This window comes from Neopsephotus bourkii, unplaced genomic scaffold, assembly GCF_033783945.1.
Source record: "Neopsephotus bourkii isolate Nb327-2 ecotype Australia unplaced genomic scaffold, CSIRO-AGI_Nbou_v1 NB_1346, whole genome shotgun sequence".
Classification (NCBI taxonomy): Eukaryota; Metazoa; Chordata; class Aves; order Psittaciformes; family Psittacidae; genus Neopsephotus; species Neopsephotus bourkii.
Window position 1 is genome coordinate 5216374 of NW_026901826.1, and position 67479 is coordinate 5283852.

General features: G+C 40.4%; 1 protein-coding gene across 6 annotated transcripts; it reads left to right on the top strand.

The window, feature by feature from the left end:
- The first annotated feature begins 26304 nt into the window (after positions 1 to 26304).
- On the top strand, positions 26305 to 56595 carry P2RY8 (P2Y receptor family member 8). Of its 6 annotated transcripts, none has more exons than XR_009727392.1 (3): positions 26305 to 26608; positions 30155 to 30376; positions 51568 to 51649. XR_009727392.1 is itself a non-coding variant. In XM_061366542.1 (3 exons), exon 3 carries the CDS (start codon positions 55432 to 55434, stop codon positions 56503 to 56505), a length of 1074 nt encoding a protein of 357 aa, XP_061222526.1. In that variant the 5' UTR covers positions 26307 to 26608; positions 30155 to 30376; positions 55364 to 55431; the 3' UTR covers positions 56506 to 56595. The 6 variants fall into 6 exon arrangements, 5 of the variants coding, with proteins under 5 accessions (XP_061222526.1, XP_061222527.1, XP_061222530.1 ...); XM_061366542.1 differs by lacking the exon at positions 51568 to 51649 and adding an exon at positions 55364 to 56595 and having other exon boundaries at positions 26307 to 26608; XM_061366543.1 differs by lacking the exon at positions 51568 to 51649 and adding an exon at positions 55364 to 56595 and having other exon boundaries at positions 26307 to 26608; positions 30155 to 30240.
- The last annotated feature ends 10884 nt before the right edge of the window (positions 56596 to 67479 follow it).

Below are 67479 nucleotides of genomic sequence, written 5' to 3' on the forward strand. Positions count from 1 at the left end.
TGTCAGTGAAGTGTGGGTGTGTAACAGATTGTCTACCTTGGAGAGAATGCATAGCATTAGAAGTAATATTGGTGTTCTGATGCAGGGCAATTGCATTTAACTGGAATTAACCATCACTTCCTGTGGCTGGTTCTCCACAGGCCTAATTGTTGTATTCTGTTTAAAGTGGAAGAATATGACAATACAGATTTTTTTCTTAGCAATTTATCGAGTGAAATGCAAGAGCTATTTTCCTATCTCTTCAGCTATTTCTGAGCAGAGAAGAGTAATGGGTTAATACCAGTAATCTTCCTCAATAGGATATTTCTTTTTTGGCAAAAGGAAATATTCCACAAGATTCTGTACTAGTGTAACTGTTGACACACCAAAGAATTTTTAAAAGATGTGAACCTGCATTGTTACATTTGTAGAACTATGAATTTCTGAAGAGCTTTTAAGCAGACAAGATCCCCTCCGTAGGTTCAGCCTGCCCTCCCCACTTATATTTCACCTAATCCAGAAAGACCACACGCATTTTGGTAGATCTGGCATAAGTGACTATGGCATCAATTCTCTGTTTCAACAGCTTGCCTGTAACCCAGCCTTGCTTCCCAGCTCACACATATCAGGGAGGTCAGGGGAATCAATGACGGATGCTGTGCTAAGTTTTCATTATTACTGCTTTTTGCTCCTGACAGTCCTTCTTCCTCATTTTCCAGGGTCTAATTGTGAAACTGAAAAGCTAAACAAAGGGAGAATGAATAGCCTAGATCACATTTGATTTCCTCATAACACTGCTGTTTTCATACTGACAGATACTGTCAACATGTCTCAGAATGTGCTGTCAACCTTTACATCTTAAACATTTTAACCTTTACATCTTAAAAAATGTCTTAGAGTAATTTGTGTTGATCAGATTTATACTAAGATGAAGACAGCTCAAATAATCATCAGGTGGCCTAAATCACTGACAAGTTTGATCAAAGTTTGTTTCTGTCCCACAAAATGTATATACTTCTGTACTTATCTGCATGCATCTGTCTAGATATGCACCCACATACATGTATGTGTACAAACTATAATCAAATGAAAAATAAAACACATATCTAACATTAAAAAAAAAAACTGATCTCTGTAACAAATGAAGGCATTTCTGCAGGATTTGTATAATAGAACATTAGAAATCATCCATTGCATGTCTAGGCAACAATTCTTGCAGCTGTCAGTATTATATTGAAGCCTTTCAATCATTAATTTCTAAGCATCTTTATCATGAGGCAGAACTGTGAAGAAAGATACGAGTGCTGTAAAAACTAAGCTGAGTAAGAAATGGTGTGTTATCAGCAAGTGGCAGAAAATGTGAAAGTAAGGAGAAATAAGGCTAACAATTCTATTCTAGTGACATCAGCTTCAGGTATAGTGTAGTTTTGTCTTGACCTGCAGCACATGAAAATCTGATACATCATCTTTGTGTAGAAGTTACTTATTCTGCCAGTGTCTAGATATTTACATAAATCCTGGGAATTTCCAATATTCTGGCTGCAAGCCTCACAGCATCACTGCAGATGAGGTATTTTTCCTAACTGAGTGTTCTGCAATGACTGAATGGAATAAAGCTTTTCCCATTAGTTTTCTAGTTAACCTACATTTTCCTATTCTGTTTGCAGTAATATTATAGGCATGATGGGAAGAGGTGCCAGGAGGAGGAGAAAGATTGCCTTATATTTCATAGCTTTGGACAGTAATAATCTCTAATGCAATGACAGTCCCATTTGAAAGATAAAGTGACAGTTTTCTGCAAGTGAGGAGATAATAAAAGGTAAAAGGATCTGCATAAAATAATTTTAATTATAAAAGAAGTAATGAATTCTAACAGTATATTTTCATCTACGTATGCTACAGTCTCATTGTTGTCTCCTGATTTGATATGAAATAACTACATGAATCAAGCTTTGAGCCAAAGGAGCAAAAGAACTTATTTAGGTTAGTGCAAGGGTACCTAATTATGAGTCATAGGGTATTATTTAGAAAAGGGAAAATGTCACGATAACAAGATTCTTTGACCTATAAAAAGGGAAGTCATGATAACAGCCAGATTGTTTTGTTTAAAAGACATTGTAGAAAATAAATCTGTCTGGGCCACGCTGCAAAGCCAAAGAACTTTTTGTCTGTAGTTTCAGTTGCCCAATTTACCTTTCACTGGTAAACATAGTGTAATAAATTGGTATCTCTGCTAGATTTCAGTGGTATTTCTCTGGCTTGCTAGCATTCCAGAGCACTGTTACCTCTTTGAGGAAGTCTTTGCTTATTGAGCTAAAGGCTGGACTTTTTTCATGTTTCTTTCCTTCTGATTATATGTTTAAATATTTTACATGTGCATGGCTCATTGTATATTGTGGGTTATGGTATAGTAAGAGGACTTGAACAATTTAAATTCTACATAAGTGGTTATCCTCAACTCTATCATCCTTCTGTACAGAGCTGGGCTACACCAATTTTCTTTACAAAGATGGATGTTGTTCCTGTAATCTCAACCAGTTTATTAAGGACCATGACTCTTTTTAAGCAAGTTCTGCTGATCACAAGCTTTCAGAAAAGTATGAAGTTTTAAGGTAATGTTTACAGTTGCCTTGACTCTCAGTACGGCATTCCCTTTTTGTGCTCTGCTTGTCTTTCACTGAGATTCTCATATGTTCTTGCTAAAACACTGAGTTTAGAGATATATGAGCATCAGTTTAAGAGCAAAGCAGCATCCTTTTAAGAATAAACTGTTGAGGCCTGCAAAGTCCAAGTGCATGACAGCTGAAAGTAACTCTTTGCAGTATGCAAAAGAAAGCAATTTGATTGTTGAGATGCTTATCCAAGAGGCTGAATTTCCTCCATCAAGGTTTCTGCATAAATCCTTTCCAGCTAAAGGAATTAAGTATGGTGATGCTTAAATTTGAAGTGTGAAGCTGTTGCTCCATATGGGCATGCCTGCGTACAGTGCAGAGAATCAGACATCTTAAGTGAGGTTATAAAAGCCAGTTAAAAGGAGCTTAAACTACTCAAAACTGAAGTTGGGTATGGATTTGGAGTCTTCATCTCAGCTCTCTGAAGGAGGCAAGTGCTGAAGCTCTCCCTCCCAAGGATCAAGTAGTTTATTTTTTATTTAGGATCCTTATGGCAGGAGGGTTACAGGACCTTCATCACTCATAGGCTCCTTTAGGTGAGGTGGGAAGCCTACATTCCTTTTCCATCCCAGCCTGAAAGGAAACAAGCCCATGACCAAAATCATCAGGGCACATTTTTATGACATATTTAAACCATAATATTTTTAACAAAAATGTATAAGCCTGTTATGAACCCAAGGTGTTTGGTTTCTAGCAAGCTCTTTCCAGCCCAGAAATGTGATAGTGTTTACTACTGTTCAAACTGCTGAGTTTAAAAGGTAACGGAAATTGGGTTTAGCACCTAAATTGCCCTGTACACAAAATTTGTCGTGAATGCTTTTCTCAAAGGTCTGTTGCTCAGATGGCAATAACTGACCTCGAGCCATGATGGTATTCTCAAGGGGATGATATTCCCCTTAAGGGGATGATATTCTACAGCCTGTGTGATGCTGAGATCTAAGTCCACATGGTGGTACTTGTAAGAAGTACTTGGGGAAATTTTAATTTGCATGCACAGTGTTTTTCAATTACTTTCACATTGGCTTAATCTCTTTTTCAGGTATTTTATTTTAGACAAAGTATAGGCATTCCCTGCTGAATTCAGTGGTGCTGGTGAAAGACAACCATGTCTGATGATCTGACAGTGAAGCAGCTCCTATAAGAGCTTTCCCATGCAAGAAGGTAAATGCCAGTCACCCAGCTCCAGCCTAGTTGACGCAAATGATTTTATCTATGGTAATGGGGAGGTTTGCCCCATGCCTTCCCCCAGCTGCTGGCTGGCTGTGGGCAGATGATAACTAATTCCCCAGCCAGAATCAGGCAGAAGTCACTGCCTCAGTTTAAGATACTATCAGCTGCACCTACCTGTTTGGCTCCTTTAGTGGAGATTAATTACTACAAGCAGAGGCAGGAAAAATTTATATCTGTTTACACCTCTGCTGCCCTCATGCACAGCCCCACTTACTGAACTATGCAGGAGCTGGGGCAAATGCCATATTTTAGTCTGCTGCAGCCTACACTGCAGGAGGTCATTTGTAACTCTTGAAAAAAAAGGTGCAATAAAGTATATATGGAGCAATTGAAGTCAATGTTTGTGTATGTCACTTTAGGTTCTGCACTGCTGCCTGACTCAGAAACACTTTAATTAAATTGCGCATTAGCTTAAAGTGAGAAACAGTAGAAAGACAAAACTTACCCAGTTCTTTTTCCATCTCCCTCTCACCACTTCTCTGTGCAGAAAACTGACTGCAAATTTTGATGTCACACCAAAGCAAATCAAAAATGCTTGTTTGGAGCAGTGTCTTTTAGGAAGGCTTCTGTACAAAGAGTATGTTAATCTGTTTGTTGACCTTCATTTATACTCTAAAAGACACGTGAGTCCAAGCAGTGTGCCCCACTAACTAGGTTGAATCTGAGTTTGGACAACAAGTGAAGAACAATGAAATACAGGCAATACAGAAAGAAATCATAGATAGCAGCAGTATAAAATTTAGCTTATATAGGTAATAACTAAGCAATAAAACAAATATCAGTATTCAAATCTGAAGTGTCACCTTGAAGATCACTAACAGCCTAATAGAGGAAAAATTGAATGTAAATGTAACTTAAACTGAGAGACCAAACTTCAAAGAGGGTCTTGAGGAAGGGGCATTGGAACTGTAGCAGAGACTGTAGCCCAGTGAAAGAGAGGGGGGGCGTATTTCCAAGCAAAGCACCTCTTTTATTAAATGAGAATTGTGTTAAGTAGGGCAAATTATTATTATTATTACCACCACTATTTTTTACCAAGTATTCCTAACTGTTGTCGGGAGTAATATACCTAAAACTAACACGGAGTTTTCTATTCTGCATAAAGAACTCTGAATATCTACTGGTTTTAATCATCACACTTTCTGACTTCTACTGCTTGGAAAACCCCAACTTCCTTCTCACTTCTGAATCTTCTTACCTCGGATACTTTCAGGTTGTTGTATTTCCTATTAGCATGAGTGAAGCCAAGCTGGGCATATGTAATTCTTTTCATCTTTACTAATGCTGTGAAAGCTGCTATGTATATTGCTACCCCAATCAATTTTGCTGCTATCCTCTACTGCTTAATATATAAAGTTCTCTTAGAGGAGCTCCTGTTAAATGATTTGTCTGCTAAGGAGCAAATGAATTGCTGGAGTAATAATTTCTTTCAGCATCCCAGCTAGATCTTGAAGATGACATCCTGTTCCTAATCTCAGACAATTGCACCAGTCAGGAGTAATTCTTACCTGATGTGATTAGCATGGGGAACTACTTCAGACAAGTTCTCTGGTTTAATAAAAGAGGAAAACAAATGCAAAAGAAGAAGGCTTAGCATAGGAATAGATTATTACAAGGACAACAGAGATTTGCTAGATGCTGTTGGCATTACCTAATGGGATATTTGTGTCAGTTGTCTCCAAAGCAGCATGTGCAAGAAAATCCACGGGGTGCAAGAAGAAAATATTTTACCATTAATAAATATAATAGATATATAAGTTTTTAAAGTAGTTTTTATTTCATCTTTGTGTCATGCTTTTTCAGTGTCAATTTTCATAGGTTTTATATGCTACATATTAGTACAGCAGTACACATACATAACTTATTTATAAATAAACATGCATATACTGGGTGGGTGTGCTCAAAATTTTTTTACTGCTAGGGGTTCATGGTCAAATAAGTTTGTAAGGCCACTGCTCTGTGTCATACTGGAATCCCTTTGCACGGGACATCTCCCTGACCAGCTGCACAGCATGAGTCTCAGTACAATTTAGGACATCCTTGTGTGGCTAATCTCCAGTAAGAAGCACTATTAAAACAGGTTGCCTATTTTTTCCACTGTGGAAAGTTAATCTTGTGGGTGCATACAGAGACAGATTGAGCTGTTAACATGGAGGCAAGTATATTGCTTCCTTCATACTTGTGTTCATCTTCTATTTGGATTGCACTTAGAATTTTAAGAAATTCTTTGCAGCTTTCCCTGCATTATAGAGAGGCGGATGTACATTGTAATGTCAGTGTTGCAAAACCATATGTCCATTCTGGAAAAATACCTCTGATGGTGATGCAAGGTGTGGAAAACAGCCATACAGTGCTTCATGAGTAATGGGTGCATCTTCCAAAAATAGATTTTTGAACTGGGGAAAATATATGTATCCTTTTAGCAAATATTCTAAAATAGCTTTGTCAGTGATTAAAAGAAAAGAGGAAGTAGGTGCTACAGAATAACACGTTTTTATTGGCATCCTACAGCAGAAATGCATTCAGTGAGAAAAGACCAAAGGAATTCAACATGTTTTTAAAAATAAGGTAAGAAAATAATTTATTTATTAAGAATGGACAAAGTCATTAGGAGCAGAAGTAACTCTTTTCTCAGTTTGTTTGACTGACAGAAGTGTTGCATTTGTGGGAGCATTTGTTCAGTCTTTGTAGTTTGTAGAGTTTGAGTTTGTCTAGCCTGGATAAGAAGAGTGTTTCGAGGGCTCATGTAAGAAGGAGCTCATTCTCTGTGTGATTTTGCCACGGGAAAAAGAGTGACAATGGAGTATAAAACATGGGGCTACAGAAGGACAGGCCAGGAAATTTGTCACTACATGATCATCCATGCGTGGAGACCTCATAGCAGCCTTCCAGTATCTGAAGGGGGCCTACAGGGATGCTGGGGAGGGACCCTTCATTAGGGACTGTAGTGACAGGACAAGGGGTAATGGGTTAAAACTTAGGCAGGGGAAGTTTAGATTGGATATAAGGAGGAAATTCTTTCCTGTTAGGGTGGTGAGGCACTTGAATAGGTTGTCAGGGAGGTTGTGAATGCTCCATCCCTGGCAGTGTTAAAGGCCAGGTTGGACAAGGCCTTGGGTGATATGGTTTAGAGCGAGGTGTCCCTGCCCATGGCAGGGGGGTTGGAACTTGATGATCTTAACGTCCTTTCCAACCCTAACTATTCTATGATTCTATAAATAAGGCCCCATCCAGCCCTATTTGTTTTGTGAAACTGTGATTGCCCTTTCTTATACTGTGAGTTATAAAGGGGTAAATCCAGGTTTTGGTCTACCTTTACTTTGTCAGTGAGACAAATTCCAGAAGAGTAAAACCCTCCAGACAAATATTTGATTTATAAATTCCCCAAAGTCCCATGGATTATAAGTGATGTGTTTTTATTTTGCCACATTAATTGTATAATTATGTAAAACTGTGCTGAATTGAGTATTATAGCAAACTATATTTTATTGAAAATGTCTGTATGGAATTCAGGCTTTCCTATGGTTAAATAAAGGTGTAAAAAACTTCCCTGTTTAAGGCAACAGCTGTTTTCTGAAAACAGGGTTTCAGTGTTACAACTACCGATCTAGTTAATTCATTTAGCTGACTATGTATTTAGCTTTTGCTTAGTTGTGTATTCCACTCATGTTTTATGATACCAAGTACTTTACATATATGTATCCATCTCAAGAAAAGGCTGAAGTTTTCTGAACTGTTTACACAATTTAAGAGCCCAAGTCAGATTTTGCCTTCTAAAGTCACTTAGGCTTCAAAAGAAACATTTTACTCAGCATCCCTTTTTAAAGACCTGATAGTGTGAACTCTGGGCAAGGTGCCCGCAGCAGCAGAAGTGAGTAGGGTGGAGAACGCATAACAGTGAAAACCAAAAGTCAGATATCTGCTCAGTTTATTTTACTTCTGCTTCATGGATTTGCTGCAGGGAGAGGGACCGTTCTTGTTCATCTCTGTGCACATGTGCTCAACAAGCTGCTGAGAGGGGAAGTGAAACTGGCGTGGTGAGAGTGAGGGAAGGTGGATGAGATGTGGATTATGGAGGGACAACAGAGTGGAGGAAGGTGACCTGAACTGATGTCAGTGCACTGTGGTCAGCTGAAAAATGTGGGGAGAAAATGGACTCTTCTGTGGAAAGCTTTGACTGTCCTGGAGGACATCTTTGACTCTGGACACTGTGAAGAGACATCTGCGTATTTGTGCAAAGCTGGTGAACCCGTTAATGAATCAATACTTATTGCATTCCGAGCTTATAAATACTCAGGTTGACAATATACAGAGCTTTTCAAGTATTTTAGGTAAATCAATAATAGTTAAACAAAGGTTCTTTCTACAGAGAAAGGCTATTACAGAAATGGTTTTTTTGGTGGGTGCTTTTCCTGTGGAACAGTTAGTGTGAAAAAGCCTGCTTTCTATCCACTGTTCTCATAGGGCAATTACTTGACAGCTGAGGATAAACCCCAGTGAGCCACTGGGAAAGTACAGCAGTTTTCAACAGTTTCTATATGAATTTTTGGAGAAGGATGACATGTTATGAAAGGGAATTGGTATCTCCTGTAGAAAATCCCATGAAAGGATTAGAGAAGAGCCTGGAGTCTTGTAGCTTTTCCTCATCTGTTTGATATAGCCAGAGTTTGACATGATAGCCTGGTGCCTGTGCCTCTCTACTGAAACGATAACTCCTAATGGGAAATGTTCAAAGTACTTCCTTTTCTTTTCAGTTGGGCTCTTTTGATCGAGTGCTTGCATCTTCACACACACATATACAGTAGCTGTATTGTGATTTTTTTCCTCAGTTTTCTGCCCTGACATTTATTTAGGAAATTACTGGAGCCCATAAAACCAAGTATGTACACAAATTAGAGTAGCTGAGAAGTGAGCAGAAGAGCACCCTTTTGCTTTTGCTTTTGCTTTCCCATAAGGGTGTCTTAGGAGCTGGTGAGGACAGGCTGCCCCAGAGGAGTGAGCCAGGATCCAAGGTTGGCTGGGAGGCTGGCAGGGCTGTGACCTTCCCAAAGGTCCGTCAAGCAGCACCCATCAAGGGAGCAGGGATGGGGCAGGATGATACTGATGGCCAGCCCAGAGCCCTGCAGCCTCCCAGCAAAGCCACAGTGATGGGATGGGTACAAGTCCATCAGGGTGCAGTAGGTGATGGTCAGCAGGTACAGGGCTGGGCTCAGACTGTGTGTAGCTCAGGCAAGGACCAAGACTCAGCATCTGTTCAGAAATACAGTTCCCAAGAAAATGGGAGATGTAAAGATGCCCCAGTGGTAGTCACAGCGACTTCTGCCCTGGCAGCATGAACCCATGTTACCCAGTTGGGCAGCAGCAGAGACTGAGCGGGGGCAGCTCAACCCTGAGGAGAGGGGTAGGGCAGCACTTGGGGCCTTGGAGAAGGGGAGCTCAACAGCAGAGCTCATGTGAGTGTTACTGGAAATGCTGTTGTTTTACCTCAAGTGTTTTCTTGGAAACACTTTGCATCATCAACAAAGTTGCTAGGTCCCAGCTGGTGCTCTCGGGGTCGTGCAGTGTGGGGCCACCAGTGTGAAAGAGCTTTAGCCCATGGCCATGGCCTGAGAAGCCCGTGCTGGCAGCAGAGGCTTTAAAGTATTTGTGCAGCAGGCAATGGGCATACTCAGTAACTCAATAAAATCCTTGAGCGTTTGCTGTAGCAGATAAACATGAAACCTTCAGAAGCATCAGCCTTCTGGAACAGGGGCAGCACCCATGTGAGGAAACACCATAGGTTCTTGGGGAAAAAAAAAAAGTCTCTGTGTGTGTAGTTTTGTTCTGACTCAGACCAAACCCGAATCTTGAAAATGCCTGAACTTCCCAGAAACCTCAGCACTCTTTCTGATCACCTCTGGAAGAAGGCTCGCTCTGCCTATCACCATTTTGTTCCTTAGAAGCAGAAAAGGTTGATTTTGCACAAGTCTCTTTCAGGAAGCACACTGTTCTCTTGTGGCTGTGGCTGAACTTTTCAGAACAGACTTTCACAGTAGAGAAGAGAGAGGAGTCTGCAGCTGCAATGAGGTAGGATAGACTGGAACAGGTGAATGCACTGGAAGCTGAGAATGTAATGCATTTGCTTCATACAGACACAAAAATAATGACTTTTTGTAGTGTAGTATGGACTGACTGCTTTGAGGAGGGGATAAAGGAAGACAGTTTTCAAATACCTCTCTTTCTACAGGCAGTGGTTAGACCATAACAGACATGCTAGTTGATAACAACGGGGCTTATTTGTATTTCAATAGGAAGCTTCAATGCTCTACTTGATTCTTCAATGCACTAAAAATATTGCTGACAATATTACTCACATGAGCATGCAAATGAGCTTCACATCACTTGTTTTAGATATTAAAGTGTCTTTCCAGGCAGTGATGTAGCCCAAGTTAAACACAGGTAAAAGGTCTAATCTGAGCAATGTAGACATTTTCCACTTGTTATAAGAGAAGCTTTTTTCCTTTTTATTTATTTATCACTACTTCACCATTTACAGGCATAAGCAGTGACATGTTTTGGACTGAATCTTCTGTGCAGTAAGAGCTGCTTGGCAAAACCATCTCTATAAAAACTATAATGTAATTGATGAAATTGTCTGTATAGTCTTGCTGACTCCCTTTAAATGGCTTATACTTTTGGCAGTTCCACACAGGGAGACGGGTTTATCTTCAGCTGGGCCCAACAAAGTAAAAATTACCAGTGGTTTCTGGTGAGATGCCACAGGGAGAAAACAGAGCTCTGTTGACAGTGTAAGAGCAGTTTCATTTATGGGTTGAGAATGTGAGCCAGCCATGCCACAAAATGAAAGCCAGTACTCTGAGATTTCTATTGCCTCATGTATGTATGTGCACTGGAAACTACTTTTTCTATAGATGTGGTAGGAAATAAATCCTGCCTTAAATAAATTGATTGAATGATGAGCTTGCCAAATTGTTATAGTCCTTGCTTGAAACAGCTTGAAACTGGTTCTGTGCCAGTGAAGGTGCTTAGAGATAAATATGTCTTGAAGTTTTTTAACTGTTGGATGTTCAACTGACTTGGTAGTAAATGAAGGCCCTGGCTGTAATTCACAAAGTCGTGAGCTAGCTATGGAGGTCAAGGACACCATTGCTAAAACACAAGGAAAGGAAAAGGAAAGCGATGAATAATTTGCAGTTCAGTGCTTCCTTTTTTTCTGCCTTCTCATGCTGGTGATGGATACAAAGTCCATTTTTCAAAATCTGCTTGTGAAACAGCTGAAAAAATGCTCATGGACCTTACTAGTGAGGAACATGCAATGAAAGGAAATGCAAACACTGGTTTTTGACTTGTTTTGTATTTGTGAAGTTAAAGTTCACCATAAACTCAGCAAGAAGGCACAGCATTATGATGAAAAGACTTATGGCACCTGGTCTGAGTCAGAGCAAAAAAGTCCCTTTCTTCAGAGACATTTCAGGTGCTTTATTACTGTAAGAAGACCAGCAATATGGGAATGAACTTTCAGTTACAACATTCTGTTTGGGGGTCAGAAACTTGCCATTTCAGTCCTGCATCAAAGCATGGCATTAAACATGTTCTTCCTGCCCTGTCTTGGCAGCAGTTCCCTGGAAATGAACAATAGGGGTTTTCAGCAGGTGCCACTGCCTCAGCCTCAGGAATCCAAAAATGATTCAGCAGCATCTCTCTTGCTATGATCTGCTCAACCTGAAGTCTCCATCTAGCTGAGATGAGGGCACCTGCCTTTCTGTCCTCAAATCTCAGGCACCTGCACCCAAAGATGTCCTCTGACATGAAGCTAAGCCCCCTATCTGAGTTCCAGCCTGGGAGCATGTCCCAGGAGCTCTGAGGCAGGTACAGGTGTTTTGCTTACAACATCTAAAAACTCTGTCACCCCTCAGCCAGACATTTTAAGAGCCTACATTGGAATGGCTATATTTATGTTATCCCAATGCTTTGCAAGAGGACCAGATCCTTGTGATGTTTGCAAACAAGTCTGGCTCACTTTGAAGTTGTTTATTGGACAGTACTGAATTCTGATGTCTGTATTGTGGGCTTTTCTTCTTGGGCTTTAAGATTTTTTTATATAACTATTTTTTTACAGCTATTTGAATTATTCTTCAGGGCTATCTGGATGAAGCTATCAGGACTCAGCAATTTTTTCCTCTCACTTGTCTTGAAAGCATCAAACAGCCCAAAGAGCCCCCCAAAAGCAGGACATATAGAAGATTCATTCTCACCTTCTGCACACACTGCATTATTTTTCTCCTGCCTCCGAAAGTGCCAGATTTTTCTGCTGTGGATGAGCTCTATCCAGAAGTGGAAGTCAGACACAGTAGATACCTTGGTAGGAGTGAGTCAAATGGAAAAGGGACAAAAGGAAGTAAAATGCTCAGTATAGATGAATAAACTGTCCTCCGCAGGGAGTCCAGGCAGGAGATGGAAGGCTAAATTTCATACTGTCCAAAAAAGATTTTTAAGATTTGTGTGTGGGGAAGGGCATGCTAGTAAAATAGTTGTGAAGACAAGTGGAAGAAAGAGAGAGTATTACTGGGTGTCAGAGATTACCTTCCACCCTAGGACAGCACGTATTTCCATCCCAAGCTGTGCTGTCAGTGTTGGTACCTGCTGACTAAACCCCAACACTTTTTCATTGTTGTAACACCAGTTTGCCTGCTCATTGCTGATAAGCACAATCTTTTCAACACAGAAACATCAATTGAAACTTTTATCTTGGGTCTGAATATATGCTTTTCCACACAGAGGAAAAGTCAATGGAGATAGTGTCAAAAATGTATGAATTATAGCAATGATTCTTTCTTGTTCTTTCCTTCATGTTTACTTTACATTGTTTCTTGAAAAAAAAAAATAGCATAGAGCTCCAAAGAATAGGGTAGCAACACAGCTGCAAGAATTATCTCCCAGGGTTGATCTCTACTAGAACAGAGTTTGGAGGATCGCAAGGTCCTTGCTGGAGCGTGCTTGCATGGCACCACCTGGTGGGTAGCTGCCCATCACTACAGCGTCGAAACCCGACATGCATGATGGCGATTCCTGAATAAGTCTTTTGCATTTTGTCTATGGTTGGATTCACACTCAAGCCGAGAAGAACCCACTCCCCCCCCGCTCCAGCAGATGCACAAGGGAAAGGGTGAATATGGTTATGTAGTCAAAGAGCAAACTTTCTCACAATGTTTGTATAGAGGGAGAATGATTTTTCAAGCTATTATCTCCTAGTTTTCATAAGTTTGACATCCCAAGCTACTTTTACAAATGTCATTTTCCCTTTAATAAATGCCTGCCTTCCTTTTGGAAACTTCCTTTCCTGTTGATCTGGAAACATTTAGTCAACAGCTTATATTCCATGCTGCAGCTGCAAAAATATCCTTCAGAGAAGGATTCACCTCCATCTCGCACCAGCAGCATGACTCCTTTTGTGTCAGTGCATCTGCCTGGGATTCTTCTACCTGGTCATATTCAAAATGGCTGATGAGGCTCGGTTTCTCTCTTTTCTCTCAAGGGAACTTTTTTGTGGATAAATGGAACTGGTTTAGGTTCAACTCCAGCTCACCTCAGATCCTTTTTTTATTGCATTCATTTGTTCCTTTCAATTAGAATTTGAACTTCCTTCTCACCTGTTTTTTGCTCTTAAAGTTTATCATCCCCCTAGTTGCAGAAAAAGGTTTTGAAGGTATGAATTTCAATGAATGACAACCTATAAAGCTACTATTAGAGAAAAAAAAACCCTGATTTTTAAAACAACCTCTTTATATTTCTCACATTTAGTATTTCTAGATACGTGAGACTGGCAGTAGGACCTCCAGGTAAAAGTGCTAAGGAATAAAAATACAGTGTTACTTTCTGGTGCCATGCTCTAGTTCTGCAATATTTAATTTGAAAGGTCTGTAGGCATAGCTAACAATATCCTAGACTTAATAATCTGGATCATCAGTTGCACAAACTGGTACTAACTCAGATTCATGTTTTTAATTTTTCTAACCTGTACACCCACAGAAATGAAATGGTTAGTTCTCTTTACAAGGAATTGGGGGGAGGGGAGAGATTACTTTTATACTCATTTGTTATCATGTTTCTTCTAAACTTCACTCTAAAATAGTTTAATTTCATATACTGAGTATACCATGGCCAGTTTTGAGAACCTGCATGCTGAATATATGCTCAGAAATGGCAGTAACGAGTTTAACTTATTGGTACACCCATAAGTTAAGACTTGCCTGTCTGGAGTAAGTCACAAAGGATGGGATTCAGTCTGAAACGTAGGTGTCTGGGTTAATCTTCAACTGGGAAGAAATGGGCACTTCTAGAAAGAGGTTTCATTTTATTCCAGGACAGCAATTTCAGAGACATGGGACAGACTGCCCTCCGGACAAAGCTAATGTGATTTTTAGCCACAAAACTGCTGCAGTATCAGTTGATTAGTGTTGGAGCTTTAAATTTACTCTTATCTGGCCTCATAGGGTAGAGGAAGATGAAAAGGAAATGTTATCTTAGCTGACAAAACAAGGGTGAAGGTTGCTGTAAGCTACAGCTGGGCCTAAGAAAATTTGTTCATACAATTTGGAACTAGATGATCTCTTAGGGTCCTTTCCAACCCTAACTATTCTATAATTCTATGAATCAACCAGGTTGGAAAAGTCCCAACCATTACCCCAGCACTGCCAAGGCCACCACTAAACCATGTCACTGAGGGACTCATCTGCACAGTTTTTGAACGCTTCCAGGGACAGTGATTCCACCGCTGTCCTGGGCAGCCTGTGCCAATGCCTGACCACCCCCTTGGTGAAGGAATTTTTTTCTAATATCAAAACTAAACCTCCCCTGGAGCTTCAGGCTGTTACCTCTTGTCCTATACCTTGTTACTTGGGAAAGGAGATCAAACCACCTCCATCCTCTCCATCGGTTGTTTGAACAACTGGCCAAGTCTGAGTTAAGTAAAGTAATGGTGGCAATGAAAAGGGAACCAAGGGAAGTGTTTGGATTGCAATTGCTCCTGCACACCTGCAGTTCAGTGCTGGCCTGTGTCTTGGCTTTGGTCAAGCGGTGGCAAGTCCCTGAGGGTGGTCAAAGCTCCCTAGGTGCTCTTTGATCTGACAGTTAAAGCAAAGGCTCTTGACATACCAGGCTCCCCAAGTAGTTGCGGTCTCCCCTGCAGCATTCTGAAAGTGTATTTTGGGGGACAGAGCCCTGCATTGCATCCAGCCAGAGCCTGCTGAAGGGAAAAAACCTGGGGAGAGGGGGGGATAAGGAGCAAAGGCTTTGTAACCAGCAGGTTTGATTTTCCTGAATGTGACTTGGCATAAGTTACAGCAACAGAGGAATCTTGGAAGAGGGTTGGCCTTCCCTCCTGCTGCTTCTTTTCCCTTCCCTGGGACAGCAATTGTTTGCTGCTGCCTTGCTCTTGCAGGAGCAGGAGGATGTTTGTGGTGCCAGCTGTTGCTGTTAGGGAAGGGACAGGACAGCTCGCATCAAAAAAGGAGAGCCAGCGACTTCTGTGCTGAAGGAGGATCTTGCAGCATGTGTGAGCAAGGGTTTCATGCTCATGAAGGTGCATACCATCGTATGGGGAAGGAAGGTGCTGTCAGTTGAGGCTTCTATGTGTGTGATGAAGAAAACTGCCTTACTGAGCAATGAAATTTATTTACATACAGTGTAGCTCAATGAGCTGCAATTGCTGACATACTAGCCTTGATTTTTATCCTGTTTCCTGAAATCCTTTCTCCTTCTTAAGTCTTGGTATTCCCTAATGCTTCCTCATTAGGGAATGCACACTAACTGTGTCATAAATTGCTGATTTAGAAAACACGTTTCATTTTTCCCCATTGTTATGAAAAACAATAGATGAGCTTAAACCTGCAGGAAGTGTCTCTTATCATCCCCAGCCATAGGCTCATTAGACACACAGCCTCTCACATGTGCAGCTATGTTTCTAGAATCAGAAATTACAAATGGGTCACTACATATTAATAAAAGCTGAGGCTTCCCCTCATCTGTGAATGTGGGAGTCAACAAGGAAGATGAATAATATCCCCCATACCTGAGCAGGAGGAATTTTCAGGATAGAAAATCCAATACAAATTGGCTTATGCTGTGGGAACCAGGGAAACAAAATATTTTGATCTTCTGGAGGCTTACACATGTTCAGAAACTTGAAAATCTGCCTGCCATATAGCTGCCACTTTCAGTTACAAATCACTTTACACCAAGGCCTTAAGGTTAAAGATACTTCAACAGTGGATGGGGAAAAAGGAATCAAACCCAGAGAAAAGTTTGCTTCAGGTCATAGCAGGGTTTTTTTTCTTTTCATAAAACCATAGTGCTAGAATACACAGGAAACAAAGAATTCCTGGAAAATATATTTTTTTTTCAATTTTCCCTTTTCTCATGTGGCTCCTAGATCCCTCTTAAGAGTTTGTTCAGTGTTGAACTGGTTTGTGAGGACCAAGGAAATGCTGCTGCAGGTTCTTTTTGGACTCTGTCAGCCAAACTGGCTTTCTTCTCTGCCACTGGATCCAGGTTTCCCAAAATATTCCAGGTCATGTAGGAGAAGCAGTGGCTCACACTGGTCCAGCAGGTTGGCCATCTCAATATTGCTGCTTTCAGTGTCTCTGTAACAGCTATACAAATATGCTAGGGCCTTCCTCCAAGCGACTTCAGATTCATTTGCTCACTCCTGGGTGTATTTTCCTGCAGCTGTAGCAAATGCTCCTATACTTGCTGCTGGCCAAGGAGTTGCAAGCCCCACTGGTGATCTGCTCCCTTGCCTTCAGGGAAGGGAGTTCAAGCTGTCATTTGGCTGCTGCTGTTAGGCCTGTTATATTTGCATGTGGCAGCATACAGCCCACAGGAGGATTTTGGTGCCCATCAAACAATTGAGAACGCCTGCGTTCATTGTGTCAGTAGCTTGGCATCATGACAGATGTCACCAGGAAAGACTGTTACCTGTCTCCTGTAGGAACAAGTCCAGAGGAGCCACGAGGATGATAAGGGACAAGATGCCTTATAAAAATAAAACAAAACAATAAAATACAAAACAAAACAAAAAAACCCCAAAAGCAAACAACCAAAAAAAACAAAACAAAAAAAAAACCCCACAACAAATGACCCCCAAACAAACGACAGAAAACCCCATAGGTTTAAATCCTACTAAATTTAAGAAACCTAAACATGTAAAGCACCTTGTAACCAGAATCCTGTTAGCAAGAAATGGACTGAGTCCAGGGTGACAAGAGAAAATGGGACTGAAGAAGAGAGAGAAATAATAACTGAGAGGGAGAAAAACCACGCATCAGTGGAAACATTTATTTGGTGGAACAGCTATTCAGAGTACCTAAGAAAACATCCTTTCCTGATGCATTATGTACAAATACCAAAACTGATATTAAAACTGGGAGACATACTAAACATTGCAGAAAATTAGTTTTAAAAATAAATATTTATTTATGAAAGAAAATGCATAGTATTTTCCAAGATAAAAATAAAGTTTTTCTGACATGTAAGGGAATTTGCTGCTTAAATACACATAATGCACACATTTTAGAAATAAAATGTGTTTATTATTTACCTATTTGGTTTTCTTTCCTAAAAAAAAAGGTAATCCCAGAACAGATCACCATATCCATCCTACTGTTCTGGCAGCATTAGCTAACAAAACAGGATAGATGCCCCAGAGTGAATGCTGCACACTGCCCTGACAGCTCTTTGCTCGCTTTCCTGTCAGCCCAGCCTCCTGTCATGTCTCCCGTAGCTGCCATATGCCTCAGGCTTCCTCTGTGAAATTCCCCTTAACTGACCCAGAGGTCTTTGCTGTGTAGCAGGAGAGTCTGTGTTGCCTTCTGTCTCCAGGAAGGAGCCGGCTCTTCAGCTCCATGCTCTGTCACCCTTCACAGTTGCCTTCTGCAGAAGAAGGTGATGCTCCAGTTCAGGCCACGTGAAGAAGCCTTGGGCAATGCCCAGGAACTGTTCCCTCGAAGCTGCAAACATCTGAGATGTTCAGGACTGCTCTTTTGGTGTGACTCTTCAAGATTTCACTTCCACTTTGGAAGATACTTAGCACTTTTCAGCACAGGAATGACAGGCAGCAGCTCACTTTCATGTGTTTGTTGTCCTGAGCTGTTTCCCTTAAGAAACACCACTTAGGTGAGAGAGCCTGCTTTAGCTCACAGGTCTTTTTTGTGCTTTCTCCCCACTCACTAGCAATGGCATTGCGATTATTCAAAACTTTGTCCTGAAAACTTCTCACTTCCCCTCATACACAATTTGGGGAAACCAAAAAGCACACTAGCGCTTTCAAGTTTGTTTGGGGTCAGATTTTTATGATCTGTTATATGCTTGATACAGTGATAGCAGTAATCCAGTTAGCCTATACTGCCAAATTGAAGAGTTTGTTTGGGCTTATATAAGCTTTGCTGGCATTAAACAGTCCCCTCTTTGATTCCGTTGTTTGTTATTTTGGTACAAAGAGTTTCAGCAAAAGGCACAATTGAAGATCTGCAGGTGCATTCCTGAGACATGCAATGGAACTGAAGGTATGCCAAGAACTTCCTGAGAGAAGAATTGCAGAACTGAAAATACATTTCTTCTGGAAAAGATACAGAATATAATTTTATTTGGGACCTGAAAAGACTGCTATTTTAGAGCTCAGATTGCAAAAACCACAGAAGAGTGTATGCTGCTCTCTGCCAGAACATGATTGCAAATTCTCTTAGAGACAATTCTCGGTACTAAATGCAGCTCAGTGTGAATAGCAAGAAAGGAGCAGATCTTCCTTGGCATTAGAATACTCCAGGATATGTATTAGAAATGCAAGGTACACATTAGTGCAGGGGCCCTGCACCCTGCTGGACTACATTTCTGGGGCTTAGAAAAAAACTCTTCTAAAGCTTCTTTCCCGTTCTCATTGTTAAAGGAAATGACTGAAGACAATACAATAAACATTCAGTCATGCAGCAAACAAATATCTTTGCTGAGAGCATAATTCATTGTTGCTTGGGTCAAGGATAAGTATAGATGAGTTTATAGAGCCTGCAGTTAAAAACAGAATGGCAAAAAGACACGCAGATTAGCTTTAATCTGCCTACGTAAATTTGGTTTCCTCTTTGCAGTCAGTATTTGCATTGTTGATACATTCAGTGTTAACACATTGTAGGTACGTTTTCTAATGGTGTTGATGATTTTGTCAGCCATTTATGGTCACTGCCAAACATGTTGTGTAGCCCCTAGTATCTGAAGTGTACGGCAAAGCATAGCACAGCAGAAACTCAGCCTGCTGCTTTGCACCTCTCCTCTCCCACGAGCTGGCCTTACAGCCTCACCTGCTGCCCAAGGTTTGGCTCTAGGTCCATGTCTGCTGCCAGGGAGCACCAGCCACAGAACTGGCTCCATGGGTCTCAGCTGCACCCTGTGGGAGCTGGGGCTGTGCTGCAGCTGGAGTGCTGCAGGCATCTAAGGCACCAGGTTTGCACTGAGGCTGCCACTCCTATGGAAAGCTGCAGCTGAGAGGACGCCTGCCATAGCAAATGCCCTGGGCAGGCAGCTCTCCTCTCCAGCTGCCTGGGCTCTCCCACACAGGCTTTGGGAGCCATTCTGCTTCCTTCCCTGATTCTTTCCCATCTTACTGCACATCCACAGGTGCTGCCCTCCTTGCCTTCTCTCTTAGCTGGCTCCCTGTGCCCCCTTGAGTATCCCAAGAGCCATGGGTTCTTCCCTGAGTCACCCCAAAGTACCTTCCCTGGACTGAGTGGGAGCATTTTGCATGCACAGCTTTACAAGCAAAAGCAATGAGGATGTATGGAACAAAGCTGTAGACCCATAAGGATGTCAGTAAGCGTGGAATCATTCCAGAAGATGCAATGATTTTACTCCCCTCTCAGCAGAACTGGGAATACAATTTGACCCTCACTTTTTTTTCTCTCATAGTTCCCAGGAATAATTACAAGTTTGAAAGTACTGCCTGGTGCTCGTATCATAAGAGTAGGATAGAGGTTTCTGATTCGAGCTGCAATAGAGAGATCTTTGGAAACACGTACTGCCTAACTTCTTTCTCTCTCACATGCCACTTCCTTTCTGCAAGAAATAGCACTAATCTTTTTGTATGCATGTTGCTGAAAGAATTTCTTCGCTAATGTGTGGCTGGAAACATCAAAAGCTTTTCTGCGTGTAACTGCCATACAATCAATAATTGATGAGCAGTAAAACCATCTGCCTTTTATTCTTTTTTTTTCCCCTTTTATTAAAAAGAAGGGGGAAAACAGATTTCTGTTGAGACACGGATGACACCTTTAAGCAACGGTGCATGATAAATTAAGAAACTGGGTGGAGTGCTTCCTTCCTGTAATCCGTTTGTAATCAGTGAGAAGTTAGAGACAAATAGGACGCCTTACATAACGTCTGAAAAACAACCCTTTTACACTTAAAAGAAAGAGACTCCCCTGCTGCCCAGGTGGGCCTAGTCCTGAGTCCTCTCAAAGGCCTGGGTCACAGTCTGTCTGCCTTGGCAGGTGGAATCAGTGGTGCTGGCCAGTTGATAACTCACCTTTTGTTTTCCCTTCTTGTTCAGTAGGCAGGCATAGAAGTAAACGTGTCTTCAAGGGGCTTTCAGCAGCAGTCAAGACTTGACAGCATCTGCTTACACAAACATGGGTGAACACATTTTTCTGTCAGCTGTGTGATACAAGAAGAGGACAGAGAGGAAACCCCCTGCCCCAAACCAACAGGGGTTCCCACCGTCCTCTATGAGATAGCCACAGCCTTGATTTTCAGCACCCACTGTTCTAGAGCTGATGGCTGCTCCATATTCCAGTTTGTCACACCCTACATCTGGGCAACAAAACCAGAAAAATCCCGTTTTCCATATAGGTGCAAGACAAAACAAACACTTCTGATGTTGAAAGCAGAAAGCAAAAACAAACCCAAAGCATTAAAAAGCAATTATTTTTAATCACAAAAAAATACTTCTGTAAGATGAGTGTATTGACTTTTACAGGAGCTGATAATTTTCCTGCCTGTTTTGTCCAAGAATTAGAGAGCACGGTTACAAGGAACTAGGAAGTCAGACAGCCTGAAGAAAGGCTTCCCACTTGCATGTCTTTAATTTGGGGTTGAACAAGATTATTTTTAAAGGTCCTTTCCAACCCAATCCATTCAGTGATATATCCATGAGCAGTGGTTCATCAGGGAACAGGAAGACAGGAAACATTGGTTTCCTGCCAGTCTGCCCACCAGTCACTCAAATGTCTGGGTTGGCTGAGGTCTGGCAGGAAACAAGCCTTGCTTCTGACTGGGGTAACCAAACAACCCTGATGACCACCAGCAGAAGCTTTGATGAACTTATATATCCCTAGTAACAGAGTTTTTGACCCTACTGACTTCAGTTGGTCAGTCCTCAGGTACTTCAAGGCATGCTGTCAGAAACTGAGGCCAAGAGTATGTCCACTCCTCTTTGGGAAAACTCTAGTTGAAGTGGTCTTGCTAGCTTCTCCTAGAGACTGTGCAGGGACCACCAGACCCTCTCCAGAACCATAGGGATCTGTCTCTTCAGCTAACCCAGCCTTTGGGAAGGCTTCAGAGAAATGGGTGTGTGGCCATGTCAGCAGAGGGTATCCTGTCTCTCTAATCTTGGGGCCCCAGCTCAAGCAGGTGCTTGGAGAATGGCAACAAGTGAGTGCATTTTCCTCCAGCCCAAGTTATCCAAGCTTCTGACTACTCTCCTTGTCTCTGTAAGGGAGAAAGTTCTTTCTGCAAAATGCAATAACCCAATGGACCGAGGTCTGAATCCTGCCTCCTCCAAACCCTTGTCCCACAGAAACAGAACCTGAGGTGTGTACTCCTGAAGTCCTTAAGTCCAGTCCTTAAGCTGGTTGAAATTTAAATACATCTTTAACAAGGCAAATGACAAACATAATTGGACTTCATATGACTGGTGGAAAAATGCCCCAGTAATTAAATACAAAAGAAGAAACTCTGATCCCTGCTTTATTTCTGTTTTGATCTTTAATGTCCCTTTTACACTGCCTGGGAAAATTAAGGGAGACCCACTTATATGGGGATCATACCCTAAAATAGATATAATAGCAAGGAGAAGTCACTTTTAAAGTCTGACTGAGTGTCAGGATTATCAAACTGAAATCTGCTTAGCAGTCTATGTTAGTCAGACCAGTGATCAGTCAGCAAAGAGAGTTTTCTAAATGATTTAAAAAAAGTTGTTAGTTTTCTTGAAGCTGAGTCAATTCAAGATATGTTTCTGGCCACTTTGTGCTGTGCAGGTGGTTTTATTCAGAGAAAGCTTGTGTACTGCTGGACTTCACTGCAGTCTGCGATGCAGGCAGTGATCAAACCTTCAATGACAGTGGTCAACACCTTAAAACCCCTGGCATACTGAGGATCATGGATAAAATTGTCAAGAATTTTTAATGAATCAAAAAATGTGTATGTTATTTTGTGCTGATGAGTATTTCATTTTCAGCCCAAATGCATCTTTTTATTTGGGAATTTTTTCCTAAAAAGGAAAGTGCTGGATTCACAGGAGTGCTGTGAGGTGACAGCCACAGACCTGGAAGCAGAGCTCTGGTGGTTCACAGAGTGGGGTTTAGTTTCAACAGCAGGAAACTGAGGCACCTCTTGGTTCTCAATCCAATCATCACCTCTTTCCCAAGAAGAGTCATCAGTCACCAGACTGCAGATTCAGTCTGCACAGAAAGTAATCCGATATTTTATACGGCATAGAATAGGAAAGACAAATTCTGCATCTGAACTTGCACTTTATTGCATGTCAGAGTGCCAGGTCAGAACCTGTGCTCTCTGCCTACTCCTATCTAAGGCTCTTTTCCCTGCTCCCCTGCTTCTCCCACCCTCTTGCCCACCATAGAGTATTCACTCCCCTTTGCCATCTGTTATTGCTCTCCCTCTCTTTGTCCCCAGACATTTTTGCATCCCTTGCTTGCAGTAATGGCTCACTCACCTGTTCCTGCTTCAGGTGGCATAGGAACCCTTGCTCAGGCTGCAAGAAACACACATTCCATGCGTCTCATTTCGAGAATGCTTCCAGTTTTGCATAGAAACGAAGGGGCATGTGTGAGTGTGTTTGGAGGGGGTGGAGATGTACAGGGTCTCAAACTTCTGGGGTGTAACCAGGACACACCTCAATGTAAAATGTAGGAAGTTTCCCTGGATGTGATAGAACAGATCTAGTTGGAGAGATCCTGACACTATGCTGCAGTGACTGAAATGCTCCCCCAGGCAATGGAATGCCCATCTCAAGCAAAGCAAAGCCCCTGAGCAAATCAGATCCCAGTCTGTGACTGCTTCCTCTGGGCACCAGGAGCCAGAGCCACATTCAGGTGGCCCTCAAGGCTGGTGCAGATTTGCCCTAGAGGAAGACCTCTGCACTAGAGATAAACTGAGGAGCTTTCTAACATCACATTAAAAAATAAAAAAGTCTAAAATATTACCAGAGTAGTGTAAAATGTCTCACACAAACAGACAGGAGAATACAGGCAAAGTGCAGATTCTTACCAAGAAAGGCAGGAACCCAAATAGTTAAAGACTGCTTGAGATGGCTCTCGGAAGAACTCTCAAGATGAACTCATGACCCTACTGAGCTCAGTAAGAAGCCAACTATGGGCTTACAGAGAGCTAGGACTTCACCTAAAAGAAACTGATCTATAAACATTCACATCATTGCTCATAATCATTTTGAAAGATGTCATTAGTCTTTAGAGTGATGCTTTATCTACTTGATTTCTGAGGAAATTTTAACATGGTGAAACAAGTCCCGTCACATTACCTTGTAATAGTACTACTCCTCATGATAATAATTAACGGTGATGATCATGATCATGATGATAATAATAATAAACTTTCTTTTCATTATTATATGAGATACCATAGCATATTGTAGAGCAGCATTAATTACTGCTTATATTAATTATATTATATAGTACTCCCAGACTGTCAAATTGCATATTTTTTTACCAAAAATAATGCTCATATTTTTTGTTGTTGTTGTTCTGAAAGTCCCTTTCCCCAGTTTTAAAAACTCATTTAAAAATGGTAAGGAGTAAAATTTGTAAAATTTTAAATATCTGTAGTCTTAAGGATCAAATGGTGGAAAAAAGCTGCGCTTCTATTTGAACTGAAAAAAGGTTGTTAAAAAAGTATCAACCTAAGAATCAAACCAAATCTCATTAGGTTTTAGGAGGTCTGATTCAATATATTTTGCATGCTTTGAGGTTGTGAGACTGAAACTCCTTCCTGTTTACCTGTAGGCTCACGGTGAGAAGCAATTCTGGCAGCTGACAAAGAATGACAGTTGATTCATTTTTTGTATGTGAAAGTGAGAGGATTCAAGGCAAGGACTAGAGTCTTTGTCCTGCAACCACATTTAATGTAAAACTCTGTTATGCTTCTGCATATGAAGCTATTTAATAAATAGCCCTAACATGAGGAATCACCCAAATGTTTTGGCCTCCATTACAGAAAAACAACCTGCTTACACTGAGGATCCTGTTATTTTTTGTGGTAGACTGCTAAAGGATGGACACCAAGTGAAGATAACACTCCTCAGTATCTCTCAGGAGCATGCCATAGGAGTTATTATTACTGGAAATAATCCCTAGGAAGTCAATGGAAGAACTTAACTTCAAGACAATAAGGATTTTATTTGTTGTTTTTATAAAATCTTGATTGCATAAAAGAATGATACAAGCCTATATATATATATATATAGTGAAAGGAACACTTACTTAGCTGTTAAAACTCCCAGATAAAGAACCTTGCAAAGGTTTGTTTATCTCCATTGCGAGCAAATGCCTACAGCTAGGTGAGAAAACCTCACCCCTGTCTCAGATAAACGTTAGGTCTCTCCACATTCCGAGAAGCTCTGGAGGCTGAGGTATAAGCTCTGCTGTCATTAGGTGTCTCAGGGGTGTTGTCTGGGGGAGGGTGAAGCTCCACATGGTGTCTGCCTGCCCAGAGGAGCCTGAACCCTCCCAAACACAGGTGGACGAAGCAGTGATCTCCTCATAGTGGCTGTGTGCAGTTCTGGGGAATGTGGTCCTAGCAGTAATCCAGAATACTGATCCAGGCAGCTGAGATCCTCCAGTCTGATCAGATTCAGGCTCCCCATTCCTACTTTCTGGGATAATGCCTAAGCACAAGGCTGCGAGTTGCATTATTTGATGAATCTGGACCACTCTACTGAGTGGAATCCAAGATCTGAGACACCAGGTCTTGTACATAGTAATAAGCTAAGAAGAAAGCTGTTTCTGAAACCCACCATCCATCAAGATCTGGATAATGCTGAACTCTGGTCCTTGTTACTGAAGTCACTTAATGTTGTTCATACAAAGCCTCTCCCATGGAAAAGTGTGTGGAGCACAGGCTTGCTGACACATCTTACTTTGTCAGCTCAGCTTTGCTGAGAAGAATGGACTTGATCTCTACATCTTCTAGCTTCTGTGTACTTTTGATGCACTTTATACCCAAAGCATGGATTTAGGTCCTTTAAACAGAAAACTAAACCCAAACCATCACAGCTGTGTGCTTGAGGTGTGAAACTGTTGCATGAAAGTGCACTTTGGTGACATTTTTATTCTCTCTTCCTCTACCAACATTCCAAATGCAGTCAGTAACACTTCCCTCCCCCAGAAGGTTTTAAAAATAAAACATACACATGCCTACGTGAAGAGACTTCAAGGCTGTGGAAAGGACACATGTACACCTATGTCCAGGGCTTCTTTTCTAAACCATAAAAACAGGAGAAGGGTACAAAACACAGATCTGTCTTCATTGTTACAGTCTCCATCATTGGAAGTGTTTAATTTCTCATCCTGATGGTTTGATGGATGGAATCCACTTTGGGGTGTCATTTTCCCTGCATCTGCGTGCAGAGAGCCTGGATGTCACTTTGGGTTCAGTGTGAAGGTGCCTGCTCCCCAAAGGCAGCCTGTACTCTTGTGTGAAACTGGCCTTTACTAGTTTCCAGGCTAATGGTTTTAAATAGTGCTTAGGTTCAGAAATGCCTTTCAATCAAACATATATGTTCAGCAAAGGGGAATGGATTTTTGAGGGTAGAAAGGTCTTTATGCACCCAGGACCTAACTACTGATGTTTAACCATGCCTGTCTTTCCCCTAGAGACCCCCTATGCATAACAGCATCAGTGTATGCACTGTACATCCAATGCCTGTTCAGACTGCAATGGATGCTGCTCCTTTAAATAAGTTTGTTGTTATTTTTCTTGCTCTGTTGGGCACCGCAACACTGAAGTCATGTTGAGAATATTGCTCTAAGCCTCTTCTAAAAATGAGAGATAGGAGCCCAAGCCTTACTGAGTCATTTCTGCACTTCATCTCATAAGCTTTACTCAACAGTAAAATGTACTTCATCACAGTTATGCTGAAGACACTGCAAATTCTCTCTTCCATGGAGGTGATCAGAATCACATCCTCTGGCCACCTGCATATGAAACAGAAATCATGTGTAGAGCATGGCATTAGTTACCAAACTGCAGTGCAAGGGTAAGATGAATTATTTTTTTTACTGTACTTGAAAAAGAAGTGAGGAAGGAGTTAATCATTGCAAAATACGTGGTCATTTCCTGAGCCCTGTGGTTGGATGAGTACAAACTTTCAACTATTTCTAATTCTTCTCTGTCATTTAAGAGGCTTTCAAGGTGCACTGTCCATCCCAGACCAGGTAAGGAGTACAGTTTTTCACTTCTTGGTTGTTTATTCAAAATTGTTTTTCAGTGGAGTCAGATTCACCCAAGATTGATTTGCTCTCCTTCCTATTACTTGCATCTGAAGGGGGAACAAAGTTCATTGCAATCCAAGAAGTACATGTGTGTCTTTGTGCCAGATGAATGTAAGCTGTAGAAATGAAGAACTGCATGGGTTAATAATTGAGCAATATTAGCGAAGAAGTATATGATACTATTAGAATTATTACAGCAAATACTGCCATAAAAAAGAAAGAAAACTCTTACTGCCAGACATAAGGAGTTTACTCTGCACAAACCAGTATCAAAATAAGGGGTTCTCAGGTGTACAATTTGCTTTAGTAAGGAGAGTAATAAAAATGATAGTGTGTCTTCAGTGTTACCGTCAACACTGAAATAATATTTTGAAACACTATAAAAATATTATTTTTAAAAGGAGGAAGAATGAGCTTCTACATATTTGGGGAGGAGAAAAAATAAAAGGAAAAAAAACCCCACCTGATAATTTTGGACCAGTTTTATTTGTAAATCTGAACCTGATATCTATCTTTAGCTATTGCAGAGTCACGCATTATAGTCATCCTGAGACTGCTCCCCAGGTTTGCAGCAACCAAACATACTCAGAAGTGACTGTGGAACCGTATCATAGAACGATATAATTTCATCGGGGTCTTTTGATGCATAAAAACTGAACTTAGGCACCAGAAAGAAGTCTCGTAACACAGTGCACTCTTGCATACTGCATTTGTTGTCTCAATAGATGGAGAGAGAGATTATTTGTGTGAAGGTTTCTTTAACAGTTCAGAAACAAGCATAAAATAGCCATCTGTAGGGCAACTCCTGTAATAATGTGCAGTCATCAGGTTGCCCTACAGAAAGTGAAATTGTATGTGCCGTGAAGATCCCTGTGTGAAGTCATATATTGGAGATTCAGGGTTTTAGCATTTGGGGTTTTTTAAGTCTTTGCTTGTAATCAGTTTTGATGTTTGGACATTGGCTCCTTGGCTGTGCTCACTGTTTGGTATAAACACTCTGGATTTTATACATAGTGGTCGGGAGAATCTAGCTAAGGTTTTCATAAGCATTTGTTTGATTCAGACACATCAGTCTTACCAAGGTTTGGACTTCATTCCTAAGTCACCTCCACCTTACCTGTGAGATTGCTACTACGGTAGCACTTGAACCTTTGAAATGAATTTGACCCTTGAAAGACTCTATGAGCCACAGAAGTTTTTTCATTGTCATCTACAGATGAGGAACTGGGATGAATCCCAGTTTATGCGAACCTTGTGCTCCAGTTTTCGCAGCTCCCCAGGGAAGGCAATCTGATCAAGTCCCAGGTCTTCCCTTGCAAAGAGCTATATGTCAGTTTAGATGCAGCCAGAGAGCATGTCATCATCCTGCTAAGGAAGAAGACATGGCATGGGTAGATGCATTTGAATCAGCCTTAGTCTTCTCAGTTTGAGTGTCAGTACTAAACAACCTGTTGTTCCTTAGAGCTCTGTATGGCCTTATCTGCTAAATACTTGCAGCCTATGCTATAGCTCCCTGGATGAAAAGTTAGCTGCAGTGTGTCTACTCATCCTGCAGTCACATTTCCCAGTTACTGCACAGGTACAGCCCAAGAAAAAGTACTCAGCAGCTTTGTGGGGGAAGAGCAAACTGAACCCAGGCCTCCCCTGTCACCAACCAGCAGCTTAACCACTGCTTCTGCATCCCTTGAGGTACATTTATTGAAACCGAGTTTTTACCTTCTGACTGTCAGGGTGGGTTTGGGTTCAACTTTTTGGCTCAACTCTGCCTCTGCAGACGATTTTGCTCTTTCTGACAACTGTAAGTGCAGAAAGGGTCAGGTTAGGTGATTTCAAATGTCTGCTCACAGTGCTCTCTTTCAGCATGAATATCATTGTCTGGTGTGGGAATAGGGTGTACTCCTCAGCTGTCCATCAGAGGGGGGCATATGCTATATGTAGCGGTATAACAGGATGGAAAAGAAACAAACCCTGGAAAAGCCAGTCCTTGTTCAGTAAATGTGGTCTCTCCCAGTAGCTGCTGTGTTCTGGTCAAGTGGCTAGAAGGGAGAATCTCAGCAGCCTACAACCCAGCCTCAAGAAGCTATCCTGTGTTGGGCTCCCTCTGTCCTGCTCAAAAGTGGAGAGACACCAAGACTGTTTCTCAGTGTGCTTAGAAGATGTGGTGGTGCTTTGCACACATATTGCCACCTAACTAATTTGCTATTAACTTCATTTGATATTTGCATAGTTTCCAGATAAAAAGTAGTTTCGAAGCAGAAGTCCAGGGGGGTTCAACACTGACAACTAATGTTTGCAAAACCTCCAAATGGACAGAAGGATGTTTTTAATATCAGGCATACTTTCTGACAGTGTTCCTATGTTTTTCACAGAGTGTAAAAGGAGATTCTTATTTGAAAAATGACTTCATAGAAACAGGAATGTTTGACCCTTGACTACTGCCTTAAAAGTTCGTGGATGAAATGAGATCATTTTATAAGTAAATGTCTTTGGAACTGTTGTTTGGACTTGTTTACTCTTACTGCCAGCTCTTGAATGGGAAGGTCAAGTTGGTGTTCCTCCTGGGCTTACTATTTATATGCCGGAAACCTGTGAGGGTCTCTTAGCCTGAGAATTAGGGTTGTTATTTTAAAATAGGTTTAAAATGGGTAATATAATCTATTTTTTGTCTAATTTTACACCCTAATCAATGAGAAATATTCCACATGGTTCATTTTCTACATCCTTGAATCTAGTAATGTCAGTTTGATCTGGTCTCTTTTCACACATTTTTGATTGGAAGCCTTCTGTCCTTACTGAAATTTTCCATTGGCAGTCTTACATTTCAGTGTTGTTGAATATTTAAATAAAGCCAAATACTCAGACAGAGGAAGACAGAGAGAAATCAGTATGTGCTTCATGCAACAGCTCAGGTTTTTAAATGCTGTATTTAACTCTCATTGATATCGTCACATTGATATCTCATTGATATTGCACAGACTGATGAGAGCCCAAGAGTCAATCAGGCTAGGGCAAGGCATCTATAAGCTTGTCCATCAAGAGCTGCACATTTCTGTTACATTTTCACACTACCGCATGAGGAATTCAGGTTCAGCAGCTGATGAACTGAAAACAATTTTGCGCTCGCATTCTCGCTCTCTGAACTGCTCATTAAGTCTTGAAATAACAACAGAAATTGCACACTCGTATGGTCATGATGAAGCAGCTATCAGATACACTGCACCTGATTCAGATCTGCTAAAGCAAGAAGGGAATATATCAAGTCACCAAAAAGTATGTGCTCTTTTCCATTGTCTTTATCTTCAGATGTGGATATTTTGCATCTTTAGTGATCCTGCACAGATACGTTTTAAAGATAGTGAACTGTGTTTTAAAGCCATGAAAGGCAATGTTATCAGTTCTTGTCACTGTTCAGCATTATCTTTAGATGTGTTCCTTTTATTTTGGTAACAACTGACTCTTAAAAGGTTTTTTCTTTGGTCCTTTCTGCAGCTCTACTCATAGAGGAAATCTGATCTGTTGCAGCACGGAAACATCAGTGGTGACCACATCGAGACAAATTCCTTAGGGAGCAGCCTGTAAGTCTGATCAACACTTAAGATGAAAAGTTTTGCATTTTCTGTGGCAGGATGTTACACGCAGAGTTTAGCTGTATGAGGGAACTGCTGAGGCAAAAAGGGAATATTCAGGAACACAAGCCTCTGCTTTGAGTAGGTGAGCAAGCACAAAGGAATAATCTTGTAAAGACTTTTCCTTTCTCCCCCTCACCCCTCAACTTCTCAAAAATATGATCAGTATTTGAGATTCTCTAAATCATGCTCAACTAAAATTTTATTCTCTCAGGACCCTGGGTACACTGAGTAGACCCCACTTACCGGCTACAATGGCTCAGCAGGCTGAGAATAAGCCTTCATTGCTTGTGTTACTTCCTCCTGTGACAGCCAAGCAGTGCAGAGATCAAACAGAAATCTTCCTGGAACACAGAGGGATGGTGGGAAGTAGGATAGGAAACTGGATAGGCAGGAACACAAATAGTGAGGGAAATTTAAAAAAAATTAGAGAAGAGGAAAACTGGTAGCATGAAATCGAGGTAGACGAGGACTGAGAGCGGTGTCAGGACAGCGGTTAGCAGGAGAAAGGCAGACTTTGTTTTTTACATGCTACAGATAATGTAAGTGGGTTTGTAGAGGACAGCAAGGCATGATCCTTTTGGCTTTTTTCCTCAAATACTTTTGTGAAAAACCTGCAATATCCAGGTCTCTGTAACCTAAAAATAAATCTTCAAAACAAAGTGAGTTTGTCTGCACCCTCTAGTGGTCTAGAAAGAAAATATGGTCTTGTCCAACAGTAATTTTGCACTACATCCATTTGTTGAGACCAATCACACCTTGTTGGGTTTTTTTAGCTTATTTGACATAACTGTAATAACTGTTCTCAGCCTCTTAAACGTGATGGGTACATCCAAGTTCCTTTTTGGGACTGGTTTTTGGTTTATGATAACTCTTAAACTACACAAGATGGTTGTGTGGGGCACGGAGTTGTTTGAGGGAGCATTAGTTAGTGTAAAACAAAACTGTGACAGAAATGTAACAGCTCGAGGAATTGAATTTCATGGCCTGAGCCCAGCTTCTGACAACATTTGATTTACTAATGTTGACATACTCTTTATGTAGTAACATTTCCCCTGTGCATGCAGCACAGCCCTCGGTCTCCTAAGCGTATATAGTACAGGAGAATACTTCAGCACAAAAAAATCAACCAACAGCCCATTCAGAGGGAGGCCTTTTCCTGTCTCCTTGATCAGCTCTCATCTACTTGCTGTTGGAGAACATATGCTGACTGAGATGTAGAACTACAGGAAAAGGCAAAGTAGACTTTGAAATGAGATTCTGGCATTGATTCTGTCTGAAGGTCTTGTGTGATGCTGAGAAAAGGGCACCTCCATAAGAAAAGGATGCACGAGAAATACAAGAAATGGAGCTGGCATGAAACTTCAGAGTTTCGGTTTCAACTCGGGACAATTCTCCTGCAGCCTCTGACTACTGGGCAATTATGCCCTAGTAATTGCTTGTCATAACATAAGGTAGCAGCACTTAAGTTAGCAGTACTTAAGATACTCAAGGACAAGTATAAGCAGATATCCCTTGCAATTATAGAGCAATTGGATTTTGTCAGTTGAGACTGAGAGAGCTGTCCTAGCGCTGGTAAGGAGCATGCTTAAAGCACATCAATAAGATTATGATTCTTCTTTAGAAATACAAGTACTTTCTTTCAAAGGGTATGAAATATTGCAACTCCTCCTCTAGAGTACTTTCCGGGGAGGAAGAACATGTACATTCAACACTCTCTTTGGAAATAATTTAAAGCCTTATCCACCTTCTTCCTTGCTAGCCAGATAATATGCTAGTACCACAATCTGGGCTGATTTGCACCTGACCAGTTGAAGAGCAAGCAATGGTCATTGGGCAAAAGGAAAGCAGATGGCTGAAATACTGTTCAGACAGAAGGCAAAAGGCCTCATCTTTAGTCTTGTCCTTAAGGACACTATTTCACGTTAAATAGTCACTGAATAACCCCGAAGTCCAATCTAAAGAGTAGATACCAAAGCCATGTTCACTACCTTACAGCTGGTGACTGCCCTGTCAAAAGGCTGGAGATTCTCTTGCCCTCCTGCATGGCATTTTCATCTTTCCCTGAGTTATTATATCAACAAGTTTTTTATTACGCATCTTTGATGCGAAACATGGGCAGTACCTAGCAGTTTTGTGGTTAAAACAATCTCCTGCACAGATAATAAGGTCCATGGTCAGACTAGGAGGACAACTTGAGGCACCTATTTCCTGACTTTAACCACTACTACTTAGGGAAGGGAAATGTTTATCTTCTATCAACCATCTTAAAATATTGTAGTAAACTATATTCAGTCCCCAGAACAAAAGGCAACAGGGAATTTTCATAAAAGGAACCTTCAACAAGAAGAGGTTCCAGGCTCAGGTCTCCCAGTAGTTTTCCTGCAAGGATGTTCTGTGAGACTCACTAAGATTTCTTTTCCCCAAGTCTTCATGTTTCCAAGGCTCATCCACAGTCTCCTCCAGATGACCTATGTATGTGGCATGTGAAGAGTGCTGGCTGCACACCGTTCCTCATCATTGACTATTTCAGATCACATTAGGAGTCACCTAAGTCCTTACCAATGCCTTAAACTTTCCACCCATGTGATGCTCATATTACAGAGCCTGAAATTCTGTTTCAGATCTGCCTTCAAAGGGGTTAAGCTTTCAGAAACAGGCAACAACTCTGAGTTCCTCATTTTCAAATGCTCATTAAAAAACACCTGGGTCTGACTTGCAGAAGTATTGGCTACGTACAGATCCAGATATAGTCAATGGAAATGTGGCTTTGAAGCAGTAAAATTCTATGTAATACCACATGTTGTTAGAAATCAGGTCCTATGCAACTCAAGGTCTCAACTCCTTACTTTCCTGTTTGTAACATGGAGTTAAATAATCTTCATATTAGAGGAAGGCTGCAAAGAAGAAATTTGTGGGTTTTTTTTTAAGGACTTTCATGCCACAACACTGGATGCCACAAAAATGCCTACAAATAAATTATTTATTTGGTATTGAGGACAAGAGTTTGAACAGTGCATTGTATGTAGGGCATAGTGCACTTCAGACATTGAACAGTAAAAAGAAAAAAGTCTAGCTATTTCTGATGGGGTATTTTGCCTTTGGAAAAATTGCTGGGAGGGTATTGGTTTCAACACAGGTCAAATGGAAATGAGCAGGCTTAAACTTGTCCATTTTCCAGCCAGCTGACTTGTAGGCTTCTTGGCAGTTGACTTTCAGCTTTTCACTAGTAGGATGATTAAACTGCAAAGCAACCAGGGGAACCCGCTGGTGAAATTCTGGTTCACAGGCTCTTCTGCTGTTCGTTTCTCCACACTGCTAGAGCAGTAACCCTCCTGAGGTACATGAGCAGTGTATTTTGACAGGGAGGGAAAAGACATTTTCGTAAGGGACACCTTCCCCTCCCCTCACTCCCAGGGCTCTGCAAAGCTGATGATCTGTTACACAGTGCTTAAGTAACCAGCAAACTAATCAGAGATGTTATGGTCATTAGAAATGCATAGTTAGTGAAAAAGTTTGCAGCTTATCCATGACTGCAGATAACAGAAGCTGGCTGCTAGTACAAGAATATGATGCTGACTTAAGCAGAAGCAAGATCAAGCCCTGAAGTTCGACTAATCTGCCTTGTACATTTTATTCATCTCCTTATCAGCCCAATTCATAACCTAAATTTGTACATGCTTGTCAAAGAAAATATCTGGAACCCACTTTTTCACTCAAAGATGTGCCTTCTAATTCACACATTTCTCCCATGGGGCATAAAAATATTAACACCTCTAAGAGGGTAAAGAATAAGGTTTCCTGCTAGGTGTCTGGCTTTCATGATCTGAGCAGTTCTCTGGTGTGCAGAGATGTAAATCTGGCCTTGGTGGATAAAACAGTCTCAAATTCATCACTGAGATGTTTTCATGATGTTAAATGTTTAAGATTTAAAATAATATATACTTGCAATATACTTTTATTCAGTTTTTTAAATAAAATTTTTCCATCAACACTTAAACTATACAAGTTATACTAGTCCAATAATTTTGCTCGACTCACATGACTATTCTTGCTCATGTTTGTGGTGTATCTTACATGAGCGCATGATTAATCCCACATGAGAGAGGCAGAGATCATAACTGATCTGGATATCAATAACAGAGATGGTTGGTCTATCTTCGACTTGAAAATGCTTACACTGAGTGGGGTGGGTTCCCAGCACCTCCCAGTTTTTGCTGCTGCAGTACTGCAAAAACTAACATTGAAGTTTCTCACAGCAGTGTCTGGTGATCACTTTTTATACAGGGAACACCAGCATGTGGATAGGTTATTCCTATGCCAGTCAGCAGGAGGAGAGCAAAGAGAAACAAATTGTACTGCAGAAATACCGGCTCCTTTAATTGTGCCTGCTTTTCTGGCTGCTCTGACTTGTCTCTGGGACTAGTGTAGTCATGAGTGTAGAAGGAAAAATAGGTGGTCAGAAGCATCTTTGCTTACTTCTAAAGAATGTGGGGGAACCTGGGATTTGACTGTTTCATGTTTGAAATAAAAAAAAAACATTGTGTTGCAGCTTGCCATTACCAACAATTTGATGGTTCCGACCAACGTGCTATAGCTGCAAATGCTCCTCTACCCCTGCCTGCTTCAGCAAGGAAAAAAGTTCTCACTTCCGTATATCATCAGCTTAAACCTTTTAGGTAAATCTGAAAGAAAGAAAGAAATGAATAAGTAAGGGTTTGTTCAGAAAGAATTGACCAAAATATTCACTAGAAAAAAAAGTCATGCTTCTGTTTCAAAGATATTTTTGTGTCCAGCTGTGAGCCCGAGAGACAAATGCTAAATGTTCTTGCTTCCTGTCGCCTTCAAGGGAAGATGTATTCACTGGGTCTTGGCCCATTCATAAACTGGATCTGTCATGTGCTGAGTCAACCAGGATTTGGTGTAGAATTTGCAGACCAGTTTTTGTAACCCCATGAATTATTTTGCCATTTATTCTGAGCTACAATGTTATTGCTTTGATCCCAGGCTTAAAAAGGGACATGCAAAAGGCATTTTGAGCAGTTAGCATGAGACTCAAGGTGACACTCTTCCAAAAGGGAAGATAACAGCAACAATCTCTCTGCGGGTAGTAGAAAACTCTAAACTATTTATTCCTACAATTCTGTGAGTTACAGTAGATTACTATATAGTGAAGATTGTCATTATTGTCATTACACGTCTACAACCTTCTCTTGAGTTATAACGGTCATAACACAGAGAAAACTATGTGCAGTTGCAGAAATCAGGGAAATGGACTAAAAAAGATTAGGTGGAAATATAAATGTCTGAATCTCAAGCTTTCATCCAATGGGAAAATATTTTGATGCACTGCACAGAAACTTACCAAGTTTGGCTAGAATTAACCAACACCTCCACATTTATTGAGGGAGAGAGGGGAAATACAGACGTGTGAATACAGATCAAAGATGCTTTTCAAACAAAGCTGAACAGCAGCTGGGCTCAATAGTTAGGTTATGTTTACATTCTTGCTTTTAAATTAATGATAAAGTGAACAAGTGGAAGTGCCTGCTCTAGCTGACAGTCACCCAGGACTCCCACATCCCTTTCTGGATTCTCCCACATCACATTCTTACCCTGCAGATGAGGACACATGCCCACCCACAAACTCCATTTGTCAGGTAAGAAGGGGTACTGAAAACCCAGAGTCTTTCACTTTTAAGTCGAGGCAGCCTACGCTGTTTCTGGTTCACAGAAAGCATTGCCTAGTCCAGCCTCTCGGTGCATGTATCCCCAGTGGTCCACAGAGTCCTAGCCCTCACCTTCCATTTCTGCAGCCCAGTGTCATTGTGCTCTTTTATTTTCTTCTGGGAAGAAGACAAATATCCAAACCTCCCCTAAAATAGATTCAGTCTGTGCTTTCTGTGTCAACATAATGCTTCAGTGCTTTCCTTCAGAAAGGGAGACGTGCTGTAGAGACTATATTGAGGGTGCTTATTTCCTTTTTTGAGATCTGAGCCGAAGCTAAATTCTCTTGATGTGTAGTAGCCATCAAAGGCAGTGAAGATAGATAACTTGCAGTGATGCTGGTAAATAAAAATCTTACAGACTGTTAGGTGCTGTCTTATAGCTTAGTGTGCAATTGTTAAATGGGATTATATAGAAGCAGAAAATAAAGCCTGCAGCAATTAAACTACTAAATAACAGTGAAGATCAAGATGAAATGTTTTCAGTTTAACTATTTATTTTATAATAATTTTATTCACATTTATTTCACTTATGAAATAAATACTAAACCATCCTCAATCTAAATCCTTTTCCACAACCACTCACACTGATGAAACTTGGTGCCAAAACTGGCAATCTGTGTACAGAGTTGCATTTAGCCCTAAGTACAGGCAGTTGCAAATGACAGAACTTTTTTAAACACCTGCAAGACATCTGCAAGACACAGTGATTTTAGTGTTAGAGCTTCTTTTGCTATGTTAGGGCTACAAAGGTTGTACTACTGCTGAATCACTACTTCCAATGATGACAAAAGACAAGAGTACTTCCCCAGTGAAGAGACAGCCAATTCAGCATAATTTCTAAAAAGCCAGAATAGCATTCTTAGAATTACAGAGTACATAAATGCTCTTTGCAGATCAGATTTAATTTGTCTTTGTGACACTGACAGTCCAGCTGTCCTTAGTGGCAAGCCCCAAAGAAAATACTTTACTGCACTTGCTCTGTTTTATACGCTTTTGATCAAATAGACCTCAAATTAAATAGCTGGGTAGAAAAAAAATGGTGCTACTCTACACTGGAAGGCTTTGGAAACCAACCTCTCTGCTCATTATTAGAAATAGCACCTTCACTTCATGTTTCAGTCAGGGTGGGTGAGAAACCTGTGCTTGTTCTTTGGCTAAAAGTGTGCAGAGTTTCCATTTCTGAAGTTCTCATTATAGTTTCCACCAACTCTGAATGATCCTAGGAAAACCAAACAAAAAACAAAAAAACAACCAAACAAAAAACCCACCTAGTTTGGGGCTATCCTGTGTTGTTTATACACTGCTTAAAATGTTATTGTCTTCTTTCACTTCGCATGCTTAAAAGCAAATTGTTTCAACCACTACTTCCTTATTTCTCCTCCCTTCCTCTTAACTCTTTCATAGGCAATCTCTCAGATGCTCAGGCTTTTCTTGTTCATTTACAGTCTGTGAATAAGTTGATCTATGCATCTTCCCAGCCAACTGGGAGTATGAAAGCCAAGAAAATTTTCAAATAGCTTCTCATCAGGAAAGCAAGATAAGGTTGAAGAGGTGGAAACAGTTTCGTAGGATTAGGGGTTTGTCAGGCTTTTACCACAGAGAATCAATCTTCTCATTCATCTTTCTAACACTGTTTTATTTTGACAAGCCAATATCACACATTGTATCAGAAGTATAAGGATTGCTTGCTATCTGCCATCACACAGCACTAAACTGACCTGTTCAACTACTACCTTCCCCAAACCCTGTCCTTCACAGTGATGCATCCACGTGCCCACTGATATGAGTTAGTTATACCAGCACTGACAGGATGTCTCAAGAGACAGCTGATGTCTTGGGCTGGGGCAAGGAGATATGTGTAAACTATTCCATGTATGTCCCATGAGCGTTAGTCTCCACCCTGAGGCCAACCTGCCCCATGTTGTAACTTCATGAGCTCAGCTTTCATTTTTACTAAATCCATTTCTCTGGCCTAAAAGTGGGGAAACAGCTTCCTAGGTATCTCCCTAATTGCCCCTCTTAGCAGGTAAATGTAATAGTGTAAGCATAGGATATCTGTTCTCAAGGAGTTTGTCAGTCATTTGAGAATCAGAAAAACCTTTTTTACCTTGCAGTTTGTGGAGGTATTTTCACTTTAGGATATTATTTCATTAATATAGTTTGGACAGAAAAAAAACACTACCTGTAAAGAAAGAAATTTCTATTTTGATAATTGATTTGGGAAGTTTCATTATTTGGGTATCATGATTTAATGTATAAGGTAGTGGTCAATTTAAAAAGAAAAATAGCTGAACACAGTTTTGACCAATATGGTCGCTTGAATATAGGTTCAACTGGAGAATCAAAAAGATAGCACAGAACCTCACTCATTCAAGAGCTTTCTTTCAACTTTTGAATTATTTCATCAAGTTTACTGCATTGTTTCAAGAAGTCATTGAAAGTTTTGCCAAGATTATAGCATAAGAGACCTTGATGCTTTGTCTGGAAAAAACATAGTTATAAACCATGAGAACTAGTCCACTGATACCAGTAAACTAATGTTAATTAATTAGATGAATACTGTCTACAAAACTGGATACAGAACATATCTAAATTCTTTGGGCATTCTAGAAAAGAATGCAAAATCTAAGTAAATGGGTAGCGTAGTACAGCAAGTTTTCATCTTGGAGTAAGCATGCAAGTATGGTTTTTCAGGGAGCTTTGTCAGTTTGCAGGTTCTGTGCCTGCAATTTCAAAAGCCACTTGTTATCCTTCTAACAGCTGGAGCATTTACAAAGTGAAATATTATTATTTCTTAAGCCAGCAGCAGCAGGGAACAGAGCAGTGCAAATATATCAGTACTGTAAAAAAAAAAAAAAAAAAAGAAAATTAAATCAGACTAGGAAAGTGAGTTTTTAAAAGGCATTGAGCAAGTGAAGGAGACCACTGGAACTGAAGATTATCTGATTATCATCCTCAAGGATACACCTACAGTCTTGTCAAATCTTAGAAGAGTCCTGCTTCTTAATCATCTACCTCTTGTTACTGCAAGGAGGCTCTTTCTCAAAAAAGATACAGAGAAGTTGATAACATTTTAATGTCCTTATTGCCATGGCTTTGTGTAGGAATGACAATGAGTAAGCTTGTTGTGGGTATTGTCATCAGCCCAATTCATCCCAGTACTCTGGAAGTGCTCTTGGCGTGCCAGAGCCATCCTTTTACACAGGCATATTCAGTAAGTTGAATCCTTATGCTAATCTAGGAAGTTACAGTGTTTTGGTTACCGTGCCATTGCAGAGAGGTCACTGACATACTGATTTTCTGGTCGAAAGTATTGTTGCTACCTTTTCATTGGCAGTTCAGGCAGCGGGAGACAAGCTTGCTTTTGCTTTTGCAGAAAGGTGCTTGGAAAACAGTCAGAAACGCTACTGCTAAGGACTGATTCCTCAAAAATATTTGGATGCCTAATTACTTTGAGGACTTAGGCCAAAATGAGCTTCTTTACTAAATATTGTTTTGCTGTAGGTGGATAAAGAAACAAAACAAAACAAAACAAAAAAAAAGCAGTAGCTACAAGGCAAACAAAACCCAGACATTTAATAAAATGTAAACTAGGTAGTTCACTCTTTGCTTTGGTCAGATTATGAATTTCAGCAGACCAAGTAAGAACAAAGCAAGACTGAAGTATACCATATTATTCCCGAAGACTTAATTAGTATTTCATCTATAACTAAAAACAAATGGCAGTGTCAAGGAGTTGTCATGTGATGTGATCTAAAAATAGAAGACCAGTATAAACACATGCTCAGCCTAAACAGCAGTCTTGTGATTACTGTGACCATTTAAAAATATGTCCTGTTGTCATTTTATAACCTTTAAAAAGAAAGGGTAGGTTTTAGGTGATAAATTGTTAGGTGCTTTTTCTTTCTACTAGTCTTGGTAAATAAAGGACAGATTCCTTTTATATTAAAGAAACAGGTAAGCAGAACTAAGTAACAAGCCTCATTTTTTTGTGTAGGGTAGTTTATAACATGATAGAACAAAATGCTCTAAAACTACCAGTCTATGCAGTGCAAATACAAGAGACTTTTATGTCTAGTTTATGTTACGTCTTAGAGGTAACATCTATAGAGATGGTGTGGGAGTGGTGGGAGGTCTGAACTGAGGAAACCACTTTTGAAATTTGTTGTGTGTGTGTATAATGTTTTTTAAAGAGTTTCAGAGAATTGAAAGAGGAACCTGCACTGAGCAACTAGTCCTAACTTGTGCAAAACTTTCCCTACATCGTGTGGTATCTTTTATCTCTGCACCCTTATCTTTGGCATCTGAGATGTTAGAGCACTATGGCTTTGCTTACATGCATGGCTGGCTGGCTGGTGTTAGAAGGGGGTGTGAGAATTTATTTTGCCTTTTTAGGCTGGTTTATGGTAAGATAACACACAACCCTTTTCCTCAAGAAAATGGCTTTATTTTACAACTTAAAACTCTGTTTTCCTTTTCTTCCTCTCTCTCTCTGTATCTGTGTATGACAGTATGGCAGAGCAAGAAACAGAGAAACACACACAGAAAAAGAAAGGACACTAAAGGTGCTCTCCTGGAATTTACATTACCTTTATATTTTTATTAAATATTTGCAGGGATTTTAAAATTAAGAAGACTTGGGCCTGTTTCCATCAAATCCCTGAGTGAGTTTCAAAAGAGTGGCTTTTTCCATAATTTGCTTGCCAAACCGCACTAACCCTCCAAGGTCTGTAATGCTAAGTGACTATCACAGGCATCGGTGGCTCCATCTCAGACATGTTGACGGGCATCTCCACTGATGCCACACTGCAAGGCAGGCTGGCCACCAAGTGCACCTGCATAAACTATGCCCCAGCTCCAGCTGATCTGAGCAGGGCTGAGGAGACCATAGGTTTGGCAGTTATGTGGGAAAACCCTCAGACAGCCTTAGGCCCCTGAACTTCCCATGAGCTAGGTCCCAAAACACAGCTGGGAACTAAGTAGTAGCAAAGATTAAATGACCTCTGCTGTTCTCAGAAAGAGAATTGAGAAAACAGTTGGCACTGATCTTCCTCCAAAGCAAGGAAGGGGTGTCACTGTGTTTTCAAAAGCACCATCCTGTCTCTACTCCCTGGAAGCTGAGGGCACCCTTGGGGTGTCACAAGAGAAGCTGGCTGCTATGGGGCCTGTGATCATGTTTCAGCCACTGCCAAAGCATCAGATAGCTGCTACTGAAGGATTTCCCAGCAGCAATTCTTCTTCAAGATCTATGGCACTACAAGAGAGTGAAAAAGGGAACCAAAACCTTTTGACAAGGTCTCATGAGTGCCCAGGTTTCCAGCTTGCTGACTTTGATAAAATCTCATTTCTCATCGGATATTTCCATGTATTCTGCATTTCTTTGGGGCCAACAAATTGTAATTTTACATTATCATGATGCTAATAGATTAATCAGCTCCAGGGGAGATTTTTGGTCACTGGAACATGCTTCTCTGCACCATTAGCTTTGCAAGAATGCTCTCTGGTGCAGATTTCGTTAGTGCTAGCTGACTTCTCCCCACCAGTTCCCAAGCAGCCAGGACCATGGCAAGAAGCCAAAGCTGTGTGCCATCACCCTGCTAAAGAAGCCAGATAGCATGAGCAGAGGCTGCCTCTGGCCAGCCAGCCTCTGCAGCAAAGAACTGCTGCAAACACATGTGGTTTATAAGTACCAAACAACAGTAGGAGTACCAAAGGTGTTCTCTACTTCAGTCAGAGCAGGAGCTCTTCTGGAGACAGGAGAATGTGTTTCTAAGAAGAGAAGGGATTCCTCAGTGGTAACAGAATTTCTTTTGGTATTTCTCCAAGACTTAATTCTGTATCTGTGTAGCAAAAGGCCAGGTTCATCAGTACACTTCCCTCCCCGCTGGGCTTTGTCAATATCCAGTACAGCTTGTGTCAATGGCCAAAGCAATGGCTGAGACAACCTGATAGGTATCTTCCAGCTGAGCACTTTAAGGATCCAGAAAATTAAGCAAAGGAGAAGTACTGTCTCCTTAGACTTTCAATGAAATTCAGGTAGGGTCAAACATCACACACAGATACATAATATTATTTTTATAATTAAGCAGCTGAAGTCATAGAAAATTATCTGAGATAGGCCACAGCCCAAAGCTCTCGGGTGTCCTCATGGGGGCGTGGGAGACCCCAGGTTAGTGCTCCTGCTGCTGGGGAGGTTCAGGATGAGAGAAGCTTGCTCCTCTTCAGTCTGTGAGAGGCTCCCCTCTGAACTTTGTATGCGTGGCTTACATGAGGAGTCACACTTGTGGTGCCTGAACATACGCATCACTCCATGGCACATTTGGTCAGCTTGTTTAGGGATACTTGAAGGGTTTTGTCTTGAATTGTTTGCTTTCACAGCTGTTTTTCTATCCCAAGCACATTGCTGCCATATTTACCATCCTCGTTACGTGATTGATGACATGGTCCTGCAGTTACAACCTTCAGCCCATGGAAAGTCTGTCTCATTTGTTGATGTAGCTGAATTGTTTACTGGATGTGACACGAAGCTTCCTGTAATGCAATAATACCGATCCTTCACTGACACAGCCTATTTCGGCAGGGCTGTATCAGTGTGTGCTATGGCCATTCTGTTTCCTACAGAAATTTTTACTTTCTTTCATGAGGCTTCTCAGATGCCTAAATTAGCTCAGATTCCCAGTGAAAACCAGGGCAATCAGCCTTAGCATTTTTACACCTTTTATGTATCTGCAGAGATACAAATGTCCATTGTGTTTTGGTTTTTTTTCTGGCTGTTTTATGTGATCTGCTTCATATACTTCACACATAGAAACTGTTTGTCCAGTTCCTTCCTGGACCTTATTAATACCATTTCCTGTCCTTTTTTCGTAAGAATACAGAGGATTTAATAACATTACCACCCTAAGTATGTGTCATCCTGAACTGTATGCTTTTCTGTGCCAATTGGCTTTCTCTAGTCTTTAGTTTAAAAACTATAACCTCAACTTTTAGTAACAGAAGCCTTGACCTGTTTTGGTTTAGGTAAAACCTCTTTCCCTGAATAGGTGCCATCTGCAGCAAACATTTCCTTTATTCTTAGTACACTTACATCATTTTTCTATGCAACTATCTTCAATTTACACACTGAAGCAGCAGGAATAAAGTAATATTTCAGAGCACATCATTTAGAGGTCTCTATAGCTCCTAGAAACCCAAATTTTGCCTCCAAAGAACTGTATGCTACTAACTGCTCTATTGTTATTAGTGTCTTATCAGAGCATGACTGTACCAGTCTTCAAAACTACCTTAGAGTTCTGTATCTATAAAGCCTATAATCAGCTCACCAGCCAAAGGCTAGAATTTCTGGTTTTTATCAGGTGATATTTTAATCTGTGCCACTGAAGGCCCATCTGTAGGAGCTTTTTCACCAGCTTGCTATTCCTCTGTGAGTAAATGAGTAAATGTCCATCCTCCTCAGAAAGGCAGGGACTGTTCATCTGTGGTGGGACTTCTCCATGATGTGTTTGCAAGTTTATTCAGTGTATTTATTTTCTGCCAGATTACTTGGGTTTCTGTGTTAGTAGGTTTTAGTGGCTTAGGAGGAGTTTAATTTCCTTTTCATTTTAAACTATTTGGGTGAAGGAAATAGGGTTTTTTTTGTCACTTTTAAGTGACAAATGGTAAGAATGTTGTGCTTTCTTTTCCCACACCTGAATTCTCACCACAGTCAAGTTCCTCTCTGTTGTGCAGACTTGTTTTGAGAGCTCATGCCACCCAGGGCTCCTCTTCTTGCCCTGACAAAGACATATATTTTGCTTGAGGTTAGACCCCAGTCTCAGCTAAACCTCAGCTAAACCTCAATAGTTAGATCCACAGCCAGGAAACGATTAAAGGCAAATAATTAGCTGCCACTGTCTCACTGAGTTATACCACATCTGATGTATATAGGTAACCACATTTGGAATCACCTACAGCTTGCATTTAAAATATATGGATTTGTTTTATGATAAAACCTGAAAAGTTTTAAGTTCTCCAGTATAGAGGTCAAGCTAAGTAAATTTCAAACACCTAATGCAATTTTGTGTATTTGTCCTTGTTGCTGCACTTCACAGATACAGCATAATTTTTCAGGTGGCTTAATTTGGGGTGTCACCTTAAAAGGAAATTCTTTTTACATGTTTTGGACCTAGTGAAACTCAAGCTTTAAGTTTAGTCTGAGCACTTTTTACATTAGGATTTGGAGCTCCTCTGCTGTTAAGAGGAGCTTTCCTTTCATTTAAAAGTTTATCCTACTAGAACTCCATATCCAAATAGCAGAAACTTCACTTGCAGTTATGAAAAAAGTTTAAGACAGAAGAATGTTATCAGTTTTAAGTACACTATGAAACAAAAAAAATCAGACATTATTATATATGATCATACAATATCATAACATACATAATACTGTGCACACATATGTACATGCATATATCTATGCGATGAATCATTAATACAGGCTAAAGCATCATCTGATAAAAAAGATAAATTACAGCATTTGGAGTGTTGAATTTGAGGTTTATAGGCATTTCAGTGTGTGGTACCAGTGAAAAAGAAAAGTACAGCATACATATATAAATTACATTTAATATAAGTATATAAAATCAGTATATTATAACAATAATATATCATGCATAATATTCATTATATAAATTGGATAAATAAGAATGTTTGTCTTTCCTCATGACAGTCTCCACCTCTCCCTTATTTTGCTGGTGTACCCTGTCCTGAGCCAATGCCTGCCTCAGAATCATGCTAAGGCTGCTTTCACCTCATACCAGCCTGTGCTGCTTGCATGTTGTTGCCATTTAAAATACCGTGGTGATGTTTATTTACCTTAATCATATAGGCAAGCAGACAACTCATGGCAGTGACAAAGTAGGGCATAAGGCGGTAGTATACTGGCTGTAGTATACAGAATGTTCTATGGTACAGTAATGAATACACTTTCTTACACAGTAACCTGGAGCTGTTTTGAAAAACTTTATCCCAGAGAGGTAAGCAACTTCATTTGTCTGAATGAGTGAGGACAAATACACAGAGTGGCTGATGAGACACCTTCGCTTACATAGCAAGAATGCGTTTGCTTGCCCATATGCCTGAAAACAGCAGACCACAGATATACGTAGTAGAAGAAATTGTGAGGTACAGATTTTTTTTTCAAATGGAAAGACTAGAACTGGCTATAAGTCAGAGATAAATGCCAAGGTCATAAAAAAAATAGTTAAGACACTAATTTTTAGTGTGCAGGTCAATAAATAACACCCTTCAAAGCACAGCTTTCATTTTTTTTTCTCAAGACAGCAAGATACCAGTAATGACTTTAAGAGCATCAATGATCCAGATATGTCCGGGTATTTTTCTAGCAATAAAGAAGTCAAGTAAAGCCAATAACAAGCTGTTGCAACGTTTTGTCTTTTTAAGAGCAGAGGCTGGCTCCCCCAACAAAACCAGCTGTAGAACACATTTGACTTCTGCCTGTGATTATTTCATAGGTAACATTCGTAAAATAATGTATTAGCATATAACTTGACTATAATTTGGGCAGTTATATACTTCTCAATGCAGAAAGAGTATGTTAGATAAGGACAGAAACCAGTTTTTGTCTTATTTATGGATTTAAATTACCTAAGTGCAGTGAGGGCTTGGGGTGAAATCCAAAGCCTGAATACGAGGGCACCTGCAGCTTGGTTCATGTGAAGAGCTGAACTTTGCCCTACTGCCTCAACTGCACTCTAGTACTTTCAGAAGAATGAAACAGTAGCAGATGTGGTTTCAGGGTGCTATTCCTGTTGTATTTCTTTGTATTAGTGTGATAGCTCAAGTTGTGAAGAGGTGAAGAAAGGTTTTGTTAGAAATCTTTTTCTTTTTTCCCACTTTATATTCTCCATTTCTGTCTGTTACAGTCATACTTCTAATTAGTATCAAACTGCCAAACTGAAGTCAGGAAAACGTGCTAAGTAATAATTACGATGTCTCTTTCTTTTTCCCTTGTGTGCATATATAACACTGCTTTTAAAAATAGGTCATACAGTATATCTGCTCCTGTAGTTAGCTGTTTCTGAGGTTCCTGCTACCTATGTTCTATGCCTTTGTGTACGTCTACTCAGCACTGTTCAGGCACATGTGAATTTATACTTTGCCCTGTGCCAGACACAAGCAGTGCAGCTGCAGTTATCGCTGCTCGACATAAGCTGTCAGCTTTTTCAGCAAAGCCAACTTTCAATTCTTTCAGCATGAGAATGAAGTGAGTTTGCATGAGCTTGGACAGGGTGAGCTGGCTTCTACCTACTGAGCAAAGAGCTCTGAGCTGCTGTGCACACAGCACAGATCTACCTCAGACTTCATTTGGATTTGCATGAATCCTGGACCTGCTGGACTGGTCCTGGGATAAATCAATGCTGGTCATGCCATCTGGGCTCTGTAGCAGTACTACATGTGCCCTAAGTTGCTGGGTCATTTTGAAATTCTTGTCAACCAACACCCCCAAGTCCTTTTCCTCAGGGGTGCTCTCAATCCATTCCCTGCCCAGCCTGTATTTGTGCTTGGGATTGCTCCGACCCAGGTGTAGGACCTTCCACTTGGCTTTGCTGAACTTCATGAAGCTGGCATCAGCCCACCCCTCAAGCATACCATGGTCCCTCTGAATGGCATTCCTTCCCTCCAGTATATCAACCAAACCACACAGCTTGGTGTCATCAGCAAACTTGCTGAGGGCACACTCAATCCCACTGTCCATGTCAGCAACAAAGATGTTGAACAGGATTGGTCCCAACGCCAATCCTGTGTCCCCAAGGGGCACCATTTTTCCCAGTCTCCAGTTGGACATTGAGTGATTAACCACAACTCTTTGTGTGCAGCCCTCCAGCCAGTTCTTTATCCACCAAGTGGTCCATCCATCAAATTGATGTCTCTCCAGTTTAGAGACACGAATGTCATGTGGGACAGTGTAACATATTTTGCACAAGTCCAGATAGATGACACGAGTTGTTCTTCCCTTATCCACCAACACTGTGGCCCCATCATAGAAGGCCATCAAATTTGTCAGGCACAATTTGCCCTTAGTGAAGCCATGCTGGCTGTGACCAACCACCTTGTTATTTTCCATGTGCCTTCGTATGGTTTCCAGGAGGTCCATGATGCTGCTGGGCACCCAGGGGAGACTGACCTGTAGTTCCCTGGGTCTTCCTTTTTTTACCTTTTCAAATGAGTGGATACTGTATCAGTCCCAGTCATACAAAAGAGCTTCCGGTAGCCCATTTTTGTATCAAAGCCTTCCAGTAAGAGGCACAGTTTGACAGGAAGCAAGGCTCATTCTTTCTGCACATCTAGCTCTTCTTGCCTTTTCAGGAACAGAGAATCAGATATGCAAGAAAGCTGGCAAGTGCATGTCAATTTAGCTTCTATAGAGTCCCCGGTCTCATGTATTTTTCAGCCAAGACTATCTATCTCCACTACTGCTGACATGAGAATCACTTCTAACTGATGTGTGAGCCAGGAGAACACCCAGTCTGCAAGGAGTTCACTGCCAATACATTGCATGAGACTTGTGGAGAGAGCAGAGCAGTCGGTCCTATAATTGGGATTTCAATAAAGCCTAAATAATATGTGCTGAGCACGTACAGCAGTATGACCAACAGAAGACCCAATAATTTTTATATTGCCTCCTAGCTGTGGAATCTTTGCTACACAAAGAATTTTACAATCACAGAAAACTTACTGTAGGTTTTGGTACACAGGTAGAAGAAGATGAGTACAGGTAAAATTGTGCATTTGGTCTTATTATCAGTTCATTTTCACACAGAAGCGGGCCTGGTTGTTTCAAAGTGGCAGCGGTCCAAGTGTGAAAGGGGACAATTATGTTTTAGCGGACTAGTTCAGATTTTGACAGAATCCAGGCAATTACAGGCCTCCAGGAAACCAGGATCTGAATCAACAGGATGTTTAAAATGGGATGGATTCAGCTTCAAACATCTGCATTTACAATGGAAGTGACTACATATGAGCCTCTTACAATCACTGGAGAACTGCCCAGTTCAGTCAGTGGCATCCACACTTTCCAACTCACCCTAAAATAGACACTTAGATTTTTATGGATGCTAAATACACACCTATAGCAAAGAATAGGCAAGAAAGTCTATAGTTATACCCAAATCCTGCTACCTAATGCTACTGCTTTGGTAAAAAAGGTTGCATATTCACATAGATCTTACTTAACGAAACAAACAGCAATTCAGCCTGTATTTACAAGTCACTAGTCACTACGTATCCAACATGGGCTTTTGGGGACAGGTCTACTTATCTTGGAGGTAGTAAAAGTTTAAGCATACTGAGACCAATCAGTGGAAGCAGTGGAAGAAGACCTACCTGAAGATGGACTGCATGCTCAGCCAAGTTCTTTGTTTCATCCCTAACAATATGGTTTACAATTTCTGGCCCCTGTACATTACATGGATTTTAGAATTACCCTATATTCTTGGCTCAAACATTTCCTAAACACCATGCCAACTTATCCCTTCAGCTACACTTGCTAAACTTGTTTGACTGTCCTGTTTGTAGACTCCATCATATGTTAACTCGATCAACAGCTACAGACTGCCATATCCTTTTTTATTTTTTAATCTATAAAGGCAATCTTCAAAAATCGGCATGCAGCTTTATCTCAATTCCTTTGTGCCTTTGCCGACTGAACAGGAGAGGAAACATTCAAAAAAGGCTTTCACGGAAAAGAGAGATGAAAAGATAGAAAGTACAGATTTTAAATAGAATATATATAGATATATGTGTGCTGTAAAATGCCAACCAGACCATACAGATTCAAATACAAGACCATCAAGCTTTCTGAAGACTGAGGGGATTCTCTGCTGGGAATCTGTCCTATTGTCTACCACAAACACCTTGTACCAACATTTGAGGACAGAAGAGAAATGACTGACTATGCTCTTTCCTCTGACTTTCACAACAGTTATGTGAGACAATTACTTGTAGAAGTAGATGCAGACCAGAAACCATTGTCTGTCAATCCTGGTTGTAGATGATATCTGAAAGATTTAAAATTATAAAGGAAATCAGTTCATGTGTTATTTAAATTTAGACTTGATCGGGCACTTTTTGCAGTCAAAGTTCTATAAAAACATAAATCTTCACCATCTTCCCATAACTCAAGGGCAGTAGGGCCCTCTGGCACAGGATAACTCCACAGCACCAGGGTCTGCTAGAGTGGTTAAAAGGAGCTTTGCAAGAGCTGGTTCTTTATGGCCATGCACCATCTGACAAAAAATTGTAGTCTAATGAAGTCAAGGTTCCCCACCAGGCATCAGCAATATTTCAGTAACTGCTTCCATGCATATTCTTCCTCCATGAAAAGTGCAAGTTAGCGCCAGCTCACAAGTTACCTTGTGATGCTGGGAGATAACAGCATGCATATGGGCAATAACTGCAAAGTATAAGTTGAGCAGAATGAATTCCTGAACTGTTCTGTTGAATTCTTAAAAGGTGTTGCCATAGCTTTGCTAATCCCTTTAAAAATACCAGGTTTGGAAAAAATAAGCTTACTAGTCCAACATATATATAATATTCTAGCTATTACCCCATCAACTGGAACCTCTTTAAATCCAGTTGAGGATGCTTACTCTGCCTGAAACTTAAACCAGCCTAGACAACCTATCAGTGGAACTACACAAGCTGGGTTTCAATTGACCTCAGGTTTTGCTCACAGAATGCTGACTGTCTGCACACCAATAAAGGAAACTGCAAACTGCTTCATTTTGTACTGTAACTAGCACAGAATCACTCTTCAGATGCGGAGAGCTTTTTATCAATACTGGCCCACAGCCATACTATTTCCATAAACCTGACTGCTGCAGAAATGAACTTTTTAAAGACCACAGTGACTAGTTTCAGTCTGAACTGGGTTATTACACAGATGATAGTGGCTGGGTTTATGCAAACCTTATCTAAATTAGGGTGAACATTACTAATACCAGAACAGAATCCTCACTTTGCTAATTTATGGGTAGCAAAGGTGAAGTTTAAAGTGAACTAAATATCAGCTATCAGCAAAACTGCATAATCCAGGACAGACACAAGAAATGTGAAGGAAGTAATTTACAGTTAGTTTTATTGCTTAGCTACTTCTGAAGAAAGAGTACATTCAACACAACACAACACATTCAACAGTACACAAGAGTCCTTGTGATGTTTCTTTGCCTCTCACCTGTACATTTAAATTTCATACTCAGTAAGTCTTGTTGAATCTTGGAAACTGCTTACTTGCAGTCTCAGGCTGGAGAAGAGAATCACTCTCTAATAGGCAGAAAAGAGGATTATTTTTCTTCTCTTTTGAATAAAGTTGCTTTTCTCTAGATTGATATAGCTAACAAGCTCAACAGGCATGTACTCCTCCACTACACTAAAGATGGTAATGCTTCTACATTTTTCTTACTGAAAAGAGTTTTTTTACCTCTCAATGTGAAATCCTTGTGGAGAGAATACACTCTTGTTTTGCCTTGCCCTAACTACTTGAGGTCAGAGCTATAACCACCATAAGGTTTACTTTGACTAGGTGTACTAAGATAAAGACTGAAGTTTGTCTCCGCAAGAGTTTTTGATTAATGCAGTGATTATAATGTAACACTTTCATTGTAAAAAATGTGCCATATTTTGCAGTGAAGGCATACATATTGTTTTCTATGCTCTTTATCTGAATAGTATTTGGTGAAAAATAAGAAATAGAGAACAGTTTTATTTTTCTGAAGCAAAATGCCGTGGAAGGTCAAGAATACTGAAGCTAGTAAGATGTTTTCAGATTTGTTTTGTTGGCTCAAAGTACTTGTACGCATAAGTGCACAGAGTGTAAAAGTCTCATTTCCCAGATGTATTTATTCTTAAAAGAAGATAAGCTAAAGCCTGGCATGAAATAATGCCTTGTGGTAACATAACTACGGGCTCAGCAACAGTTGCTGATCTTTGCAATATACTCAGAACAAAACAGCAGAAACAGAAAAAAGAAATCGGCAAAAAGAACATGGAAGGCCAAATACGAAGAAGTTTCTTAGAAGACTTGGGTTCAGATCTTGACTGAGGGAACCAAACGCTTGGTTTTTAGAGATGTAACCCCACAAGCTAAAATTTGCATGAAAGTTATTGCAAGGGTGAGAAAGAACCACCCAGAAAAAACTCTGCAGCCTCTTTCGGTAAAGTCCCTGTTCAGTTTAAGGAACATGCAGAGATGAACTCATTTACATTCCTCAGTTTGGTGAACAAGCATCTGCAGAAGCGTTTCTCTGAATGGCATCAATGACGATTTAGGAACAATAACTGAAATGTGCTACAGAAGGGCACTTTTTCTTCTTGTCCCTGATATTAAACCCCTTACTCTTATCTAGTATCAAAGCGTTTGTCCCTTTTCCTACAATTCAAGATGACTGCCTCCTGGCTCCTTTCCTTCCGGGTCCCTTCTTCTCCTCATACTCAGTCTATAATAGAAATTGTCTGTTGTTTGTTCTTGTCTAATATTCTTTCATCTTACTAGCAATTCAGACAGTCCTGAAGGAGCTGAATCCCCAGCAGGAGCAATACACACTGAGGGTCACTGAGTTTTCTCCAGTGTTAGCACACTTTTGTTTTTACTGATTTGTAATAATATAACTGAACACATAGATAATTTATTAAAAAATAAAAACAAAAAATGCAGTCTTTTGAGAGACAAAATATATTCTTCAGCCACATTTGCAGTGGTTAAAAACTGTTGATATTATTTCTCTAAGTGCTTACAATAAAATCTGTGCTTTCATTGTGCTTCATTCTGAACCTGTTTGCAATTCAGTTGAAATTGCATTTCAGTTTGCAGGTTTTTTCCTTTAATCTGAAACAAGCCATCCTACATTCTTCAGCTGGAAGGGTGAGTTTCCAAAAGTGTAACTATATCAAAGAATTTATGAATTTTTGATATTTTTTTTTCTTCTACACAATGGTGCTTTGACAAGTAGTGAACCAAACACTATGAAGCAGAATAAGTTTTGGATGGCTGGCTGCTGCATGAGAAGTTCTGAGGTTTATTATTCCATCTCGAATCACAAAACAAATTATAAACAATTTTATAAAATGCTAATTCTGGTTTTCATTAAGCTCACAGGCTTTTCAGTCTTTCTCACATGTGCACTTGACCGACAACAGGAAAAGAATAGATGCAAGACAGGAAGCATATCAGTTTAATTTAGTAGTCCCCTAAAAAAGGAAGTAGACACATCTTCATTGTTACTGTTCCATGGCAAAGAAATAATACCCTTCTGATTTTTTACTGCTTGATTTTCAGTATAACCTTTAATGTTTTGTCATCTTTTGTCAATTAGAGAGAAAGAAATCACTGTTTCTGTCAAAAAGGCACCAAGCAGCTGGAACCTTCTCTTACTGTTACAGCTTGGATGAAAACCTGTGTTACTGAATTTCTAAGTAAGTGAGATTTCTGTTCAGAGTGCCATGAGCTGGTGAGAAGACAAGCGAAAAAATCCTACCTGGATTTAGCAAGCGATACTTCAGAGGCTGTAGGTGCTCTTAGTACTAATATAAAACTGAAATACATCCATCCACTAAATGTTTCAGAAATGAGGCCAGCAGAAAAGCTTAACATTTCTCTTTGTATCTCAGAAGCTTGGGGTCTAATGTAAATAGTAGTAAGACAGGAGCTTCTCGCTTGAAGAATCCTCACTGAGTTTTTGTTTCAGTTTACCTGTATGTCCATTTGTTGTAGTTTAAATATAGCTTTCGCCAACATAAAAGCAAAAGCATATCTTTCTAACAGGGATATTTATGTAATAAGACTATATTTTTTACAGATTATGGATAAGAAACCTTAGCTGAGAGTTGATTTTTTACAGTCCATGATTTTTTTAGAATCCATACAAGCTCCACTGATGTGAATTGAAAATCTGAAATTGAAAGGAAGCAACTCATAACACGTAAGGAGAATCTAAAACTCGTAAAAATTACTTTCTCATTTGATTTATGACATTTTTAAGTATAACCATAAGATGCAGACAGCGACTGTGGTTGTAGTGGGGGAAGAACATAAAATTACCCTGAACAAGATGAAAATATAAATACAGTATTAACTAAACCCAAATAGATGCAATAATGGAAGAGGTAAAGTACATTAATGCGACGTTGTGGTTCCAGCAGCTTGACCTGGGCATTTAAAAGAAAAGCATCACAAATAAGGGTGACTCAGAGCAGGGATTTTGCTAGCCCAGTAATCCTGAACAAGGAATTCAGAATTAGAGCCCCAGAAGGATTTGGCAAAAGGAAAGACAAAGTTAGAAGAAGAATTTTCTGCACTACACATCTCTCGAAGAGGCTTCTTGCTCTCAAGAGTGACTTGCAACAAGTCTTGTTTACTCTGTATGCCCTGTCTTCCCCTGCAGAAGACACTAGCGAACCATTGCATCATTCTTATTTTGCTCCTTCTGATAGACATCTTCCTTACTATGCAGACTGGAGACCATGCCAAAGGGACCTTCCCTTTTTGGAGAGCTCTTGTAGGCACTTGAACACAAAGTCTGGTGCCTTTCAAGCCCTGTTCAAAAGGTGCCTAAATTTCAGAGGCACTTGTGTTTTACTGATCATAGTGCTCCACAAAGGCATAAAAAGGCCTTTAGCCAGGCCATGACAAAGTTTTCATTACTGCAGCAGCTAGAAAAAGCAAGTTTAGAACAAAATAGATTTCTGATCAACACTAATCCAAACCTGAACATAAGAGGCATTCAATAGCTTTATGACCAGTGTGATAGACTTAATGGAAATTTTCTACTCCTACCTCCCAAGTACATACAATTTCTATTGGAACAGTATCGAGGGTTGAGATCCCTTATCCTGCGAGAGCAAATATCTTTCACTTACAAAGGCTTATTAATAGAGCTCTGTAGGTACTTTCATGTAAATAAAAAAAATCTGTTTGTTTTGAGAAATTTTAGGGTTGTTAGGCACAAAGGGTGCCACTTGAGAAGGATTTTTGAGGAAATAAAGTTCATGAATATGTATTTACTATAGTAAGTCACAGATAAAAGAGTTGAAATAGAAGTATTAAGGGTTTTTTTCCAAGGGCTTTGTGTCAGTGAGACATTTTTCAAGTTCCCCTGAGAACTGAAGATTAGTTTCATTCTTGATATAGCTCCGCTGACAAGAACAAAATTTCATCTGCAATGGATTTGGCTCAAAGGGCTTTTTGCAGATGTGATCATGTGATGTGCTCATTACTTGCAACATGTTTGCTTGTGTCACATGCATGATATATTATGAACACATCTCTGATTGTTTTGCAATTCCTATTTTCTTGTGCCTTTTCCCAGGCTTCCAACAGCTCAGCTGGAAGCTCTTGGAAGACTGGCAACATTAGTTAACATCCCTTGTTTGATACTGACTCTCCTTCTGAATAATTCTAGCTGACATTTGAAGCACTATGTCAGATTGATCAGATCAAGAAACAACAGAAATAAGCCCCCACTAAGCTTCTTGCTGCTGTAGCTATACTTTTTCTGGGTCTGCACTGCTTTTAGAGTTGAGTGTATCTTCATTGCATGACAGCTTTCAGTAGACTTCACCTTCATCAGGTATCAGGAATCACAACAGCTATTTTGTGAAAGGTCTAGCAAGTTACTCAGTAAGAGCCTCAGAAATCACAATTTTTGTCAGAATGGTTACTTCCAGCTAGAGTCAGCCAGCACCAAGAAAAGAATAACTTAATGAAAGTAAGCATGCATGCATATGACACATTGAGACACAAGTTCTTGCTTGCAGCTGCTAAATTCCACTATGCTGTATGAAATAAATGAACTAAACCATAACTATTGTGTCTGCCAAGAAAGATCTATATAGGCCAGCCAGTGAAAGAACGGTTTTACTTTGCAGACTGCAAAACTGAATTCAATTTTGCCAAATTACAGGTGATGCCAAAAAGACCACTGCAAACAAAACATTTTTTAGCAACTTAAATCTTGCAGAAATTGAAACTCAATAGCTGTTCTTTTTGTTAGAAGAGGGTTTGTTACTTCTGTAGGACTGGTCCCTTCAGCCTGTAAACCAGTCCAAGCAAATGCAATCTGTCCCTTGTTCTCAATTATACATGGTGGGTTTTATATATTCTTTTTATGTCATGAATATACCGACAATAATTGATTGCATGTTCTCCTTCTCTCATTGGAAATAAAAAAATATATAAAAATACATAATCTGTCAAAATACATAGGGATATTTTTTTTTTAGTTTGATTAATAGAAGTACATTCTTAATTTCTGTTTTGACATTTCTTTTCTCTCTTGACATTTGTCCTCTAGGTTTTTAATCCAAGTGTTCATGATATGATCCAGTGGGCTTATAGGGATCAACAACCCCCTTGTGAATAATGGTTAAAAACGGATCCCACCTGGACAGTGAAACACTGGCAATGCTCCAGAATAAAGCTATCTCCACCACCCTCCCAGTTGTGTATACACTGGTGGCTTTGATCAGCATCCCTGGCAACTTGTTCTCCCTTTGGGTACTCTGCTGGCACATCAAACCCAAAACACCTTCTGTTATCTTCATGATCAACCTAAGCATCACGGATCTCATGCTTGCCAGCTGCTTTCCCTTCCAGATTTATTATCACATCCAAAGCAATCACTGGACCTTTGGCAAGACTCTTTGCAGCCTTGTGACCGTGATGTTCTACTCCAACATGTATTCTTCCATACTGACCATGACCTGCATCAGCATTGAGCGGTACATGGGCGTTGTATATCCCATGAAGTTGATTAAGTGGAGAAGAAAAAGATATGCCCTGGCTGCCTGCGTAGGCATGTGGATGTTCTTGTTACTGGCCTTCTACCCACTAGAAAGCACGGATCTGACCTACGAAGTGAAAGAATTGGGGATTATAACCTGTTTCGATGTCCTCAAGTGGGATATGCTGCCAAACTTTGCAGCCTGGGTAGCCTTTCTCCTCACACTATTTGTCGTGCTCTTCCTCATCCCTTTTGTTTTAACAGTTGGATGCTATATTGGTATAATTCGGAAGCTTATTCAGACATCAAGCAGATATGGTAGCAGGCAGAAGACTAGATCCATATACCTGGCGATAATAGTCCTTCTGGTATTTGTCACCTGCTTTGCCCCCAATAACTTTATCCTACTTGTGCATATGATCATCCGCTTGTTTTATGGCAGGAGTTTGTACCCTGCCTACAAGCTCACCTTATGCTTCAGCTGCCTGAACAACTGCATAGATCCCTTCATTTATTATTTTGCATGCAAAGAATTTTACCAGAAATTCATGGAAGTGTTTCGCCCTAAGGTTCTGCTCAGCGACAGTTTGGAAACCAGAAGGGAAAGCTTATTCTCTGGAAGGACCATGTCAGCCAGGTCGATGTCAAGCGGACCTATGGATGGGCTAGAGGGAGTAAAGGTCTATTTGCAAAGGCGAGAGAGTGTTTTTTAGCCTTAGAGATCCCTAGAAGAAAGGCATGAGATCCATGAGTAGACACAGAAAACATTTCTTTTTGAATAGCTACCCTCAAAATTGCTCCAGTGACAGACCTCAAGCCATACTTGTATTGTACGTCAGTATTTTCTGCTAAGAAATGGAAGCATTGGAGGAACTGAGTTTATTCAAGAAGGCACTGAAGCAAATCCAGTATTGATTAATAGGTGTTGGGCTGGAATTAGTCCTACTTCATGAAAACAAGGGATAAGTTTGGAAGAAAAAATACTTCCAGGTTATATGACCTCAGTGTTCAACCAAAGGCTTGTGATTCTCGGTGAATGTGAAATATTACTGTATATGAACTACAGCATATACTGAAGTTGGATTTGGGGCCAGTTATTTTTATAAACAATGAGCTGAGTTTTTTGTTTGTGGGTTTGGTTTTCTGTTGTTTGTTTTGGTTTTTGTTGTTTGTTTTTTTTAATGTACTGCTTACTCTCTTGTATTTCTACAAAAGAATGAGAAAAATGGCTCATTCTACCATTAATGCATAATGCATACCCACTGTGAATTTACCGCAACAGTCACCCAACTGTTTATCAGAACCAAACCACATTAACCTTTGAAAAGGTTAGGTTGACTTATTTATTTCAATTTTAAACAGCAAAATATCTCATACAATGAAAGGAAAGCAAGAGTTAGTAGTTTGAGACTACTTCAGCTGCTGAGTGGATATTTTCATTTGTTGAAGTTATTAATTTCTCAGGACAGTGGGGAGCAGTTGATTTAAGAAAATAGATTTTTTTTCACATTGACCTACTACAGTAACAATGCTGCTGCTCTTATGCGATTGGTATCAACAAGTCATTTTCACCAATTCCCTAGAGGCTATACACAGAAGCACCATCCCCCTCAGCAGAGAATTTAGCTTTATATACTGTACAGGCAGTGAGTTTATCTTTCTTATGGTGACAGTGTTGATTATTAACCAGATTTTCAGCTGGATATATAAGAATTCAACCACAGACTGGAGTGATTCTGTGTCAGCAGAAACTAGAAAAACCCTGTTCCTGTGGCCAGATGTCAGAAATGTACTTCTTTCAAGTAGATAAAAAAATGAAAGCAAGGCTTGAGGATGGGAGATGGACCAAATACACTGGAAATAGGTTATGGCAGGTTGATGTGCAGTCTTGTATTTGGGACTCCACTCTGAAATATCCTTCTCCAGCTTGTTTGCATATACTATGTCATGGTTTGGTCATTCTCACAACTCAACTACTGCCTGTGTGCTTGGAAAGACAACTGCTACAGACTATGTGCTGGGGACAGAACAAGACAAAGTTTTTTGTGTAGTATTTACAGCTTTTTACATGCCTTTGGGCCTCACTGGCAGAGAAGAGTCAATAAACACCTGACAGCACCAGATGAACTCCCCCTCACAAGCAAGAGAAAGCTATATGGTATCCTTTTGTGCACTGTCTCTCCATCCAGTGCCGAGTATGAGGCTGTCTTTGACATCATGGATAGTTGGCTCAGACATCACATGCTAGGTCTGCCTTGAGCAGGCCTGTAGTGATTTCTGAGCTCCTGTGCCTAAGTAAAAGGCAACATTCAAGGCCCTTAAAATCTGACTTTTTTTCTTTGTGTATGACATGATTAAGGCACAATTTTATACCACTAATCACCATGAGTTTGTTCACGATAGAAGCTGGATAACCACAAAACCAACAGTGAAATATATGTATGTCGTACATTCTGCTAAAGTATAATCAGTTATTGGAGAAGGATAAATGTGAGTGGACCTAGGACTACCTTTTAAAAGATATCTGAAGTGTTTTGTGGCATTTCACAGTATTTGTTTTAATTGATCTGCACGTTTTCTGCCCACAAGGCCAGCCCTAGTGATATAGAACCTCTTCAAACCTTCCCATCAATTTGCCTGGAAGCTACCCTGCACTACCAGCCTCTGTGCTGTGTGCATATGTGCCGTGAGATGAGATTGCTACTTTAAATCACCTTGCATGTGCTAAAAGGCAGTCCACTGAATATGTTTCTGCACGAGTCCACCTTGCTGTGCAAGCCCCTTCACCATCCACTTTCACAGAATTCCAGCTTCCTTGCTACCAAAACCGTTTTCAGCATTTTGCTATGGCAGGAACATTTTTGGAGATTATACTGAAATCTCTCTTTTTAAAATTTATGTGGGTTTTTTTCTTTTTTGGTTGGTTTGTTGTTTTTTTTTTTTTGTTTGTTTGTTTTTTTTTTTTTTTAGCATGCAAGTATTTTTACAATGAAAGTCATTACTTGTTCTAGCTCTAATGCAGATTTTCAACCTGTTTTACCTTGAACCTGATCTTCAAGCACTTAGTGCCTCCTAAAACATGCTGCAATGTGCCTGATCTGCAACTGACACCAAACAGAGCCAAAAGGGCAGAAACTGCACTTTGGACATCATCTGCTATGTTTTGAAAAATACTGAACTGCTCCTTTTGCAAGAGAGAAAAGATGCTCACAACTGGCTGTTCTTCTCTCCAGCCTCACACAACTCTTCATAGCCCTTCATCCCTCTTCAGACATTGTCTAAAAGGGAAGAGGAAGGATGGCTCATTCAGGTACCTCTTTCTGCCATTTTACCATCTAGCCTTTAGTCATCTCAGCTTAGGCAAAATTCCCATTTGAGTGAGTGTGATTATTCCTTGAGAAAGGAATATCTAAATGACCCCAACAACAGCAGTCTTTCAAGTCCGATGGTGTACACTGTGAAGTTTTGAAGAGTTTTTCTAGAGATGAGAAGAAACTGTTTTTTAAAGTGTTCTTTGACACTGGGGCATGTCCTCCTGGGGCATCATAAGTTAGCAAGACTTCTACCCTCCTTGGTCAATGGGTGTGAGCTGACATACATGTATATACATATAAACGTACACATATATGGAGATTGTCATTTTAGAGGTTATTGAGAAGTTCACCACTATATTGCCTTTGGCTTAGGGAATATGGGTCCTGAGCAACATGCTTACTTAGTTGCCTCTGTGGTTAACGTAATTTTACTGAGAAGACATGAATGTATAGGCTTCTGTTTGAGTTTTAAGGGGTGGTTTTTGTGTTTGGTAGGGTTGTTATTTTGTTTTAATTCTTGTTTAGCAATATAATCTATAAATGTGCTTGGACATTTTTGTGTATATAATAACAATAAAAAATCCAAACCAACCAAACATAAAAAGATCACGATTTAAGGTTCTTTCCTTTGTTAGCACCTGCCATGTGAGAAAATTCCAAGCTTAGCAGAGGGCAGGGAAACTAAGTTATGAAATAAAATTAATCCATTTCCCATTGCTATTGGCTTTTTAAAAAAAATCTGTATGTTTTTAATTCTCTTATTTTTACCATGCTTTTGAAGTTTATTATTTTTCTTTTTTTTTTTCATACCTTTATTTTTCTTGGTTTTGTATACCTATATCTTACAAGCTGGCTTTGTCATACCCCCTTCACATAAATTTTTAAAGTAGCAATACCTGAATGAGATGTTGTCTAACTTGGAATCCTTCTCCTTGCTCAACAGGTGCACCAAACATATATATATATATGAATAAATATAAATTTCAGTGCATTTCTGAAGGGGGCTGGTAGCCATGGGCTGTCTCACCCCAGCCAGGATCAGGGTAGCCTCAGCCCCAGGCACTGGGCACCTCCCTGGGTACAGGGATGGGCCAAGGACAGGCTGGGACATGGGCCCATGGGTGGGTCTGGCTCAGCAGGACCCATGGCTGGGTAGGGCTGTGGGGAGCTGGAGACTGGCACTGCTGTGGAGTTGCTGGGGCAGGGGCTGACACCGCTGACACAGGATCCTGGGCCCTGGGCAGGGTAGGAGGAGCCCTTGGGAGACTGGACAGGGACAGTCAGAGTTGGATGTGCCTTGATAAACATTCCTTAGGCTGACTGTGCTCTGGTTTGGGTTCAGTGTCTGTTTAGCTACATCTATGCTGATACATGAGAGGGACAGAGATCATCCTAACATCACTCAATCTCTTTTTGAAGCTTTTTCCAGTTCAAAGTGTTCAAAATAGCATGATGTCTATGTTGATAACCACTAGAGTAGTGTTTCTCTAAGGAGATAATTAGGGTATGTGCTATTACCCAAAGGTGTGCATGATAGCATGAATGTTTGAGGGTGAATTTCAATGTCAGTAAGTGTGAAATAATGCACATGGGGAAATCCAGTAATAGCTTTGTATACAAAATGGTTTTTCTTAGCAGTGACCACTATGAATCATAGAACATAACCCCTTGCATCAGCTCAGCATTGTGAAAATCCATGGTTTGCCAACACCTTGCTTACTTTGTGCGCTTCTGGTCTCCATCACAGAGAGGATCTACAAGAACTGGAAAAGATCAAGAGAAAGGCATGGAGGATAATCTCCGGTATGAATTTAAAACTTATGAGTTAAATAGTTTAGGGCTCTTCAGCTCAGAAAAGTGACAATATAAGGTAGGTTAGAAAGAAGTCTACAAAATCCTCAGTGGAGTGCAGAAGTTCATCAGGACAAGTTTCACTACCTTTGCCTAATCAAGAATTGAGGAATATTAAGCTAATGAGATCCAGACTTAAAACCAGGAAAAGTTAGTATCCCTTCTCACAACACAGTGTCATTGGAGAACATCTTGACAAGAATGTTGTGTTTGCACATAGTACATGGTTCCACAGAGAGACTGGAAAAGCACCTGAAAAAGAAATCCATTAGACATTACTAACAGGCAAACCACAGTAGACTCAGGAAAACCCATAATGTTAAAATGGTCAGAGGTTGGAGGAATACTAAGGGGAAGTGACATTACGTGACTGCCCTGTAATTAAATCCATCCAGAAATAAAGAGGAACTCATTATTGGAATAAATCTTGTACTGTCTTTCCTCATTTATGCAGCAGTTCATAGTCTTAAAAGGAACTATTGAGAGCAGTTTCAATCATACTGTTCATCTTGATATATTTGGATTACTTTCATTGTGGATTAAATTTTTGTAAGTGTTCTCTTGTCAAACCTATAAAGTATACTTATGGACAGCATAATAAGAGTATAATGCTTAGCTGAAATATCATTTTTAAAGCTTGGGTTTTATTTGACAGAAAAAAAAAAACCCTGCCTGTCTGAAGTCTGAGCTCCTGTTGAGCTCTGGTCTTTCATGACTTTGTTCAAGTCTCATGGCGTCTAGTATTTTTCTTTCAAGTCTAAACAGTTGGAATACGTTATCAAATAAGACTCTCAGGCCTCATTAATTATAAAACAAGAAGTTCAGAGCTGCCAGACAGAATAACTTTCTAGCTTTTAGCGTAAATAAATACCTCAATCCCCTGCTTGACTGTCCTTGCTCATGATGATGTCTTGCAGTCAGTCTATTTTCTTCTGCAGAAATTTGCAGCACTAGGACACTGATTGTTCTCCTTCCCCACTTTCTGCACCACTGCCTGTATGACCTGGCTCTGGCAATGCCACAATTACTCAGATGAAGAAAGCAAAGGGCACATGCTGTCCTGATAGGCGCTACAAAGGCTAATTGTCATTTGAAGCTTCTTCCAGGATGTTCTACGCCCTTAAATGCTGTTGTCGGATATGGTAATGTACTAGAAAAATGGCATTTTGTTGAGTGCCTTAAATCTGAGGACACATAATGGTTTGGCTCCTCTGCTGCATACCTGAGCAGCCTTGTCAAAGGAGAAGACAACAGATTTAAAGGAAGTATAAAGAGATTCAAGCTAGAGATGGGAGAGGGGTTGAAGAAGTAACCTCTGTGGCAGCTTGGGGTAGAAATACAGTAAATGAGAATTTGGAGAGGGATCCAGAAAGTTAGTCTCTGTAAGAAGCCATCTGCAGCTAGAGAATGTCTGTAAATAGTTTTCTTCATAAACAGCCAGTTTCGTTTTAGAAATGTGGAGCCCTTTCAGCATGAAAGCTGGAAGCAGCAGCGTATCTCCAGATCTCTGCTGCAAGGAAAGGAATGTGATTAACAGACAAATAAACCGCTGCCTAGATACAGAGCAAACATCTCACAGAGGGACTCATCTCTGGAAATGTGGGCTTGCCAAGCACAAAAGGTGCAACTTATCTGATCAAAAGCAGATATGAAGTACTGCTCTAATCATCTTATTGCTTGGCAGCATTCACATTGATTGCCTCCTCTGCTTCCAAAACCTACATGGTAGCTGCTTTGGCTACTGGTTGCATTCAGACATCCAGATGTTGGTAGACTCCCATGTTAACACAGACCCACAGCACAAAAGCAGTTAATACCCCAGGACTGTTGCCACCTTCTTCTTAATAGCCTGTCTGGATTTCACCATCTTCATGCTTAACAGCAGTTTGTTCATCTGATGTAGGCTAATGGCCAGGGAAATAATATTCCTGGGGACCTGATCAAACACACAGGCTGTAGGACTTTCTCACCTTGCCAGGCTCATATGACTTCAGAAAATAAAGGAAAATAATTATGTTGAATGACTGGAAGCCTCTTTACATCATTCACCTCTACACAGTCTGTTCACCTTCTCAATTAGAAACTCTCTATGGAGGTACAACTGCTTTTTCTCCTTCAAAAAGTTTCAGTACAGCAGTACTGATGGTTCAGTTTCCCCTGTTCCTCGTTACTGTCAGCAGGCTTGCTGACATTCTTCCTTTCCCTATTTCACCTTACATTCCATAGCATATGCAGAATTCATCTGTACCTCACCCCATTCTGATAATGCAAACTACTCTGTACACTTTCACATAAAATGTCCATATAGTTGAGCTTTTTTTACTAAGTGTTCCCACATATTGCTGCTAAAACTACACCTTTAAAGGATAAAAAATGAGATAAAGTACAGCATATAACTTTTCTTAAATTGATAAATCTGCTCAGATTGAGAAGATAGAAGACACAAAAAAACTCCCACTTTAATCTCACAGTAATTTTTATTTTCATATTCAACACAGGTATTTGGGCCACAGGGTGAAAACATTCCTATTCTTACAATCATGACAATTTGCTGGAGGAGCTCTGTTACAAACATATCTTAGCACCTATTACTGTGTTTATGATGTCTCTTTATAGCCTCAATGCACCTCTCTCAAGACACTGCTAGACCTATTGACATTAGCAGTAGTTCTGATTGTCCCTATATGTACAAACATGCATGCATACCCAGTTATATTAAGTAATCCTTTAGTCAGTCCTTAGAATTTATAGCTCGCTACAGCTACCTGAAAAGTAGTGAGCAAACTCGGAGAAAAATTATGGGATGCACTGCCCTCTTGTGGAGATCTAAATAATGAACATACGAGCTCCACAAACGTTCTTGACCTTGGAGCACCAGAAGTCATTTTCTGGAAGAGGCTGGATTCCAGCTGAGCCAATAAAACCTCTCTTCTCTGCATCTTATCTTCATTTTCCCTAACTTTATACGGTTGTCTTTGCAGTAATCACTATACTGTACAAGTAGAAGGGAGACTTGTTTTTCTTACTTAGGCAAATATGTATTTGTATCTTGCATTATACATGTGTATATGTGTCTTATACAAATACACACATATATGCCATGTGCATGCTGTGTATTCATTACATACATGCAAAAATATTTTCTGAAAATATTTATGAACTTTTTAATGTGTTTTTCTAATATAAAAAATTGAGAAACAGTGGTCTTCTTTACAGACTTCTCCACCTTGAAATACTTTCTCTGTAGAAGAGGCCAAAAGCAATTACTCTGATTCCGTGACATCCCTTCTTTAGTCATTCTTGGAAGGCAACTCTTTACACCATTTAAATATGTTGGCCAAAGATGCTTCACTGGGGCTTGAATAGTGATTTCTGTTTTGCTAAAAGATGCTTTGTGAATGGCCACATTCTCCTGGGCATTGCTACACGCTTGATGTAGCTGCTTCTCCTTGTCCCATAAGATGGACATGGGGCTGTCTGAAAGATAGGCTGGCATTCTTCCTGTTGTGATGTTCCTGTCAATACGCTGACATTCCCTCAACAGTTGTGAAGTTTCCTCACAGACAAGGTATTACGTTATTTGATAGCTATGTGGGATAAACATCTTCAAACTAAATATATGTAAAAACATTTACAAGGACATTACATACTATACAGCCCACATACTTAACTTAAAATCTTATTTAATCTGACTTCCTGTGGTTTCCCCAAGATACTTCTATGCACTTGTAACACCACTCTACTTCAAACAGAAAGGAAACTCTTGGAAGTAATCACGTAGCCACACTGAGCTATTGCAGGCCTTCCAAGTCGTATAGAAGAGGGGGAAGGAGCACTTAGTCCTGAGCTGGAAAAAACTAAATTTATAGGGTTCTTAAAAATGGGCTATGGGAACACAGGGCTAAAGAATAAGAGCGGTGAAGGAAATCTGGGGTACCCGCTCTGCAAGTGCTCCTTGAGCCTGGAAAAATGGCTCTTGAAAATCTTACAATTTTCCAGTAAAACTTCAGCAGCACTCTGCAAGAAGCAATGACAGAACAGTTTGAGAGATAACATGTGCTTCTGTTTTATACACCTTGAAAGGATCTGAACTTATTAAAAACATCTAGAACACCTCTTCATAACCCGAAAATTTAGTTGAACATGCAGAGCAATATGAGAAGGAGATAGACTGTTACATGAAGCAGGTAATTCTTTGTTCAGAAGACTGCTAGCTAAATATCAGTTGCACATAAAATGATAAAAATAGAACATAGTACAGGTGGTGTTAAATGACACAACGACGTTATTTAATCAGAGGAGAATTCCTGATGACTAGGTGGTGAAAGAGAACCCATCTGTAAACCACTAGTCTTCTTTTCCCTGTAGTAATAGAGAGGTATTTCGTGAACTGTGCAGATACATTGGACTATGGCAAGTATTTTAATGACAGAAAGGCAGTCCTTGAAATACCAAGTCTGAGCTCTTGGAATTATTGAGGTTATCATAGAAAAACCAAGCTGCCTTTTAAAAGATGGAATGTTCATCCCCTTCATGGCAACATTCCCAGAATTCTCTAACTTCTTCACAGTGGAATGCATTATTCCTCAAACAAGTTGATCTTGTGGTTGCACATGTGACTCAGCCAAATAATACATCCCCATTGAAATACATACACTCACCTGGGGTACATATAAAAGTAGACAAAAGGGTTTGATTACGATAGTGTACTTTACATGCTTAAAAGTGTTACTGTAATGGCCACAGCATAAATTCAAGGGCAGAAAAGCAGAGAGGTCAGAACAAAAATGTCGAGGAAAGGTCTCTGCAGTTCAGAGCCCTCTCTGCTGTTTTTCTTTTGCTCAAAATACCCCAGATACTTGAAAAAGACAACAGTTTCGTAACCAGCCTTGGACAAGCTAATCTTTGACTAGTGCAGTCAGCCAAGACAGAAACTTTTCTGATAACTGCTGGTGTCATTGATCGTCACCTCAGTCAGCTCGCTGCAGCTTCACACTTCTTCTGCCTGATGCTTGCAAGGCTGCTACAGAGCAGTTGATTACTCGTCAAATCTCTTCCAGCTGTGGTAGCTGATAGATGTAGTTTGGCTTTTTCTCATACAGTCCAGAGGAGGGCCATGAGGATGATCAGGGGACTGGAGCACCTCCCATATGAAGACAGGCTGAGAAAGCTGGGGTGCATGGAAACCTCATAGCAGCATTCCAGTACCTGAAGGAGGACTACAAGGATGCTGGAGAGGGACTCTTCATTAGGGACTGTAGTGACAGGACAACAGCTTAAACTTAAGAAGAAGAACTTCATGTTAGATACAAGGAAGTTCTTTACTGTGAAGGTGGTGAGGCATTGGAATCACCCAAAGTGGTAAATGCTCCATCCCTGGTGGTGTTCAAGGCCAGGTTGGACAGAGCTTTGTGTGACATCGTTTAGTGTGACGTGTCCCTGCCCATGGCAGGGGGGTTGTAACTATGTGATCTTAAGGTCCTTTCCAACCGAAACCATTCTGATTTTATGATTCTATGACAAGGCTACTCCTCCCCCTGTTCCACAAAACTGCATTTTTCCTAGTTGGCTCTCCAGCTATCCCAGAACTATTTTCAGTATGTCAGTATTATGGATTTGCAGAGGACAGCTGTCTTCATTCACAGTTAACCTAAGCATTTTATTTCCATTTTCAATTCAGTATAATTTCCCTAGGTTCACAGTATCTTTTTAAACATCTTTAAGTTTTCAATTCTGCTCTCAAGTCACTGCCACCCCTTAAAAAAAAATAGTTTCAAGATTTAAATTCTGTTACTTAGGACCATGTACAACCTGTGAGGCTGTGGTGAATACAGCTTGATCCCCATGCACCATGACAGCAGCAGGAGGCCCAAGGGTGGGGGTACCCCAGCACTCCTCAGGGGCAAAAGACTCCGCTGCCCCAGCCCCTCCTGCTACCACAGGAGCCCTGTGTGAGCTCTGCTACTGGAGGGGTCCACACTGCATACGACAGGGTAGTTAGATATGTATGTGTGCCTGCATGCATGTATTTTTCCACTACCAGACCTTTGCCCTGACCAGCCAGCGAGTGGAACAGGAGTCTTTTGATGCCGTTTGTGTCTGAGAATGTTCTGTGGCTAGCCATGCACACACATATACACGTGTCACAGTGTGCCCATGGGTGCTGGCTGGCACTACTCGGACTCACTGTTGAATATATATTTATTTTATTGGTAATAAATCTGACTTTTTATATTGGATTTTTTACGTTCAACTTTACTTGCTTAAAAGGCCAAACACAGAGTATCTAAGATCTGCATTAAATCAGGTGATGATCATAGTTCCTTCTGACCAAAAAAAAAAAGAATAGTATTGCCTCTTTACTGACGCTAGGAATCACATAATCACAGAATGGTTTGGGTTGGAACAGACCTTAAGGATCATCCGGTTCCAACCCTGCCACGGGCAGGGACACCTTCTCCTAGACCGGGTTGCTCAAAGCCCCATCCAGCCTGGCTTTGAACACTGCCAGCGGTGGGGCAA

Excerpts from the sequence above, each read along its gene's own strand:
- P2RY8 (XM_061366542.1), top strand. The coding sequence starts at position 55,432 with ATGGTTAAAAACGGATCCCACCTGGACAGTGAAACACTGGCAATGCTC.